Below are 72089 nucleotides of genomic sequence, written 5' to 3'. Positions count from 1 at the left end.
CCGAAGTTCGATTTTCTCTTGTTGGTTTTTTCATCCGTTTATCTTGCCAACAGTCAGCAGAACCGTCAGGACCGTCCAAATTAAACTTTTTCTCATCGCTGAAAACCACTCTAGACCACTCTTCATCCCAGAATTGGAATTTCTCGGCGAAATTCAGTCGTGCCTTTTTATGCCGAAGAAGAAGTCGCGGTACAGATACGGATTTCCTGTACGAAAGGTTCGCGTCGGAGCTTAGAACTTGACGGATACGACGACTTCAGCTTTTATTTTTGCTGATGAAAGTTTAGAGTCAACAGCGAGGCGCTTGATACGTCGTTTGTCCCTATCTGTTAAGCGAGGACGTCGTCCGGGACGCTTCTTTGTGGCGCACTGAGCACCCAACCGGATATAGTTTGTCACGGCATCTCTGCTCCTTCCAATTCTACGCGCTATCTCGCGGAGAGAAAATCCTTCCTCCTTCAAAACATCGATTTTATCACGCTCCTTCTCCGTTGAAATCGTTCCCTTCGGCATGGTACTTGAATATTGGAAAAATATATTACTTAAAATGTGATTATGCTTTTTTCAATTTGCTAACGACCTTTAATTGACTTGACTCCCAGTTATTTTCGAATTACACTAACGTTAAGAGTAAGTAAACGAGCTAAGCTAAGTAAACGACATGGTGACGTTATAAATATTTTCATCTCAAAATACACAAAACAAGTGCTCTTTGCTCACACACACAGTTAAAGCTCAAAAGGTTTCCATTATTTGGCTGTGTATACTAGTGTGCGTACAATAATAAACCTACGGAATTGAAAGTTACACTGATGCAAAAGCTAACATCAAAAATGATTGTGGCGTTATATATACAGTGGGGAAAAATCCTATAAGCGCACCTGGGTTTTCTGAAAATTCTAGATATATAGTAGATAAAACCATTCCTTTTTTACGTAGTGATTTCCTAATGACTAAATTTGTACTAACTTTGTTGTTTAAGTCATCATTGGTGCAAACATATTTTTTACTACAACATTTTTAAAATTATGGTGCAAAATTCTCATAAGCGCAACTGGCATTTTAAATATTTTCCCACCAATATGCAAACATCTTGGCCATTTTTCAACACATCCTAGTAAGGTTGTAACGTGAGAACGAGTTAACCACAATCAGCTAAGCAGTGAAGTAGCGCAATTGAATTTGAAGCACGATGCCGAAAGGAAAGTTCTTGGACGAAACTGAGCGGAGATTAATAACCGAATTGAAGGATATTGGTTTAAGCAACCGGGAGATAGCAAAGAGGATCGATAGAGGAGAAACAGTGGTCCGGAATTTTTTCAAGAAGGGCCCAAAATATGGCATCAGAAGGAAGAATAAAGGTAACTGCAAAATTTCAAACCGTGACCGGAACCGCATCATTCAGCTTGGGGAGACTGGAAAATTTAATGCTTCGGAAATAAAGCAAGAACTGGACCTTCCCATATCCAAACGACGTGTTTCCCAAATTTTGCGAGGATCTGGACATCTGGTTTACACGAAGAAGGCAAAGAAACCAAACCTCAACCCAAGGCACATTAAAGCAAGATTGGATTTCGCTAAACAGCACATGGATTGGAAGGTAGAGTGGGATGAAGTGATCTTTTCCGACGAGAAAAAGTTCAATCTTGATGGTTCCGACTGCTGCGCGTATTATTGGCATGATCTACGAAAAAATCCCGAAGTGAAGTTGAGCAGGAATTTTGGTGGTGGAAGTCTCATGGTGTGGGCTGCGTTTTCAAAAAAAAAAGGGAAGACTCCTATCGCCACTATTTCGACAAGGATGAACTCCGACAACTATGTAGAGGGGGGTCTCCGTAGCCACATTGGTTGCGCGTTCGCTTAGTAAGCGATCGATCGTGAGTTCAAAACTCAGGGCCCTCATTGACCATCTTTGTGTTGTTACAGAATAGCTACGTCCACGCAACAATCATCAGCGATGGAGATCGATCCACGGTCGAAATAAGATCGATTCATCCATACAACTGCTCTGCTCTGCCAGACACATCGGGCTACTGTTCTGTAAATAACTCAACAATGATCAATCAACTGTCTCCGCTGTCCGGTGGTCCAACTGGATAATGGAAGAACAGAAAGAATACCCTTACGCCTAAATGGCCACTGTGTGAATGTACCATATGTAATGGTATAGAAGGAATACTGGCGAATGGCAACTGTGTAATGTGCTAATTATAGATATGATAACCATGTGACATGTACACGATTAAAATTCGGCTCTGTTACAGCTAAAATGCTAATGAGCCTTAAATAAATAAATGGGATAAAAAAAAACTATGTAGAGCTACTGGACAGTGTTTTGGTGCTATTTACAGGAGACATTATGGACGACAACTTCATCTTCGAGCAGGATAATGCTGCCATTCACGTAAGCAAGAAATCATTGTCATGGTTTTCCGAAAGAAACATTCAGGTTATGGACTGGCCAGCTCGTAGCCCGGATCTCAATCCCATCGAGAATCTCTGGGGAATCCTGGCAAGGCGAGCCTACAGTGGTGGACGGCAATTTGCAACAGTTCGTGAGTTGGAGAGATGTGTAAGGGACGAGTGGAATAAAACTCCACATGAAATGTTGGATAATCTGATTGAGTCAATGCCAAACCGTGTCTATGAAACTATTCTGAAAAATGGTAAACCAACCAAATATTGAATGCTGTCATTTTCATGTATAAATCGTTCTTTGAGAATAAAGTCTGATGTGCGCTTATAAGAATTTCTACCTTGAAAACACGTTTTTCTCATTCTGAATAACTGTTGAGAATAGGATTGGGACTTTTCTTGGCAAGATAAACTTGATGTTCGAAGGTCATTTAAATCCCATGAAAATATTTTGGAAATATATATCTAGTTAATCTTACAGCCAAAATATACATGTGCGCTTATAGGAATTTTTCGCACTGTATTTCCACCAGTGTATACATCCGCTCATTCTCGTTTCTATATTCGTGAATGGTAAGTAGTAACTGTCCTGAAGCATTGATGTTTGTTTTTGCCTTTCTTCTGATCAAACACGTTGTGCTACAATAGCATGGGGCACCTTATGCTATGTTAAATCGGATAGCAAGTCAACACATTCGTGACGCATTTTTTTTTGAACGAAACGCCATCCGGATAAATTCAGGACCGAGTGTTGAGACAACCCGAAAAATCAGTTGCATGCAATAGATGGTGAGAAATTAAATGAATTAAACACTAAGTTAGTGGAAACGGTTTCGATTCTGAAGAAATCTTATGTGCAAAGGTTGGTGGAATATCAATTAAGATGCATATTGATTCCGGTATTCACGCCAACATTTTCGATGACCAAACATGGAGCATGCATGTTGCAAAATGGTGTAAAAACTGTGGGTTAATGAGGTATTCAGTTAAGAAATTTGAAGAGTACGTGCAGACTTGTCATCATTCGCTAACGTAAGCAATTGAATACGGTAGCAAGGTTCTATGTTGTGCAAGGTGGACCACAACCGATGTTGGAAAAAGTCACGATGAATAATACCAGGGACAAACATACAGCTGTACTAGCGTTGTACAGGCATGACGGACATACTTTGGTTGTACATTGCACCGCATGTCAAACTGACCATCAAAAATTCGACCAATTTTCACCACATGTTTCAATGAAAATGTTTTTTATTTAGCGTCTGAACCATCAAACACAACAAACAAGTTTCCAATTTGAGTTATTAACTCAAGAGAAAGTCAATGAAAAGAATATTTACCAAGTGTTTTGATTCAGTTTGTTCATGCTACCCACCACTAACCGTTTATGGCGCTGCGCACAGTACAACTGTAGCCATGTACAGCGGTAAAATAGGTCGGTACAGGTACAGCGATTGTACCGAGTTGCTTGCATGGTTCTAGCGCTGTACATGGTGACAGACATACAATTTTCGAAGTACAACGCTAGTACAGTTGTATGTCTGTCATAAGTATAAAATGGGCGAGCACATAGTGAGATTACCAAGTCAGCAAGAGAGTATTCACCAGGTGTATATGAGTAGACCATTTCCTTGTGTAAGAAACATCAACATTCACATTCCTATCGACAAATCTATGGAATCAGTTCCTCAATTATTACGCCATTTGTCATATGCAGCAGTCGATCGATTGGAGAACAAGCTAGAGACAAATGAACTCTATGAGTTTAAAGCCTCTATAAATGAACAACGAACGAACGAACGAACGAGAACAAGCTAAAGAATTGGGAGCAAAAGACATCATTGAGAACGTGCGCGCGTTTAAATTTCGAGAGTCTAGTATCGATTTTCTCTTCCGCAAAACTCTTCCATGTAGATCCTACATCTTTAGACCTCGTCACGATTTCATTTCCGTTGCGTAAACTTACGAAGCACAATGTAGTGTTCAGTTGGGGAGCACAATCCATTGTTCAGACGCTAGATCTTGAAAAATAGTTCGGCATCTCTTAAGGTAGCAGAAAAGCGCAGCTACTCTTGCTGAATGGTCCCTCAAGATGTCTCTTAGACTCGCGCTCATTCCATGAAGGTTTCGCAGATCATCAAATTTCGGGCAACCACACAAGAAATCCTCGACAGAGTTGTGGATTTGGCAGTGGTCGCAGAGTAAATGAAAAGGTCCTCTATTGAATCCGTGGAAGCATCATTGAACAAATGACACACATTGGTAGTCTCGCCCTTTTTGATTCTAAATAGAATACTCGCATAGTGGTAGATGCGCCTTCGATTGGACTTGGAGCCACTAAGATTTCAGATTTTAGAAGGAAAGCCGAGGCAAGCAGAAATTTGAGGGATACTGAAGAACACTACGCACAAAACATAGAAGGAGTCCTCACATTGGTTTGATCGGTTGAGTGATTGCGACAAACATATCTACAGTGAAACCTGTTTTTGTGTGCTTTTTAAATGTGCGATTATTTTTTTGTGTGACGAAGCAACATAGCTCAACTTACAGAAAATCGAATGTTGATCACGAATGGAATCGTTAGGATTTGGATTATTTTCTTAGAGAAGATCCCAGCGCATAAAAAAAAAGTTTTTTTTTTCAAATTGTGTAGCGAAAACTATTCTTCAAAGCTACTGGTGAAGTTTAGTACGATTTTTTCTGCGATTTTTTTATTCGATTCAAAATTGTAAACGAGACCAAAGGTATATACAAGATGTTTTTCTCCCCAAATTCGTGTCCTTGCTTTCGCATTGGGTTTTGGGATGGCACACATTCTTTTACAAATTTGTCTGAAGGAAAGGCGAATCAAGCAGCGAGGAGTATTTAACAATAGACTTCAATCATCTCATTAACAATTAATTTACACACGAGAGCTATTCAAAAAGTATCGCGACTTTTGAATTTCCGCGGATTACGTATGTTCGATTCCTGATTTTTTTTTTGTTGCGTCGGTACAAATCACAGTATCACAAATCAAATCATAACTGGTGACGAGCCATGAGTTTATGGTTACGACGTGTAAATTTAAGCCCAATCAAAGGAAGCTTTTTGAACATACCACGTATGATTAGGCATATCGAAGAAATTCGAACAATTTCAGATAGTTTGGTGTTCTAGACATCATGGTCCAACCAAAACACAAAGCGGCTCATAATCTGGTATATTCAACCGGCAATCGGCAATAACTTATCGAGAGTAGTATTCTTTAAATTCATACTGCGGCGACGGATTTTATACCTAGGTAACCTCAGGAGGCAATCAAGAGAACCCCACCTATCATTGATCCGATCGTATTTTATTACGTTTATTTTATCACGCGTATTATACCCAGCACACAATCATTAGCTGTTATTAAACTAGTCGGCCGAATAAAGGTCGAAAAATAGCATTGAATGCTTAATAAAACGTTGTACAAAAGATTATTCAGGCTAAATTGATGCTTTTGTTCAACCATTGGTATTTACCTCTTTGTCCAACCGACACGAACCGATCATTAGCTGTTATAGAACGAGTCGACCGAATAATTGTCGAACAAGGGTATGAGTGCTTAATAAGATGACAATATGCTCAGCTAAACCTTGTATAGAAGATCATTTAGACCAAATCGAAGCAACATTTCTTTAACTGCAAAGCAGTTTTTGTACATCACATCGCGAACAACTGAAATGAACATTTGCTGCAAGCATATTTACAGCTCATTATCGACTGATTACTGATTACTTAAACTGATGAAGTGGATCCAAATATTTGACAAACGTTTAAAACATCCAGACACCTACATTTTCCAATTTGCCTATTAGACTCTTTATTGTTTTGAAGCTCACCGTAAGGGAAAAAAATAAGTAGGCTATAGAGCAATTCCAAATGGAATCGACAAATGACAAAACATGAGTATTTTTTATTCGAATTCGAATTTTTGTATATTAACAATCATTTTTAGCCACAAATTATGATTCCTGATGTGATTTAAAAACAAAAAATTTGGTCAAATAATTCCTATATTTATCGGAGTTTAAGAGATACTAATAATAAAGGGCGAACACGAAATTATTGCGACACCGAAAATGTCATGCCAATTTTCTTATAATGTTTAGAATCAAACCAAAATTTTAGGGTAGTTTTTTTTATTTTATTTTTATTTTTATTAATCGATGGAGCCTTGAGCGTAAAATTGAACGCATTTTCGTTTGATGTCCTCCATCAAAGTCTTTACAGTGTCATCCGGTACCAGTTTCTCAGTATTTTTTCTATTTTCTTAACATGTCCTTCTCGTCTTTGACTGTCTTCTTGCTCTTCCGAAGTTCCCGCCTCATTATTGCCCAGTACTGTTCCACCGGGCGCAACTCCGGACAGTTTGGCGGTTTCATGTCCTTTGGAACAACATGGACAGAATTCGCCTCATACCACTCAAGGACACTTTTAGAATAGTGGCATGATGCCAAATCTGGCCAAAATAGCGGAGCTTCGTCGTGCTGCTGCAAGAACGGCAAAAGGCGCTTCTCGAGGCACTCAGATTTGTAGATCTCGCCATTTACTGTGCCCTTTGTCACGAAAGGCTCACTCCTCAGTCCGCAAGAGCAGATGACCTGCCAAACGAGATATTTGGAGGCGAACTTCGACATTTTCTTCTTCTTAAATTTGTCGTCCACATCGAATTTGCTCTTGCCGGTGAAAAACTCCAACCCCGGAATTATATACGTTTCGTCGTCCATCACACAGCAGCCATATTTTGTCAGCATCTTCTCGTAGAGCTTCCGTACCCGAGTTTTAACCGTCGATTGTTCCCGCTCATCGCGGTTTGGGAAGTTCTGTACCTTGTATGTATGTAGTCCAGCTCTCTTCTTTGCATTCTGGACGTAGCTCTGTGACATGCCGATCTTTTTGGCCAAATCACGGCTTGAGACGTTGGGATTTGCTTTAATCATCCGCTTCACCTTTCCCTCCGTCTTTTTGTTCTCCGGTCCCGGTTTTCTTCCAGCTCCTTTGCCGTGGTCCAATGTCAACCGCTCCTGGAACCGCTTCAACACTCTGGAGACGGTTGAATGGTGAATGTTCAACTTTTTTCCCAGCTGCCGGTGCGACAGGTCAGGAAATTCCAGGTGTTTGGAAAGAATTTGTTCTCTCGACTCGCGTTGGTTCACCTCCATTTTCGTTGAATCGAAAAACACGACTTCGAGTTTGACAGCATGTAGACAATACACATCAATGAGAAAGTGTGCAAAATTTGGTTGATTTTTACCCAATGGTAAAAAAGTTATGCCCTGTTGAATGTGTCGCAATAATTTCGTGTTCGCCCTTTAATACTAGATTTTTTAGCATTTATTTTTTATCAACTAACAATTTTGTTGTTTATAATTTAATTTTTTCATTATTTTCTTTCATTTCTATACACATTATGATAACTTGCTGCATTGTCGTTAGAGTACAACTCTGCTGCTACTTCATTCTCGGATACAGGTTCAAAAGAATGATACTTTTGGGTAACTGGAATTTGTTGGGTGTTATCGTACATGCTACTCAACTCTTCCATACCCTGATCATATTCTTCTTGTGACATATATGAAATTGACAATTTTGTAAGATAGTCTTCTTTTCGCTTGCTAGCCCAGTCAAATAATGTTTTTGCACTCGTAATCGGATGTTCATGCTGCCTAGCCAAACAAGCTCTTGTTGCCATCCGTTTTGATGTACCACCAATTGCATCACAAGGTCCTTTGCCGTGTGATGTTGCAAAAAAATGCCATTCAGCGTCAATGTCGTATTTCGATTTAAACTGACATAAACTCGCAAAATGTTTCCTATTTTTATACTGGGATGCAGCACTATCCGACATGAATTTTATTCTTTTTACCTGCATTTGTTGTTTCAAAAATGTTACCAATTTAGTAATAAATACTTGCATAGCTATTGTGTCATGACTTAAAACTTCAGACATAACTACAAAGCTTAAATTTGCCAGAGAACCTTTTTCATCTCTATAATAAACAACGAATGGATGAATTGTTGCTTGATCATTGTTCCAGTGATGACTTTGAACTGCATCTTGAAGCACAAATGAATAATTTCCGGGAAAATCGCAAATCACAACAACCTCATTTTCTTGCAAATTAGCTTTTATATTGTTAAGAAATGTGGACTGTTTTGTGTTTTAATGTAATCATGAGTAAGTAATTTTTCTATGTTTTCGTAAAAATACTATACAAATTCTTCCACCGGTTTTACACGAGTTTCTATGTCGCATCGATCAGTAGAAATCCATTGTGCATAAGTGATTTCAATTAAATTGCGTTCCTGAAGCTCATCTAGAAACCAGTTTCCAAATTCGTCCATTGTTGGGCATTTTTTACATTCACAAAGGTAACAGTATTTTGATCTATTTGATATGTTACATAGTATTTTTTACATATATTCTTTGCATTCAATGTTAAAGGAATATTTTTTGAGACTATGAAGCATAAGATTTACATTTTCATGGAATGTACAAACACAAACGTTATGATTTCCTGAACTACTCAGCAATTTGCAATGCTTCGGACGCATTGATGCAAAAGAGCTAAATCCAATTTTGCAATTTGGATTTGGTTCCTTAAATCTGTTGAATGTTTCCCGTAATGATGTTATTAATAACCTTTTTTGACGCTTCCCATCTTTGGCTACAGAAACATAGTCTCTTTCTCCAGGTAATGATCGACTGATATCGTCGTCATTATAAAATTCCGAAACATGATTTTTAACATCTTCACTTAAACTTGGTCCATATTTGCTATGTGGTGTCGACAATACACCTTTTGCATTTGCCAGTCTTTTTGCTTGAATTGCCATATATGTATTAACGCCAAATTCTTCTTCCATTTTTTGCACGGACTTAGGCAAAACTGTTAAAATTCTAACTTTTTCTGATCTTGTTGTCTCTGTGTGGTCAAATTTCTCTTTGAGCTGATTGACAATCTCATCAAACTCTTTTGCCGTTTATTTAAAGTTTTTTTTTTTTTTTTTCTTTTTTTTTTTTCAGACTTATCTCACTTCTTAACTAGGCGAACCTAGCCAGAATTTTCACCTGCCCCCGGGCTTCTGAATGCCAAAGGGGGACTAGGCTCTGCGGAATGCACGTATCTGCATGCTCGTGCTGTTTCAGTCCTGACCGAGAAATTGTCGGACAATCGCGCAGGTGCTAAGGATGACCGACTTTTGGATGCCGGCCAATTCCTTCTCCATGTTCAACACCTTTAGCGCTTCCAGAAGTGTCTTCGGGACAATTCCAGTTCCAGAGAGAACGACTGGAACAATTCTTGGGACCTCCCTTAGCCCCCACAGTTCCTTGAGCTCCACGGCCAATGGTCGGTACTTGCAGATTTTGCGACCGTGGGTCTCCTCCAGATTCTGGTTCAGTGGAATAGCGACATCGATGATGGTGACTTTGCGGTCGCTCTTGTCGTAAACCATTATATCTGGGCGGTTGTGGTGGATCGAGAGGTCGGTCAGAACAGTGCGATCCCAGTACAGCTTGAAACGGTCATTTTCCAGGACAGGTGCAGGCAGGTACCGGTAGTTTGGTACGTTGTCTTCCAGTAGAGCACATTGGAGCGCCAGTTGTCGATGAACAATACGGGCCACGTTGTTGTGGCGCTCGGTGTAGGCTGCGTTGGCCAAAACGGGACAGCCTCCCATAATGTGCTCTATGTTTTCACCTGGTTGATGGCACATCCGGCAAATGTCATCAACGTCTTGATGCCAGACGTACCGCCTGCAGTTTCTCGTCGGCATTATCCTGTCCTGGATGGCTATCATGTCGGCTTCTACTACTGAAGAGAGTTCACCACGCGTTAGCCACAGATTAGATGCGGCCTTGTCGACGTGTGGCCGGTCCAGTTGATGGGGGTGGGCACCATGCACTGCCTTCTGCTTCCAAGCTGCAATCTTCTCCTCCACTGTCTGCAGATTGCAGTTGAGTTGGTACTCCGCTTGCGCCAAGTGCAGAGCGCTGTATCCTCTGTCGGCGGCGCAGACAGCCCGGTATAGCGCGTTTTGGTTGGCGCGTTCTGCGAAGTACTCGCGCAGTTGTCGTACCTGGGCAACACACAGTGCAGATATGTCGACTATTCCAAGTCCCCCTTCTTTGCGTGGCAGGGAAACTCTCTCCAGTGCCGATTGAGGATGGTGCATTCCGGCCTCTTTGAATGCTTTCCTCATCCTCCTCTCAAGGTCCTCTAGGTTAGTTTTGCTCCATTTGACTACACCAAAACTGAAGGTCAGTAGGGGAACCGCGAATGTGTTGATCGCGCGTACCTTGTTCCCCGCGTTGAGGAAAGTCCTCAGGACACAGTTCACTCGACTCAAGAACTTGTCTCGCAGCTCCGTCTTGATGTCGGAGTGGCGAATCCCGGTGAGCTGTCGGAATCCAAGATATTTATAGGATTCGCCACGAACCATGTCTCTTATGAACTCGCCGTCATAGACCTCGTAACCTCCGGATTCGGTAAGCTGCCCTTTCAGCAGATGGACACAGCGGCACTTGTCGAGGCCGAACTCCATGCAGATGTCCCTGCTTATGTCTTCGACAACCCGGATAGCTACACCTAGACGCTGACGTGAATCAGCGTAGACCTTGAGATCATCCATGTAGAAGGTATGGGTCACTTCTTCGTGGGCGCCGTCGCCATACCTTATTTTATAGCCATGACCGTTTCTATTGAGCGTCCTACTGAGGGGGTTCAGTGCCAGACAAAACCAAAGCGGGCTGAAAGAGTCGCCTTGGAATATCCCCCTCTTTATCTGCAGCGTTCTAGACTGCAACACATTTTCCCCATCACTGAGGTGCAGAGACGTGCTCCACTGCCTCATCGCATGCTGCAGGAACCTAACGACGACGGGATCAATCTTGTATAGCTCCAATACCCGGACGAGAAACGAGTGAGGTATGGAGTCATAAGCCTTCCTGTAATCGATGTAGGCCATACTTAGGTTCCGCTGGTTATATACCGCCTGGCCGACTATGGCTGCGTCGATGATGGCCTGGTCTTTGCAGCCATGCGTATTTTTCCTGCATCCTTTCTGCTCTTCTGCGATGATATGGTGTTGTTCGCAGTGGGCAGAAACTTTGGCGGTTATGATGCTGCTTAATATCTTGTACAGACTCGATAGGCACGTTATCGGCCTGTACTTTGATGGGTTCAATGTGTTGCTGTCTTTCGGGAGGAGGAATGTGACGCCACGGGTGGCGAATTCAGGGAGGTTGTGGGGGTCACGTAGCACCTTGTTGAAGCACTCAGCTATCTTTTGATGTGCGACGGTCAGCTTCTTGTGCCAGAAGTTCTGAACACCATCGGGGCCCGGTGCTGCCCAGTTCCTCAGGTACCGCGAGGCTTCGCGGACATCGTTCTCTTCGACGATGATAGCTGGCATCTCTCCAATTTCACCACAACTCTCCTCCTCCCGTCTTAACCACATTTGCCCGTCGCGATGTTGTACTGGGGTCTCCCAAATACCAGCCCAGAAGTTCGTCACATCGCTAATATCTGGCAAACCTTCGCGGTAGTCGGGCTTCTCGTCGCTAATGTGGTCGTAGAACGCTTTTTCGTTATCTCTGAACATCCGATTTTGTTCCTGGCGCTTTGCAGAGTCAGAGTAACGTTTCAGCCGTTTAGTTAGGACGCTCAATTGCTGTACCAGTGTGTCGAGTTTTTCCGTCAGCTGGTGAGCTCCCAGCTGGCGAAGTTCAGTAGGCCGCACGATCACAGCAACTTGGCGACATAATTTCGCCGATCTGTTGCCTCTTTTGTACGCCATCAGTCTTCCAATTGCGGCGCGCTTGTTTAGGATCCGTTGCTCCAATCTCCTTCGCCATGGAGGCTCACGCCTTTCACGGAGATGTTGGAGCAGTCCGCCTCTTGGCCTAATACGGTATCCTAAACTTTTGGCGGTCGCCACAGCAGCACAGTAAACTTTCAGTTGCAGCTCCTCCATGTTCTCAGCATCAACCAAGTGCAGCGGAAGAACGTGCTCGTTCATGAGCTTTACTGCACTTGTCAGCCTGCGGGAATGCTGCAACTTCGGGATCCTGGGGCGCGACAATGGGTCTGTGTCGCGGAACTGTGAGATCGCCTCGTCGTAGTGGAAGACCAGATCGCGTAGTAGTTGTTGATCTGGCTGTGGGTCTTCCGGCTCAGGGGGTTGTAGTACTGTGGCCTCCACTGGTGCTGATTCGCGTGCCCCACTCGCGAATGAATTGCTCAGCCGTACTGAACTTCGTCTCGACACATCGCTTGCTCTGTTGTTCCTGGAGCTTATTTCTCTCTGCACCTGCTGCTTGATCTCGTCGATTTGCGTTTGGGAGAGCATGTTGTTGCGTACTATCGCTCTACGCCTCGCGTTCATCGCGTTCTGATCAAGCCTCCCGACGAACTCTGGATACGCTTCCTCGAACATTGTTAGTATTCGAGGGCGACCGCTCATGTCCGTCTCCAAAGCAGTGCAGATGTAATAGGCGCGGATCACGAATTCATTCATTTCGTGTGTCCACATGATCCGGCGCCTAGTGGTACCCACAAGTGTGGACGACTGTCGTCTGGCAGTCGCAACACGTCTCGTAGGCGCAGCGTTTCTTGGGTGATGTCGATGGCTGCTGTTTCCGTGTGGCGGTAGCTCTTCGGGTTGAACCCGGCTGGTGGCCCGCTCTTGCACATCGCCCTCCAGCCGCTGGCCGCTCGCTCTTACGCCCGTTCCAGGACCAGCTCCAGTTCGGGGACCCTCCTCGGGTGATCGCATTCTAATTAATCTTCGTGATCGTAGCTCCATGTTATTGGGTGTATCTCCTTTGCCCGGGAGACAGCGGGTTGGCAAGGCCTCCATGACCCGGGAGGCCTTCCCCGGGAGAGATATAGCGCTCTGACTCGCTCGCACCCCCTCACTTAGCCACTTTCGACACCCGTTCTCGGAGCCAAGACCAGGTGTGTGTTTCCAGTTCACGCCCGATCTAAAAATGTCGTCATATGATCTTCGTGGAGGCGTGAGATAGGAACATTTGAGACCAACAGGCAGGCTCCTACCCTATGTTGATCCCCATTTGAGAACCTTTTTTTTTTTTTTTTGATTGGCAGACTTTTTTTTTTTTTTTTTTTTTTTTTTTTTTTTTTTTTTTTTTTTTAACCCACCAACACACCCCCACACCAAAGAGCTCACACAGAGCCCCCTGGTAATGGGCTCCTTTTTGTTTTTTTTTTTTTTTTGGACAATAGAAACACAAACAAATACAAATTGGTAGCTACAAAACAAAAAACAAGACCACAGATATTAACACAGTTTTAGATCAGTTCATGTTAAGGTGTGTGTGATAAGCATTATTTACTAATATTCTGTAGGGATGTACCCAGTGGAACTATGTTCCTTTGAAGGGATCCCTTAAATGTAAAAACCTAGCATCTACAGTTCAATATATTAAAACACGATATGAATGCAATGTGCCACTGGTAATTAGCACGACTTTATGTCAAAAGATTTCCAACTTCTAATTTTAAATGCTGTTTCAAACTGGTTTTAAATAACAGTCGATTATTCAACCCTTTCAGACGATCCGGTAGGGCATTGTACACAGATGGACCGTAGAAAGAAATACGCATTTGCCCTAGATTTGTGAAGGTTCTCGAACGCATTAGATTATGAGCATACCGAGTATTGTGCTCATGAGTTGTGGTCGGTAGAATGAGGTTACAAAGCATATTCTGATTTTTAATCACGTCGTATACAAACAAGCAAGACTGCAACTTGCACAGACCACGTAAAGGGAGAATTCTGTGCGACGCGTTTGTATACAGTTGAAAGGAGGAATATAACTGCGGCAAGTTAAAAATTATTTTTAAGCATCTGTTTTGTAATACTTGTAATTTTTTTAGCTTGGATTTACAAGCATGACCCCAAACGATTATTAAATACTGCAAATGAGAATGAATACAACCATGATAGAAAGTCATAAGGGCATTTCGAGACACAAATTTACTAACACGATACATGATACCACATAAAGATGCAACCTTCCTTCGCACAAAATCTATTTGATTTCCCCATGAAAGCGTGGGATCCAACACCAATCCTAAATATTTGAAGCTGGGTACTTTTTCGATAACTACAGACCCAAGTGATGGGCTGTCATGCAAAGGAATTTTCTTCCTCGGAGAATGGAACACCATGTATTTGGTCTTCGATAGATTTAGTGAAAGCAAATTTGTGTCAAAATATCTCGTGAGTATCTGCAAATCGTCATTGATGCATGAAATGATAGAAGATATACTATGATTTGGGTAGAAAAGTGCAGTGTCGTCGGCAAATAACTTTGGTATTCCTTTAAGTGGCAAGTTCCCTATGTCATTTATGTAGAGAAGGAACAAGAGGGGACCAATATTGCTTCCTTGTGGCACTCCTATACTTATAGACCGGAGAGTGCTTCTTTCGTCTTTGATCATCACGAACTGTTGCCTTCTGCTCAAGTAACTGCGAATAATATCGTTAGCTAAACCCCGTATTCCATAGCTCTCTAATTTGTGTAATAGTATATTGTGGTTCAGGGTATCGAATGCTTTTTTCAAGTCAATAAAAAGGCCACCAACAATACTTCTGTTATCAATTTTGTCTATCAAAAATTCCACTAGCTCAGTTATTGCAGTAGAAGTACTACATCCTTTTCTAAAGCCATACTGGAACTTGTACAAAACATTGAATTTAGTCAGAAAACTGACCAGTCTATTTACTAATAGTTTCTCAAATATTTTATTAACTATTGACAGTGTGGAGATGGGTCTATAATTGCACGGATCAGACGCATCGCCTGCTTTGAAAACAGGAATTACTTTTGCTACTTTCAGACAGTCAGGATATTTACCTTGCCTCAGTATTTGGTTGAAAAGTTCAGTGAATATTTTTGAAAATGCGTTTAGGTTATTTTTGATAATAATTGCAGAAAGGTTATCTGGTCCACAACTCTTCCTGGTATTTAAATTATTTATCAGGGAAGCAACCTCTAAATCGTCAGTAGGGTTAAGGAAAACAGTTCGTTCTAGATAATGTGCAGTGGTCGCGGAGATGAAATTAGTTCTAGGAATACTTTTAGCTAGATTTTCTCCAATACTAGAAAAGTATTTATTAAAAATCTCACAAATTTCTAAGTTATTTGATGTCTTATTATCATTATGTTTGAGCTCAATATTAGAATCTTGTTTCTTTCTACCCGTTATTTGATTCAGATTTTTCCATATTTTGGCACTAGAAACTTCCTCAAATTTTTTTTTAAAATATTCACTTTTACATTTCCGCTTAGCAAAATCAGCCTTTTTAGTGATGTGTATCAACATTTCTTTGAAGTGGTTGTTATTGGGATTTTTCTTCACTTTTATCAAATATTTGCTCTTGAGTTTTATCCATTGCCAAGTATAATAATCAAGCCAAGGACAATGTTTGACCTTAATATTAACTCGTTCACTTTTGAATGTGATGCATTTTTTCAATATGTCATTATAAGCAGATGTTATGGCTATAATGGATTCATTAACATCTTCGACACAGACAAAATCATTTATGAACTGAGTGAATAATCGATTAAGTTTGTTTGTATCAGTTATTTTTTTGGTTAAAATCACATGCTCTCTGGAATTGCTCATTTTAAAAGACGTGACAATTATTAAGTGATCACTGATATCTGTATAAATTGTATCATTTTGTAGACGATCAAGGTCTTGTTTTCGTCCAATACAGTGATCCAATATATTATCACTGATTGGGCGAGTCGTGAACGTATTCGTACAGATGTAATCATATGATGCTAGTAGATTTTCATAACGACGAACAATGTTATTATTAGATAAATTTATTGGAATGTTTATATCTCCCACAATAAAACAAGGGTGTGAATTACGAGTTGACAATGAGTTCTCTAGTACGTCATGAAATTGGTTGAAGTCGAAGTGTAGCGGGATAACCTATTACCATTATCCTTTCCCACTTGTCATAAAATCCCAACGATCCTATTCCCACAAATTCATTCCCACGCCATAAATTATCGTCATACATGTTTGTAGGCCAAATGCATTTTTATGTCACAAGCTCACAGCTGCATACGATAATATTAAATAACAACCACTCACCCTTGCAGCGTAACATTATGCAGAACTAACCCACTTCAACCAAGTGTGAAATGACAACACACAGAAACAACCACTACCCTTTTGTTCTCCGTATTGACCCGTTCGAACCAATCGAACGCGCTCACATATTTCCTTGCTGGCTCCTCCTCCTCTAGAATAGAAGCTACCTTGTGTAGAGTTTTAGTTTAAGCATTATAAAAAGTACATGTCGAATGCAAGCAACAGGTCTTTTACATTTCCAACCAATCAAGTTAACAAGTGTCGAATGCACGCGAGGACGGAACTAAGAATATAGTGATATTTATATTAGTGGAATGTGCCTGAGTTCTTTCATTCCGAAATATATCACAAGTGCCCCAAAGTGATAGAAATTGTATACTACATCGGGTTGAACCTTTCTACATGGCGACCGAGACTTTAGCCTGAATCTTCGGCTATGAGTGAAACCAAACAATTTTTTTTGTTTTGACGAAACAGTGAACGTTCAAAAATGGGCTTTTTCTCGGCAGACGAGATAGTGTCGAGCGCCCCAGTGTCGAGTTCACCGCAAACGATTGCTTTATGCATCCTTGCTGGTGCTGCGTTAGGTTACGGTGTTGTGCGGTTAATGCACACGTTTTATAAGAATCACTCGGAGAGAGTAGCCTCCCGAGCAGTGAGAGCGGCACAGCTCAACCAGGTATAAAGGGCAGAAGTGAACTATTTTTTTTTTCAAAATTTGAACAAAGTGAACTAATCAACGAAGACGTGCCAACTAGACCAAAGTGAACTAATAAACGGAACTGTGCTAACCACCCATGTGAACGAACCAATAGAAACTCATTACACGAACTAGTGACCATTGGAAAAACTAAACATGTGGAACGAGAACATCAAGGACATCTTGGCCCAGGCGGAGGCCCAAGCGGAACACATCGCATTAGTGGAAAAAATCGGATGGCGGCAATATAGGAAGCAACACCCGAAGCAGCCGAAAAGAGGTTTCAATATCAAAATTGAAGACATCCATGGAGCAACCATCTATGTGACACCTTTCACAAAGCTCAGCCTTACTGATACTGTAGTAGGATACCGCCGACAGAGATGGTAAGTCAATTATAAGATGTAAAATATGAAAAAAAAAAAATTTTTGAAGTAAAAATTGTTAATGAAAAAAAAAAACACAAAATGTTCATGGAAAATATGTGCTAAGCTGTAAGACTACTTGTTGTAGACATCAACAAAAACAGAAATAAAAAAAATTTTTCGCCTTTAATTTAATGGCAAGTTTAATAGAAAACAAAATACAGAAATTACAAGTAATTGCAAAATCACTGCGATCCGAGCAAACTAAAAAGTTAAGAAAAGCTACATTGAGAACCAAGCTCGCAGAAGCTGAAAAATTAGCTGAAGATATTAAAACAATAGTAGACCCTCGCGTACACAATAAAGAGGCTGAAGAATTGTTATTGCTTGCCGAAAATGCTAATCTAATATATCAAGATATTAGAAATAAAATAAACATTATCATTAAACAAAAATCTTTCAAAGAAGTAGCTCTTGCGATATTGTTCGTTGTTGGAATACAAAAACCGAAAATGTCCAAATTCGATTACAAAGAGGCAGCCGCAATGGTGCCAATCTACGACGGCTCACCTGATGGACTCGATATGTTCATCAGTGCAGCCACACTACTAAATGAGATCTCCCCCAGCGCAAACAAAGCGTTGGTATATCAATTCCTACTGACCAGACTCGACAAAAAGGCCCGAAGAGCAATTAATAATAGCGTGGATATACCTTCACTGCTAACAAATTTAAAAACTACATGTATATCAAAGACTAGCGCCGACAGCATATTAGCGAAGTTGAAGTCTATAAAAAAACAGTCAGCAGACGAATTATGTAAGGAAGTTGAAGAGCTGACCGAACAACTCATCGACTTACACATCAAGGAAGAGACACCACCGCAACGAGCAGCAAAACTCGCTTGCCAAGCAGGAATCGATGCCCTCATCGAAGGCATTGATAACCCTGAATTAAAAACTATATTACGTGCGGGAGCCTTCACCAGCATAGCTGACGCAGTGGAGAAGGTCAATAAATATAAATCGCTGTCAACCAAATCAGCAAATGTGCTTATTTACAATCGCGGGCAGCGACAACCGCCCTACCCGCATCCTAACCGTTTCAACCAGAACAATCGTGGTAGAAATTTTAATAACTATAGAGGAAGAGGTGGTAGATTCAATAATCAACCTCAACAAAACCAAAATTTTAACCAAAATCGCCAATATCATCAACAGAATTTCCCTAACCAAAACAGAAACTTTAGGGGCAATGGCAGCCAAAACTATTACAACAGACCGCAACATTTCATTAGAATTGCGGAAAACTCCGAAAACCCGGCTGCGAACCTCCGCGCGTTGTCGGACGAAGAACAGGAGGAAAACCGAAATCAACATCAAATATTTTCAACCTAAATATTACTTGTTCAATGTTTATTATAGTTAAATTAAGCATGTGCGAACAACCATGCGTTCTTATTCTTGATACAGGGGCAGATATATCAATCCTAAAGGAAAATTTGATCAAACGTACCCAGAAAATTAACAAAAATAATACATGCATAATAAACGGCGTGACCGAAGGCAAACTTGAAACAATAGGTAGTACCAACACTAGTCTACTTATAGAAAATAATAAAATTCCACACCAATTCCATTTGGTGAATAAACAATTCCCAATTACAGCTGACGGCATTCTAGGAAAAGACTTTTTAACAAAATATGAATGTAATCTGTGTTTGAAGACATGGTTACTATCCTTTTTCTTCAATGAGACTAATCTAGAAGTACCGATCCATGACACATGGGACGATCATCTAGTCATCCCCCCCAGATGCCAGATTATCAAAGAAATAAAAATTCCACATATAAAAGAAGACACTGTCATAATTTCTCAAGAAATCAAACCTGGAGTATTTTGCGCAAATTCCATAGTTAACTCTAAAACACAATTCGTTAAAATCATTAATACCAATACGTCTGAAATACTGCTACCCAAAAATTTCAAGCCACTAACCCAACCGTTAACACATTTTACAATCAACCACAACACAACTAACAACCCTAATCGTATACCAAAATTAACTGAAGAATTAAATCTAACTAACACTCCCCGTGAAGCCCAACACAAACTGATAAATCTCTGCAGAAACTATAACGAAATATTCGCTTTAAAAGATGACTTCTTAACTACCAACAACTTTTATAAACAAAACATTCAACTCAACGACAAAAACCCCGTCTACATAAAAAATTATCGAACTCCAGAGGCCCAAATAACAGAAATAAATAAACAAATATCAAATATGTTAGAAAATAGAATCATCCAACCATCAACCTCTCCATATAATTCCCCTATACTTTTAGTGCCAAAAAAATCTAATACACAAGATAAAAAGTGGCGATTAGTGGTAGACTTTCGCCAGCTCAACAAAAAAATTACACCAGATAAATTTCCCCTTCCAAGAATAGATGAAATACTCGATCATTTAGGAAGAGCCAAATACTTTACTACTCTAGACCTAATGTCAGGTTTCCACCAAATAGAACTTGACGAAAATTCCAAAAAACTAACAGCATTCTCTACTTCAAACGGTCATTTCGAATTCAATAGACTACCTTTCGGATTAAATATTTCCCCAAACAGCTTCCAAAGAATGATGACAATTGCACTCAGCGGCTTACCACCAGAGTGTGCTTTCCTTTACATTGACGACATTATAGTAGTCGGATGTTCCATAAATCATCATTTAAGTAATTTGGAAAAAGTTTTTAAACAACTCCAAAAATATAATTTGAAACTTAACCCCGCAAAATGCTCATTCTTTAGACCAGATGTCACATACCTAGGTCATAATATATCCGCATCTGGCATCCAACCAGATAAATCAAAATTTTCAGTCATATTAAATTACCCTACACCAAACACATCGGATGAAGTCCGTCGATTCGTTGCTTTTTGCAACTATTATAGAAGATTTATTAAAAATTTTGCCCAAATTGCGCATCCCTTAAACAAACTCCTTCGAAAAAATGCAGTCTTCGATTGGAGCTCTGAATGTCAGCAAGCATTCAATTCTTTAAAATCAGCACTGATTTCTCCCACAATTTTACAATTTCCCGATTTTAAAAAAGAATTCACACTAATAACCGATGCATCAAAGACTGCCTGTGGCGCAGTATTGGCCCAAGATTGCGATGGAATCGAATTACCGATCGCTTACGCAAGTAAAGCCTTCACCAAAGGTGAAGCAAATAAATCAACAATTGAACAGGAACTTACTGCCATTCATTGGGCAATAACATTCTTTAGACCATACTTATACGGAAGAAAATTCACGGTAAAAACAGACCACAGACCGCTTGTTTACCTTTTTTCAATGAAGAATCCATCTTCCAAATTAACACGAATGAGACTAGATTTAGAGGAATTTAATTTTGACGTACAATATGTACAAGGAAAACTAAACGTAACTGCCGACGCATTATCACGAATAGCAATTGATTCTGAAACTTTGAAAACAATAAACGTCCTAGCCGTTCAAACGAGAGCAATGACAAGAAAAGAACAAAATATGAATCAGACGGAATACGAACATTTGAATAATAACACTGTACTCGATGTCAATGAGCCTGATCAACTCAAAGTATACGAGGCAGTTGAACCAACCGAATGGGAAAAACTACCCAAACTTCAATGCGGACGCGCACTCGAAGATAATGAAAACGCTAGCGAGAATGAATTTAATAATATGAAATGCGCAATTAAAAATAAAACAGGATTCAAAGAATTAATGTCGACAAATACAAAAATTGCAAGCAACTCGAAAGAGACCTTAGGGAATCTATTACAGAAAGTTGAAAATATGGCCAAAAAATTAAGAATAAGCGCGATAGCTCTAGCGTTATCAAGCGTGATATTCCAATTATGCAGCGTTCAATTCTTCAAGAAGACTTGTAACGACTCGCTAAAAGACTTGCAAATAGTGCTCTACACACCCAAGCGTGTGATAGAAAGCCAAGAAGAAAAATTAAAAATCCTGAAAAATTATCATGATGCACCAATTGGAGGACATATAGGTGCCAATCGATTATATAAAAAGCTCAGTAGACTCTATTCCTGGAGCAAAATGAAATCAGAAATTTATGAATATGTTAGAAATTGTATACAATGCAAACAAAATAAACACAAAACCCCGACCAAGGAAAACTTTATAAAAATACCCACCCCAGAAAAACCTTTTGATTGTGTATCTATTGACACTATCGGACCTTTTAACAAATCTAATTCAGGAAATAGATATGCATTAACTATCCAATGTAACCTCTCCAAATACGTAATAATAAAACCAACCCCAGACAAACAAGCATCCACAATAGCGAGAGCATTTATAGAAAATTGCATTCTCGTATACGGTACTCCGTCAATTGTTCAAACTGATCAAGGAACCGAATACAAGAATGAATTATTTGACAATATTTCAAAATTACTCCAAATTCAACAAAAATTTTCTACCCCCTATCACCCGCAATCAATCGGAAGTTTAGAAAGAAACCATCGTTGTCTTAATGAATACGTGAGACAATTCATCAACCCATCGCAGAGCGACTGGGATGATTGGTTGCCTTACTACGCATTCTGTTACAACACCACTCCGCATACAGATTTATCATACACACCTTTTGAATTAGTTTTCGGCAGAAACGCAACACTGCCATACAACCTAAAATCACACATTGAACCCGTATACAATATCGAGCAATATCATAAAGAATTACAATTCAAACTCAAAACGGCAACAAAATCAGCAAAAGAAATAATTGACAGAATCAAACAAAAGCGTCGTGAAGATCAGCAGAAAGATACAAACCCAATACAAATACATGAGAATGATTTAGTTATGATGACTAACGAAAACAGAAGAAAACTAGACAAGGTATATCAAGGACCATACAAGGTCATATCAATAAATCACCCAAACGCGACATTATTAGATGAGAAAACCCAAAACACTCATACTGTACATAAAAATAGATTAATTACTTATAATTCCCTCCTCCGTTAGGGGGAAGGGGGTATTAGAAATTTGGTACGTATCAGAGATTAAGTTCATTTTTACTCAATTATTTCCCAATTATAATTATTATTAAAATCATCACTGTTATTATCATCATAATTATCGACAATCATTAAATACAAATATTATACAATAAGCATCACAGAACAAATTAAAACTATTATAAATTAAATACACTATATAATTAAATTTACGAATTTATCACAACCTGTAAATATAGTTAGATAACCATATGTAAGAGGAGAAGCTATAACACCCAATAATAATGAATATAATAATAATAAATGATTCCACCCGGTTACATCATTCTCCCAAAGAGGGATGGTGTAGCGGGATAACCTATTACCATTATCCTTTCCCACTTGTCATAAAATCCCAACGATCCTATTCCCACAAATTCATTCCCACGCCATAAATTATCGTCATACATGTTTGTAGGCCAAATGCATTTTTATGTCACAAGCTCACAGCTGCATACGATAATATTAAATAACAACCACTCACCCTTGCAGCGTAACATTATGCAGAACTAACCCACTTCAACCAAGTGTGAAATGACAACACACAGAAACAACCACTACCCTTTTGTTCTCCGTATTGACCCGTTCGAACCAATCGAACGCGCTCACATATTTCCTTGCTGGCTCCTCCTCCTCTAGAATAGAAGCTACCTTGTGTAGAGTTTTAGTTTAAGCATTATAAAAAGTACATGTCGAATGCAAGCAACAGGTCTTTTACATTTCCAACCAATCAAGTTAACAAGTGTCGAATGCACGCGAGGACGGAACTAAGAATATAGTGATATTTATATTAGTGGAATGTGCCTGAGTTCTTTCATTCCGAAATATATCACAAGTGCCCCAAAGTGATAGAAATTGTATACTACATCGGGTTGAACCTTTCTACAGAAGCATGGTGGCCTGTACACTCCTAAAACATCATATAACAATCCATTTATTTTTAGTTCTATATGAATTAGGTGCATTCCATCATTAGAAACATTTTTTTTAATATTATAATATAATCCATTCTTCACATACACTGCTAATCCACCAGATGATGTATCACGACATGAAAAATTTGAAGTGTAATTTGGTATTTCATACAAAGGACAGTTTTTTCTCTTTAACCACGTTTCACCAACAACAAATACATCAATAGAACATTTTATGTTGTCAAGAAACAAAAGAATATCGTCAAATTTCTGCGTGTCATTCATTCCTCTTACATTCCATTGAGCTATGCGGAGGAAATCGTTATCATTATCGGAACAATTAAGGTTAAAATCTTCTATGCAATCGTGATATGAATTTATATTATTTGCCATTTTTATTTATTTGAATAAATGGAGACATAAAACACATGCAATCATATAAATTTCATTTTTTCGCAATATTGTTACTACACTTTCTTTTAGGTGAAGGAGTTTCCTTTGAAGAAGTATTTCCATTATACCGACTCACCAACTCAATTAAATCATCCCTAGTTTTTATTAAATCTGGCTTAGAATTCTCATATTTTTTAACTAATACATTCCCCCCTCTGCTGCACCAGACATATTTCAATTGTAGCTTCTCCTGATATCCCCTCATTTCAGCCAAAAGTTCCATGGTTAATGATGTAAATTCATCGCGCATTGTAACGGTTGTTGGTTTCCCATTGATCGTATAACTAAGATCGATTTGCGTGGAGGAAAGTTTCCCAGTCTCCCGTTTCTTGTTAAAAACCATCTCTTTTATATTTTCATTTTTAAACACCACACGAATAGGAACCAATGAATTTTTAGGTTTATTTTTTGCATTCATCCTAGTGGCCGAATTTACCATATCAGGATTAGCAGTTACACCAAAACAACCAATAACCTTTTGGACAACTTCGAGAGTATTTTCTTCGGGGGAATATGGAACACCGAGAACTACAGCATTTTTAGAATTTTTCTCGCGATTATTCTTGTCCACTTGATATTCAAGCTTGTGGACCGTATCAGACAATGTATTTTGATTATTTTTCAATTTGTCAACCTCATGTTTCAAATTTTTGTTTTCTTCCTTCAGTTCTTGAAAATCTGATACGATTCCATCGAATTTTGAGGATAGAAAATCTTGCGATTTTTCTATTGCAGTTGTGATTTGTTTCACTTCACCCATAACATTTTCCATTTCCTGGGATACGGCATTCGCCACCGCTCCCTTCAGTTCAACTGCAAGCGATTCCACAATAGAAGCTTTATGATTCTGCATCTCAATGATCCGTTGATAAATACTTGAACAGTTATGAGAGCAAAAATACATTCTATCCTTGAAGCGTCGCGCAGCATTCGCAGTAAAGTTACGGCACTTGTAGTGTGCCTCAGTAAAACAATACATACATGTCAAAAGCTTGCTGGGGTCTTTTTCCGGTTTGTTGCATTCAACACAGATTGCACATTCATCACTCATGTTTATCAGCACACAAAAAAAAAACGAAGTAAATCAATAACAGACAGAGAAAAACAATAACAAATGATACACACTCACACCAATACAAGAACTGCTCGACAAATCACGTAAACAAGAAAGATGAAGAGCACATATATATATATATATTTTGTTGTTGTTTACTACCGCCAACTTGCCGAAACTGAAATCACTGTTTAATTATATATTTTATCTATTTATGGTATGTTTGAGTTTGCAGGGCGCTGTTTCACTCAAAACCGGCCAAAAACTGATGCATCAAACCAGAACTACTCAAAATTTGCATACAATTTTGCACACTATTTTTTCGCCCTAGGAGTCTACAGAAACCACACAATGGGTTACTAGTAAAGAACTACTTCAGCACCCATACACCAAGACCGAACCAACGACTTAGATGTGTACGACGCCTGTTCGCTTCTATTTTCACTAAATCTGTTTATTAAGCGAATACCAAAACAATATGTGTCACAGTATGCTGTTGGAAAGCTACTTCAGCACCTATACACCAAGACCGAACCAACGGCTTGATTGTGTATGACGCCCGTTCACTTCTATTTTCACAAGATCTGTCGATACAAACCGTAAACAACAAGAATTTGATACGCGCAAAATAAACAGAACCAGAAATGTGTGCCTATTTGAGCCACAGCAACTGCAAAATCAAACCTAAAAATACCTTAACTTCCAGTGTTTTTATCCGTTTAATCCATACAGCTAAACAGCAACATCAACAACAGCATTCAGCGGTTCAGCAGAAAAAAGAACAATACACAATACACAACGTCGTTCACTGATAGTGATATGGCAAGCCAACAACCAATTTTATGTTATTTTCCTTGTTCCACTGTAGCACTTTTATAAATTATTTGTAACCATAAACCATACACTATTGACTATCGGAGTAATACTTTATCGTTATTTTATTGGACAATTTACACTCCTTTAAAACACATTTAAGATACAGATATCAATGACTCGTACAAACATGGACGGACAGAGCTACTCGGACGACTTCGACTCTCCTTCTTCTTCATGTGAAAAGGAAAATAGATTTCTTTTAATACCTTTAGAAATTTCTTTGAATTTTTGTTCGGAGTAACTAGCCTGTCCAAGTCTTTTCGTCATTATTGGTGAAACGTTAATACCGACGATTTTAACTTGTTGAATAGCTCAATGTTGTACGCTCGGGAATACTCTGGTATATTGCTGTTTTGGGAATCTTGCGAAGATGCTGAAACGACTGAAACTATTGATGGTACTTCTTCTAAAGTATTTCCTACTGCTGTACCGATCTGCTCCTCAGTGTTACACTGCTTTGGTTTGGAAGAGTATACAGATAAACGCATGCCGTTTATTTTTCCGCAAATTTTTAAAGATATATCTAAAAGGATATTGCATCCCATTGACTTAAGTTTCTCAATCATTGACACGGTTAAGAAACGTTTTTCAGATGAACATTTCTTACCGTTTTTCGGAAACGGTCTAAAGGGTGTGTCACATCAAATTGCATCACGGAAAAAACGCTGTAGAAAATTAATTTTTAGGAATTATATCTTCAGCTTTCGCTTATAATCAGATAAGAGTGTATAGATCACGTTGGCCATGCTTCACTGTCAATTTTTCGTAAATTTGGAAAAATGTCATCGAACGAAAAAGAGCGTCGTGAACTAATCCTGTGCACCCATTTCGAGAATCCGGAGTTGTCACATCGGTAAGATGCTGGGAATCGTCCAATCCACGGTCAGCAGAGTACTAAAACGATACTTCGAGAACCTAACCATCGACTGGAAGGTGAAGAACGGCAAAAATGGATGCTCCGCCAGTGAAAAAGATCACAAGTGCGTAGTTAAGCAGTTTAGACGTGATCCGAGAAGTTCGGTTCGGGATGTCGCCAATAAGCTGAATTTGTCAAGTTCATTCGTCCAGCGGACCAAGCAGCGGGAGGGCCTGCGTACATACAAGGTTCAGAAGGCTCCTAACCGCGACGAAAGGCAAAACATGGTGGGGAAGACGCGAGCCCGGAAGCTGTACACCGAAATGCTGACGAAGCCGCATTGCCTGGTAATGGACGACGAAACCTACGTCAAAGCGGACTTTCGTCAGCTGCCGGGCCTGTTGTTCTTCTCCGCAGAGGACAAATTCAGCGTTCCGGAGGAGATTCGCAAGCAGAAACTATCCAAGTTTGCCAAAAAGTACATGGTGTGGCAAGCGATCTGCTCTTGCGAAAAGCGGAGCGCCCCCTTCGTGATGACCGGCACGGTAAATGGGCAGGTTTACCTTAAGGAGTGCCTACAGTAGCGCTTACTACCACTATTGAAGCAGCACGAGGGGCCGACCATCTTCTGGCCGGATCTCGCTTCGTGCCACTATTCAAAGGACGTGTTGGGGTGGTACGAAGCCAACGGGGTCACCTTCGTGCCAAAGGAAATGAACCCGCCCAACGCGCCGGAGCTTCGCCCAATAGAGAAATATTGGGCGATTATGAAGCAGGCCCTCCGGAAGAATCCAAAAGTTGTCAAATCGGAGGCGGACTTCAAGAGAAAATGGATTTCTGTTCAAAAAAAACTACAACCTGACGTTGTACAGAACCTTATGGACGGGGTAAAGAGGAAGGTGCAAGCATACGGGCTTGGGCTTGATGTATGAATAAAAAGAAAATGCCAAAAGTTGTTTAATAGTTTTTATTTTACTGTCTAAAATTTTCAAAAGGATCGGTCTACTGGGCGAATTTCTACAGCGTTTTTTCCGTGATGCAATTTGATGTGACACACCCTTTACAACACGAAAAAAAAATTTTGTAGTCCATTGTGGTATACTATTATTCACTCTATAAGGAAGATTGTTCGACTGATGAACGATGTTTGAATATGAGTAACTTTATATACATTATAGAGGTACCTTAAAGGTACCTGACTTTATATACCTGTACAGAGGTAGCTTAAAGATACCTGACTTTATATACCTATACAGAGGTAGCTTAGAGATACCTGACTTCAGGTATAATCTAGGCATAACGTAAACAAGTTAATTATATTTGTACCTATAACGTCCGGTTGAATCAACAAGGTGTATTTGTTGTTGGGATTTCAATTCTACTGTTCGTGTTTTGATTGTGTAACACAAATAATATGTTAAAAGTTTGTATTAAGATAAAAAAAGATTTTTTAATATCGCTACGTTTTGTGTTAACCCACATGTCTTCAAATGTTTTTCAACGTAGCTCCTAAACATATATTTTTACCATAATAATGTATTTGGAAAAGTTGTTGGAAATTATAAGCAAATTCATAAAATTTCATGAACATGACGGTATAACACGACAAACATATTTAAAGGAAATATTTACTATGAAAAAGACAAGAAATTAAAATATTTTTTTTTTTCAAATATCTCGAGAATGGCTACATTTAGAAGGAGATTTATAAGGGACTTTTTTTGTTTTAAATCACATCGGAAATCATAATTTGTGGCTAAAATTGATTGTTAACATACGAAAATTCGAAGTTTCGGAAATTCATAAAAAATCGATGTTCCACAAAGTTCGTCAAAAATAGTTTTACCATCTTGGACCCATTTTTTAAAATTTCTACATGACTTCTATTTTATATGAAAAAAAAAATTAAAAATATGTATTTTGGATATTGCAAATTAAAGTTTTTTTTGTGAATAAAAAAAAAGAGTACTAATTTTTTTTCTCAGTGTATATTTTTTTCATGTTAAGACATCAATACGCTACAACTCTTTTTCTAAGACACTATTTCGGTACAACTCATAGTTTTTTAGATATAAATTATCAAAGATTTCTCCTACTAAAATCGATACGCCCTTTTCAAAAGTTACGTTTGAGTCAAAAAAATCCCAATTGTGGAAAACTCATATTTCCTCCAATCCAAACGGAATACAAACTTACATTCGAATCAAAAATACATGTTTTTAAAATCTGCATTTTTTGGACGATTTCATTTGGAATGGCACTATACTTATCATAGTTCCATCGCTCAGGTGTAGGTTGATTGGTTTTTCTCCTTCTTATTGTTGTTCACAATCGTTTTGTTCTTTTTTGGTTTTTTTTTCTGATTTTTTTTTTCAGGAGAATGCGAAAATCGATTTTTATTAATTTTATCTGTTGATACTCTGTTGAAAATGTGGCGCAAGATGTCTTCCTTGCAACCTATCGGCGTAGACCGGAGTCTTCGCATAGCCCTCCTAATAACATAAACTTGTATCCAATCGGGAAATTATTCGTTTACCAAAGTTTCCTTCAACGAATCAATTGTAATGCGTGTTGTGTGGCATCTTACACCATTTGTTGAAACCACAGTTCATCCACACAAGTCAACGATCATGATTTACTGTTACGTTCTGGTTGGCATTATTTTTGAAGAAATACAGTCCAATGATTCCACCGGCCCATACAGCACACCAAGCTTCGTCACGCATATCAAAACGGAAGGCCAGATTAAAGTTCTATGCATCTATGAAAACATTCGTTGTAATGTCCATGATATCCCAGTTCTGGTAGACGGAATCTGTCGTTCCCAAGTGTCTTTTTGCGAGATTTCCGCACAAGTCGTCCACCCAGGACACAGCGAATGTCTGGGCATCCGTGTTCCGACAACAAAGTAATGTTGTCGGAACACGGGCGCGTCCTTTTTCCCGTTCCGAAACCAGTTCCGGGGTATCGCTGCTATTGCCGCTCAACAGTGCAGAGCCGTGACATGACAAATATTGAAAATTTACGAAAGAGCCCAACCGTTCCACATAGGAATACTCCGCGTCAGCACAGTTAGCTCTGTGGGGACGCTTTGGATGGATTCAGAGGGTGGCACGCGGGCACACGATTTAATTTGTATCACAAAACAACTGTTGGTGGCGTGCGAATAACAACGCCCGGACAGGGTAGCGAATAAAAAAAAACATATATAGCGAACTGAAACGAGGACTCGGCTGATGAAAAAGCCATTATGTTGTAGAACACACGTCTCTCCGGTGATGTTAGTCGTCTTTCTGGGCATATGTGTGTTTTTCAATCTGTTCCACCCTCCCTTTCCCACATCCCATCGCATCCAATCGCGGACTCAGAGAGAGAATTGGACAAATGAGAGACAGATTGATAAAATGTATATTTATTTGTTCCTCCGTCATCGGGCGGTATAACTGGAATGTCAGCACTGTAGACGGACAGAGACACGCGTTATGGCAAGCGGTCTTGTCCAATGGACAACATGTCGTAGGTGTCCAATACGGACTCATCTCACCCTACATTCACCGTTTGAGAATGAATCAAACTAGTCGGCTCCCTTGTTGAGTTGCACGCTGTTTTTTTCTTTCAATGTTTAAGGTACAGACAAGAAAGAAGTGCGACCTCCGCAACACGTCGAATTTTTCAATCTTATCAATTCATCAGCGTACAATTTGCATGCAGCCATTTGTCATACCATGCTTTGGTTGGCATTACTACCGACGAAGGGGCGTCTCCTTTTGCCAGCTATAGCAAAACTGTTTCCCCGTTTTCCATAAATTATGCAACAAAATTAGACTCCGTCCGGGTATCGCTCCGGCAGCAAATGGTGACCGGTTGCAACGTTCGCAATACAAAGGCTGCCTCCTCCGATGCCTCTGTACCCCCCCAGTACGAGAAAGGACTACGAGCAGCTGCCTCCGATCGGGGGACGTAACTGCAGACTTCCTTTATACCTTGCTGCCATGACACATGACACTTTCCGGCCACTACTGCCTCCCGTGCGGTGTCGTCGGCGTAGAATTGCATTCTGGAGTCATCGCTTCATAAAAGTGTTTCTCCATGGCGATTGCCCCCGCTTTCCCTACATCAGTCATCGACCGCTTCCACCGCGTATGTTACAAGCCGCTCTGCTCTGGTGATGCCTGTGGCGCAGTGGCCACGACACTTCGTACAATGTCTGGTCTCAGTTTCTGTTAGCAACTAAATAAGGACGTCCTTTTTTCCGTGCATAAATTATTCGCGCACACCGTGTGCGGAACGGCTTTTCGCAAACAAAAGTGAACAAATGTTTTTCACTTGTTCGGTAATAACAGGACAGGGCTTCACAGCAACGGTATGGAGGAACGAGTACGGACCTCCCCCGTGTTCTGTGTAAATAATTATCCTGAAATTGCTGCCGCCTGGAGAAGATCACACAAATTCACGAGAACAGTTTGAAGCATTCGAAAGTTTGATCGTGACATGCGTTTAGGATTATACCGTTTTGGGTGTAAACTACTAACGAAAAACATTATTTCTATGTATACTTTAGAAGTATAGTTAGAATTTCTGATTTAGGTTAAACAGGCAACATTTTACTCAATAACTTGATGCCACTTCAATGGTAATTCCATTATTATCTTTCATAACAACCTCTGTCCCTATTGGGAAAAAACAGCGACAATCCATTTTCGCAATTTGCTCTTGCGGTGAATTTTTCACCAGAAAAATCATTCGCCAGTTACAGGTGGTGATCACTTGGTACCAGGACTATACTGCCCATGATTGCATAGGGGACGTAATCGACAACACCATTAGTATTGGGAAAACGCATTTTAGTTGTTTTTGGCCTACAAGCATAACCATGCAAATTTCCGAAGAAATGATCTTTCCAGTTGAGGGATATTATCGGCAAAAAGAAAGCCTAGGTGATTTTGCGGATTATGACATATTTTTTCCATCTGGAAAACGCTTGTGTCTATTTATGCGGACAATCAATCATTTCAATGAATATTTGTCCGCATAGCTAGACGTAATCACCAGGTTGCTCTGTTTGTAGCGTTAGCATTTACAATTCCGATAATAGTCAAAACGTCTCCGTCGGTAATTTCCATTGTTATCGGATAAAATCAAAAAGGTTTGGAAGAAATTTAGTGAAATGTCTGGAAAAGGTGCTATCGATTTGTTGCGAGTCTATGATAGTACTTTTTTCCTGAAGAATACTCTGGGATATGATAAGAACAGCAGGTTCGTGTTTTTTCAATTAATTAAATTTGTAAAGCAATCTGCAATGTTGGTAATTTTAGCAACACGATTTACCGATATTACGATCAATCGCATAAAGATGGTGGAGTGACTTACTCCAACGGTAATGCTGAATATGTGGAATAATTCAACGATTAATCCGAGGATTTATAATGCTAAGAACCAATATTATTTTAATTTTACTACTGATCTGATTGATTCATTATCTAGTTGAAGATTCAAATGCAGCATTTAAGGTAATTATAACATTAAAAAACACAATTGCTTCTCTTTGTTCATCGTGTACAGAAAATAGTAATTATATGAGCAGCGTTTCAATGGTTTCTTATATTCATCTATTAAGAAACACTAAGTAATAAGACACTATCGTGACAGACATGTTTGGACTTTAAAAAGAATGTAATTCAAATGTAGATTTAGCTTATAGCTTTGTTGATTTTCGAACGATGTAAGAAAGCTGTATGGAACTACGTATGTTATGCGGACAAACAGTGATTTTTCGGAAACGTTTTTTCAAACTTACTCAAATGTTTTCGAACAAAAAATGTTTGTTTGCATGTTGAGCAAACGTATTACATTGTGTAGAATGCGAATGAATGAATGAATGAATGAATTATTATCTCACAACATACACACCGACACTGAGAGCCTTCGAAACATCAACTTCATAACGGTAAAATAATGAAACTTCGTTTGTTTCTATGAACGTGGGGGAATGAAAATGGCACATGGAAATATCACTTTTATCCGACTTTTTCGACGTGATTTCACAAACATTCACTTCACGCTATCACATTAGCCTCATATTCAGCGGGAGCTCTACAAAAATGTACGTTTTTAATTGATAAATTACTTCCTGAAAATAGAATTTTTACATGGATGCGGTGGGCAATCAAAGATAAACACAACGACTGACGTCACTATTTGCGAAATAGTTATGGCAGCGCATGCTATGGTGCTCGAAACTCAACCATCTTCATTACCTTTTTTTCCAGGACATTTGTCATATACCGAAGGCATACACAGAGCAGGCGATGGGAGAGCATTTTCTGATATCCCCTTAAGACGCGTCCACATTATGACAATCGGTCTCGCCACCCGGTAAGGCCGAATAAGTGTGCACGTGCCGCCCGGGCTTGCTGACGTGCCAAAAACCTATTCGAATCATACCGAACATGACCCGGAACAAGTCGCCCGGATGAAAGGAAATCGAACCAAAACAAAACGAAGTAAATTCGCGTTGACGGCATTGTGCTTCGTGTTTTCTTGACGGCTTCGTGCACCCGATGGGGCGTCCACATTACATAACGAACTGAATATGCCGCCTGATACAGGCCGATCGGCGTCATTTGGTATAGTGTGGACGCACCTTTATACTCTCACAGTAATGCGAGAAGCGTACGAATGAAAGAAATAAAAATTGTAAGGGGTTGTATCTAGGACACGACCGCATATTTTCGACATAGAATTACCCAATAATATTATGCAATCCACGTGTTTACCACTTTAAATATTATTTTAGAATGCATCGAAGTTTTTGTAATAGATTATGTTCTTCGTTACAAATCAATTTGATGAACGTTCTTTTTCGTTTGATATGATGCCTAGAATTACCAAAATATATGAACGGAAGAATTATCATACGATTATTGTATTTTATATTTCCCTCTGAAATTATTGCATATCTCATGTTTACGTAGTTCTCGAACCGCGAAAGTTCACTCACCTCTAGTATCTGAAATGACCATTTTTGAAAGTTTGAAAGTACGTTTCAGGGAAACATATTCCGGTCTGCACAACGACAAGCGAGTACAAAAGTACTCAACACCAAAAAATACCCCCGACTTGCGTGTATTTGCAAAGCGGATTCTCCCAGGCACATTGATTTTGAAGTCCGTGTTAGGGAAACAAAGCTCGGTGGGAACAAAAATACCCCCGACTTGCATGTATATTTGCAAAGCGGATTGCAACAGGTACATCGAGTTTGAAGTCTGTGTTGGGGAAGCCGTAAATCGGGCCAATCAAAACTTGGCAGTTAGGGAGTTTAGATTACGCTTGACATTTTACAGTAATTCAATTGTTCATCTCAAGAAAAATAACGTTTTTTTACATATCATATCAAACAAATCTTAGAGAATTTCGATTGGTATGCAAATCATGAGAATTCGTTCACAGTGAAAATAGTTATTAACGTTCAGTTTATTTCATAAAAACGTGACATGTTTTCTGATTTGGCACCTAATAACTATTTTCACTGTGAATGAATTCTCATGATTTGCATACCAATCGAAATTCTCTAAGATTTGTTTGATATGATATGTAATGAAATGTTATTTTTTATGAGATGAACAATTGAATTACTGTAAAACGTCAAGCGTAATCTCAAATAACAGCATGACGAGCGGCTTGAATGAAGGTGCGGTTTTTCAAGAATGAGAACACAGTGAGAAAGGATCCGTATGAATAAAACATGCCCATTCGTCAAAGCAGATCATGAGCCCAGGATAATCGTGTGAAGAGAAGTTTTGTCCAGCATGACTGACGGTAATTGTTCGTTCGAATTCAAATGAATGAATTGATTATTTTCTGCACTGGTCTGGAGCTCATGAACTGTTCCAAATTATCGTCCGCCACTGTAATCTTGCTTTGCCAGGATTCCCCAAAGGTTCTCAATAGGGTCAGTTTTTCGAAAATTGGAAAAAAATGCGCCTCCCGAAAAGCAACGTCGCGAATTGATTTTGCGCAAGCCCCTGGAAAATCCTCAACTCTCTCATCGGGACATCGCAAAACAACTTGGAATAGTGCAGTCAACGGTGAGTCGTGTGATTAAACGTTACTACGAAACTCTGGAAACTATGTTCTATTAGCGATCAGGATCACAAGCGTGTCGTGAAAGCGTTCAAGCGGAATCCCAATGCTTCGGTCGGGGTATTCAAAAAAAAAGATGGGTCTGGACCTAGGGTCACGGACGGGATCTTGACATAGGACTGTGTTTGTGTGTAGTAATTGCATTTGAATTGAGTTTTATCATTGTTCAAATTCTCTAATTTTTTTCCCTTCTGATACATCAAATGGAAGCCCTGGAAAATAACCGTTTCCTGTATGAACTTCTATCCTATAAACGGGTTAGATGAGATAACGTGGGAGAATCCGGAACCACATTCTGTTCAAAAATGTACACAAATTTTTGTACATTACTACCCTTTTGATTTGTTCATTCAATTATGCAGAAGAAGACAAAGAATCATCATGTATCATTTTTAAACACAAATCTAAATAGTTAAGATCATATAAGCCGAAGTCAAATAAATCTATAAGTACAGAAATATATTATAAATAAAAATAGCATTTTCTCCCTCGTTGCCACGTTGTCCGGAACATCATTTGTAATAACTTAGTAAGTAGCCCGGTGATGTATATTGAGTATTCTATGGCATTCACTCTTAAGGTGGCCGTACACTGTTTGTCCGGAGGTCAAATATTTGACACTTTTTGACAGAAAAAAATTAGTACAAATTTCATGTTTGACAAAAATATTTTACAACCATAATTACACCCATTTGTTTTTGTCAAAAATTTGACATAAAACTATTTGGCGAAATACAGCTATTTGGAATGAATGACAAACACGGTTATCACATAGTACACTGTTCGTCGAGTCGGATAATATTTTGTGTGCGTCCGCTGTCATTGACGCATTGTCGTCATGTAGCTGTCAAAATGAAAAAAATGAAAATGAATTTAAATGAAAATGGCTACTACAACTGAAGACGTCATATGGTGCTAGGGCAGTTGTCCTAGCCGCTGCACTTAGGATAATTGCAGAGGATCAGAAAAAAAAACGAAAGAGGTCCATAACCGCAGCATGTGAATGAACGAGTGGATCAAAAAGCGCGAAACGCGATTTTACGTGAACTGGCCCGAGATCTACGAAATGAGTATGCACAGATATGAAAGAACTTCTTTCGTATGGAGTTTGAAGATTTCGATTATCTTCTTTGGTTACACTCTTAATTGAAAAAGAGAATACGCAAATGCGGAAAGCGATGTGCATTGACATTAAGATTTTTGGCAACTGGAGACAGTTTCACGTCATGACAGTATCTTTTTAAAATCCCGAGAACAACTGTGTCCCATATTGTTCCCAAGGTACCGAAATGCTTTTTTCATAGCCATGAAGAATGAGTCTGTGAAAATATATTTATTTTGTTCTGAGCCCTCTATTTCTGTGTACTTTGTACTAATCATATATCCAAGAAATTTTTATTTTTATCATTTATATTAGTTTTATTCAAATTTAATTTATTACATTGCATTCTTTCGAATAGAGATGATTATTATAAAAAAAAACTATCGCACACCTATGTACATATATACACATACACATATCGACCTAGGTTTAATTGATAACGATCGTGTAGCTGCTGTAGTGAACTGATCTCATTGGGTGCTAAGTTTTGCTTATGTAAGAAAGGGAAAACGAATGGGCAAGTGCATTCGAGGAAGTGAAGCGGGCTTCTGAGGAAGACATATATATTGAGATCGCGACTACTGAATCCTAATCTGATACGTGTGAGTATACCCTTTCGATCTTCTAGATCAGCAGCCATTCATTAATTTCATTTTCTACATTACCAAACAACATGCTCAATTTTATAACGTCCTGGACCACAATTACATAAATTGTTAGTAGCAAAACCTAAATAATAAAAACGAGAATAGAGCACGAATTGATTGGGCAACATGCAATACAATTCCTGATAAATGCCTATTATCGGTAAATGAAGGATATTTTTTTTTTTCTTTATTTTTGAGACTTTCAGCCTCCTGGGCTGGTTCGTCTCAGGAAATGGAGGATAATTCATTATACGCATCAACTCACATTGTGAGTTAACGCCCGAATTTAGGCAAAAAGATTGCTTGTTGCGTCGGGGAGGAAAGCAAGTGGTTAGTGCAATCGAAAGAAAACATACCCATTTTAACCGTCAAATTGTAAACTTTTTTTTACTATTTTCACTGTTCATGTTTCAAGCCAAAAAAAATGCTGGATAAATCTCCTGTCTAATGATATACAATACAACATATGTCGCAAAAATGATTTTGAGTAATATGCGTTTGAAAACTCTTAATGAATCGTTGCATTTTTCGTAGAGTGACCTCCCTTTATAGAAATCAAAGACATAGTCCTATGTCAAAAAAATTTAATGTCAAATGTCTTAAAATTGCATGAAACGTCGATATCTACTGTCATCTGGAAAAAAAAATGTCAAAAATTAACGCTCTGAGACTTCGGAATACGAAGCAAATCGGTTTTGGGTGCCAATAAAAATAGTTATCTTGATTTTTCATTTGGAACTTGCTGCGAAATGTTGATTGACACAAAATTATACCCAATGCAAAATATTAGCTCAATTGAACTTCATTTACTAGTGTCGCAGACACTAAAGTTTTATTTTTTGTTTGAAAATAGAAAAATCATTGGAAATCGGGGAATCCAACTTATTTTTATGCCAAATGTCTTATAATTGCAGGAAACATCGATATTTACTGTTATCTAAAAAAAAATATTTTGTTTGGCGCGCGGTGGTTTTTTTCAAACCGAAAAGTCGATTTTTGACCAAAATATTTTTTTGATATAACTGTTAATTTGAAATTTTAAAACACCGATTTCCGATGGTTTTTAAAAGTTCAAATTTTAACGTCTGCGATACTAGTAAATGAAGTCCAATTGAGCTAATATTTTTCATTGGGTATGTTATCGTGCAAATCATGATTTCGCAGCAAGTTCCGAATGAAAAATCGAGATAACTATTTTTGTTGGCACCCAAAACCATACGTTTTGCTTCGTATTCCCAAGAAAAAGTTCCAGAGTGTCGATTTTTTACAAAAAAATTTTCGAGGTGACAGTAGTTCTCGACGTTTCATGCAATTTTAAGACATTTGCCATACTTTTTTTTTTTTTTTTTGAAAACTCCGATTTCCTTCACTACCCCCTTGGGTGATTGGTCGATTTTCAAAAAACTCAATCTTTGACCGCTTTGCGCCACTCTCCCTTAATTCCGAAGGATGTCCTGGAGTGGTACGGAGCCAACGGGGTCACTTTCGTTCTCAAGATCAGTGTTGAAAAAAATCATCTTCGTTTAGCTCAAAAGCATATATTTTCGGGCTAGGTTGCATCGAAAACCTATATACTCCAAACGAACATAAAAATGACAGATCCAAGCAACCACGGCTTACAGAGACAAGGCTAGCTACTCCGGATCATGCATCAGCGATATGAACAAAATGAACTCGTTTGTTATTGTCATCAATATAATGAGGGCAGTGTGTTTCGAGCTGAAAAAAAAGTCATTTACACTGAAATAAAATCATATTCGTTACTCGTGAATATTTGTTGATATTCTAAGACACTGCTCAAGATACTGGGCTATTATGAAGCAGACACTACGGAAGCATCCTAAGGAGGTCAAATCTGAGGAAGACATGAAAAAAAGGCAGATTTCCATACAGAAAAAGCTGCAGTCTGATGTGCACAGAACCTTATGAGTGAGATTAAGCGTAAGGAGCGAGCATACGGTTATGGTATTGAAGTTGAATGAAATAAATATGTCAAAAGCTTACTAATCGGGTATATTTCATTATCTGAAAGTTTGAAAGGATCGGTCAACTAGGTAATTTTCTACATCGTTTTTTCCGTGATGCAATTTGATGTGAGACACCCCGAAATTGACATAAGGTGGTTTTGGGGGCAATGAATGTTTCTGTGGTGGTTCGATACTTCTCCCCTCCTCTCAAAAGGGGGCTGCCATACAAATGTAACACAAATTTCTGCATAATTCGAGAACTAAAGGGTGTGCCGTTTGAAATCCGCACACACTCAAATTGATCCAATTTTTGATCCGTTGGATAAAATTCATTGAAATTTTGCGTAGATATAGTTTGATATGTATTATTTACACTCTGATTTCATCAGGTGCGCAAAAGTTTCCAAAATGGCGACGAAAGAACAGTGCGTGCGCGAAAACGCTTTGAAGTACTCGTGCTTCGAGAATAAGGATCTGTCGCATCGTGTCATCGGAAAAAAGTGGGGAATCGCGAATTCCACGGTGTCTGGTATCATAAAACGGTTGAAAGAACGTCTGACTGTTGAGCGGAAGCGAAGATCCGGAAAAAAAGCCGTCAGGTCAACGAGAACGATCACAAACTCGTGATTGAGCCCTTTAAACGAAAAATGAAACGCCTCTACCTTAAACTGGACTGCTGAACCTTAAACTGGACTACGTACGTTTAAGGTTCAGGCGTCGCAAAAAGCCGTGCCCGGAAGTTGTACGACCAGAAGTCAACGAAACCACATTGCTGCGTAATGGATGACGAGACATATGTGAAGGCGGACTTCAACCAGATTCCAGGAAACCTGTATATGACTGGGTAAATTGGATGTTCCCGAAAACATCCGGACACAGAAGATGTCGAAGTTCGCCAAGAAGTTCTAAATTTGACAAGTGATTTGTACCTGCGGAAAGCAGAGTACACCTTCCGTTACCGCAAGCACCATGAATGGACAGGTGTATATGGAAGAGTGTCTCCTAAACCGGCTTCTTCCTCTCCTGATGGCTCACGACGGTCCGACGATCTTCTGGCCGGATTTGGCATCATGTCACTACACGATATTTTATTTAGCGAATAACTATACGAAAGTCAAACATTTATATTTTGCTTTTGAACGTGAATCGACGAATAGTTCATATATGGATCCGTTCAATCCTGTTACAAAAGGGACTGAAATCAAATAAGAATAGTCCGGTAATGATTTTATGCATTATATTTAATAAATATTCCACGCCACTAACATTTGTTTAAACATTTCATTCAACAATATTCTAGAATATGAAAAAAGGCACTTGTCCAAAAAAGTTACTCCTATACTCGCGTCGGTTTGTCAAACCGTAAGTGTTAAAAAAGTGACATACGTCCCCTTTGTACCAACACATGCGATACGATAAACGATGACGAACGACGAATAACGAAGCTAGAGAGAAACGCAAAGTCGTAGTGTTGATATTTTCTGAGAAATGAACGAATTATTGATTTCTCGGTCTGACAGACCAATGCGCGAATATAGGAGTGTTAACATCCAAACATCCTACATGAGCGCTTTTAATTGAACATAATATATTCCAGTCATTTCAATTGAACTACCAACCATTAGTCTTCTGAACAAAACTAAGGAATTGCCCCAGACGCCCAAAACCACCCGACAGCAATAACAACTGAAATAATGAATTCCAATAAATGATCCACAACTCGCAGTATTATAACCGAGATATGATATTTAATTATAGCTTCAAAACTGAAAAGTCTTTACGCTGGGCGATTTTTTTCCTCACATCGCTTCTCGAATGGCACATGGCCGGTCTCCTCAACATCAGTAGCAGCAGTTAGATCGCGCGTGAGAGGCGGCCTCCATCGTCTAACGATCGGCGAATCGTTCGTTCGGTTTAATTTTGTTTGTGTTCCTCCGAACTCCCCGGCAGTATTAGTTCATGTGGCCCGCTACGAGATTCCCAAAGTTTGGCAGTTTCCGGCTGATAGAAAAACCAACTCGCGGAAGGGCGGAGACGACAGCATCTCCGTGTGTTTGAGGATTCGGTAATGAGAGCCTTTTCTCGACTCCGATCTGTAGACGCGAAATTTAGAGGGGTGTAAAGACGCTGATATTTTTAGGGGAGGTATTCCCACACATGTGATATGTTTTGTCTCGAAAACTCGCGCTGACCTCAGAGACACGAAGTACGGCGGCAGCAGAAGCAAATGTGGCAGTGGTCGAATGGCGCTAATTTCCACCGAGTTACTTTTGATGGCTCCTTCTGATTCGCTATTTATACTGACTAATGATCACAATCTGGAGCCACCGATTAGTGTCGTATAATTAGCGATTTTCCTTTCTCTCGCCTTTCAGTGCGAAGGTCTATCGTCTCAATTCGAGATGGTGGGTTACACAGACATATCGTTGTGTCATTTCGTCCTGGAATACTTAGGTATCGATTGGATTGGATGGTCAATAACTTTGTAGGAATTTCAATCAATAATGGAACCTAGAGGCTAGGCTGTATTTGTTCACTCCATAAAATGCTACACCGTGGTAGATACACTAGCAGCTAGTGACTAGTGATTAGCTAAAAATATTGAGTAATAAAGGGTGGAACGGTCAAAACATGGTTGACGTTTCTTCCTCTATTCTGATTCTCACGCAATGCTGCTACTTTTGCATATGTCGAATGGGTTTGAATCTCGGACGGATTTTAAAATGCAGAAGTCGATCGCGTTCGGGTTGCAAAATGAAAAGTCGATCTCGATCGGATGCTAAATGTCCAAACTCGTTCGTGTCCCGGAATAGAGGTGAAGGCTTCCTAATTGTTGCCAGCAGGGCAACAAAAAGTGCCCCCAAACCAAATCGTCAACTGTATGGAAAATATTGTATAGGGTACTAAATATGATATTTTGACAGTAGTACCATATATGGTTAATAATGCACCTTTTCGTTTTTTCACGCCATTCTATTTAAATGCGTTTAAATGCGTGTTGTTTTTTTTCCACATATAGCGTAATTTTTTCTTGAGTTTTCGAGAGGATTGTACGAAAAAAGAAGAATTTTTTGACCTTTGTGCATTTTTTATTTATTTTGAATTTAGAAAATATTACTTTGAGACCCACTTTTGCTCTAATTCTTATTTAAATGCGTTCGTATGTGTTGTGTTTCCCATATGTAGCGAATTTTTTTGTTGAATTTTAGAGAGGATTGCACGACAAAAAAATAATTTTTTGGCCTTTGGGCATTTTTAATTTGTTTTGAATTTTAAAAATATTATTTTGAGTCCCACTTGTGCTCTAATTTTTATTTAAATGCGTTCATATGTGGGGTTTTTTCCACATGTGGCGTTATTTTTTCTTGAATTTTCGAGAGGATTGAACGAAAAAAAAAGTTGGCCTTTGGGCATTTTTAAATTTTATTTTAAATTTAGAAACCCAGTACTGCTCTAATATTTATTTAAATTTTGTTTTTTATGTGTCTAAATTTGTCGGTATATTTAGGGCATTGTGCTGTACAAAGATTTTTTGTCTCGTATCTCAAAATATATGAGATTATCTTTACATTGGATTTAGATGGTTTACCAAATTCATAGGAGTCAGCAGTAAGATAGAGCTCTGTGAGAAAAAATAAAGTCCTTGTGGAAAGATCATTCGGATTAATGAAAAGAGCACTTAAAAATTGAAAAATTAAAAATTTTATTTTAGTCTAACAATTGAAAACCACGAATACTATAAAATAATCGATTTAAATAAAATAAAAATAATAATTCAGACGATGAAGAAAATTATTTTTGAGTCTCGCAATGCTTTTAAAAATTGAGGAAAAAATTACGCCGCATAAAGAAAAAAAAGACACATACGAACGCATTTTAATAAAAATTTGAGCAGAAGTGGGTCTCAAAGTTATTTTTTTTTTCAAAATTTCGAAATGCCAGAAAATATATAAAATATTTTTGTACCGCGTATTTAAATTTTGTTTATTATTAGATTTTTTGATGAGAAATAGTTTGAACATATCTATCGATACACCTTAGTAAGATGTACTTCCAGTATTTTTTCTTATTTTCGTCTCAAAGCTATTGAGAATGGCGTGAAAAAAAAACTAAAAGGTGCATTTTCCTATGGTGTACCATATGAGGACTCAAATATATGGTACTACTGCTAAGATGATTTATCTATCATCCTATACAATATTTTCCATACACAGTTATTTTTGAAAAATGTAAATACAAGATGACGGTCGCTACAAAATGGCGGATCACATGTTTTCTTAGAACTCCATCAATATGAGTATTAAATAAAAGGGCTTGATTAGTAGAACACATTTATTTATAAAAAATGCAAACCCAAAGCGGCCGTCACCATAAAATGGCGCCATATATATTTTATTTTCAAAAATCACATCAATATGGGTAATCAAATAAACCTTACTCGTTGTGTATTGATATGAATGCTTCGAACGGTCCCATACGAAATAAAATGAGTAAAGAAAAACTTTTTAAGTTAAACGGTTTCTTTGTGATTAGACATAATAATAATACAGATAATGTACTAAAAGCTGGAAAATAAAGGCAAGGCAAGTAGCAGTTTGCAGTTATCATACCCCTTCCTTCATGAATCAAGGACATTGATGAGACTAACATAAAATCGTGGGGCACGTTGGATTTCTATTATCCGCAATTAATGGTTTCATCATACGCCCCGAGATTATATTAAATATTGAAACGTTGTCCAAGATGACGGACCAAAATGTTGCCCCATGTGCTTGAATATGCAATGAAGTCGGTTCGATGCGTTATTTTCAATGCCAAAGATGTGAGTTATTCACTCGCATTCATAGCTCGGAGGAAAACGAATCAATTAAGATGACGCGAAACAAGCAGAACAAGAAATGTTCGCTTTGAATGTTGAACGAGACTAAAAAATTGCGGTAGCGAAGTGCAGGGTATAACAGAGTGTCACCATCTTCCAAGTCATCGCGTCTCCTTTGATGATGTCAACTGATAGGATGACCATACTCATTTTGGGGTGGTTCGAAAAATCTTTTTTTTTTCAAAAATGCCTTTTTTAGAAAATCCATAACTTTTGAATTACTGAACCGATTCAGATAATCGACATATCAAATTAAAGCCAATTTGCTGGTCTTTTCTATTATTATTGATTGTATTTGTTTTCTATAGTTTTCATGGTCTCGGGACCAAGGGCGATATGTTTTCAAAAATGTTTTTGAAAGCTGAGTTTTTTTCACATAATCAAAAATCAGAGTTTAAGTTATGATTTTTCATATTTTAATGATGGTCCAAAAATCATTTTTCACCTCTTCTTTTCCAAAAATCACTTTTTTTTTAATTCATAACTCATAACTACTGGGCTGATTCAGATAATCCACATACTAAATTGAAGTCAATGAGCTAGTCTTCTTTTAAATAATATTACACTTACGGAAAAATGGATTTTGTTTACGTGATTATTGATTGTATTTGTTTTTAAACGGTTTTATTTAGCTTGCCCTGTTTGTATGTTTGTATGTTTGTATGTTTGTATGTTTGTATGTTTGTATGTTTGTATGTTTGTATGTTTGTATGTTTGTATGTTTGTATGTTTGTATGTTTGTATGTTTGTATGTTTGTATGTTTGTATGTTTGTATGTTTGTATGTTTGTATGTTTGTATGTTTGTATGTTTGTATGTTTGTATGTTTGTATGTTTGTATGTTTGTATGTTTGTATGTTTGTATGTTTGTATGTTTGTATGTTTGTATGTTTGTATGTTTGTATGTTTGTATGTTTGTATGTTTGTATGTTTGTATGTTTGTATGTTTGTATGTTTGTATGTTTGTATGTTTGTATGTTTGTATGTTTGTATGTTTGTATGTTTGTATGTTTGTATGTTTGTATGTTTGTATGTTTGTATGTTTGTATGTTTGTATGTTTGTATGTGTGTATGTTTGTATGTTTGTATGTTTGTATGTTTGTATGTGTGTATGTTTGTATGTTTGTATGTTTGTATGTTTGTATGTTTGTATGTTTGTATGTTTGTATGTTTGTATGTTTGTATGTTTGTATGTTTGTATGTTTGTATGTTTGTATGTGTGTATGTTTGTATGTTTGTAACGCGTTTGTCTGTAGCGCTGACCCACATTAATAGAAATTTGACCCCCTTCCTGTTAACCGATTGATCTGAAATTTGGAACACACCTTCATCTCTGTAGTCATTATAAAACTGCGTATTTCATGATCTCTAAAATCCAAGATGGCGGCCGCTACAAAATGGCGGATCACATATTTTCTCAAAACCTCATTAATATGGGTATCAAATGAAAGGGCTTGACTAGTAGAACACAATTATTTATGAAAAATGCAAATCCAAGATGGCTGCCACTACAAAATTGCGGACTACATATTATGTCAAAACCCCGTTAATATGGGTATCAAATGAATGGGCTTGACTAGTAGAACACCATTATTCATGAAAAATGCAAATCCAAGATGACTGTCACTACAAAATGGCGGACTACATATTTTCTCAAAACCCTATTATTATGGGTATCAAATGAAAAATGCAAATTCATGATGGCTGCCACTATCAAATGGCAGGCTGCATATTTTCTCAAACCCGATTAATATGAGTATCAAATGAAAGGGCTTGAATAGTAGAACAGTAGATCTTGAAAAATCCAAATTCAAGATGGCCGCAATCACAAAATAGCCAATTACTTTATCAAACGGTTTTATTTAGCTTGAACTGTTCGTATGTATGTTTGTATGTCTGTAGGGTTGTCCCACATTAATAGAAATTTGACCAATAGGAACTGACCGAATTTATAAAATACCTTTATCTCTGCTGTCATTTTAAAACTGCGAATGCATCGAAATTTTTGTAATAGATTATGTTCTTCGTTACAAATAAATTTGATGAACGTCCTTTTATGTTTGATATGATGGCTAGGACTACCAAAATATGTGAACGGAAGAATTGTCAAACGATCATTGTATTTTACATTTTCCTCTGAAATTCTTGCACATCTCATGTTTACGTAGTTCTCGAACTGCGAACGTTCATTCATCTCTAGTATCCGAAATGACGATTTTCCCAGGCTTCTCAGTTTAAAAGTACGTTTTAGGGAAACATATTCCGACAAGCGAGTATAAAAGAACTCAACACCAAAAAATACCCCCGACTTGCATGTATTTGCAAAGCGGATTCCCCAAGGCACATTAATTTTGACGTCCGTGTTAGGGAAATACAGCTCGGTGGGAACAAAAATACTCCCGACTTGCATGTATATTTGCAAAGCGGATTTCCACAGGTACATCGATTTTGAAGTCTGTGTTGGGGAAACCGTAAATCGGGCCAATCAAAACTTGGCAGTTAGGGCGTTTAGATAACGCTTGACATTTTACAGCTATTCAATTGTTCATCTCATGAAAAATAACATTTTATGAATTGTGATAGACACGTAGAAATATTTCCTATCAATTGATGCAGACATCTTTCCGATCTGTTATGAAATGTTCGAGTTATAAGCATTCGAAATACGGGTAGGGTTAGCACACAAATCGGCAGAACAAATGTATGGAAAAAAAAGGAAGTTCTTCCAGTTTTCATTAATTTAAACCATTTAGAGATTAGCGAATTGTAATGTATGGCATATCAAACAAATCTTAGAGAATTTTCGATTCGATTGGTATGCAAATCATGAGAATTCGTTCACAGTGAAAATAGTTACTAACGTTAACTTTATTTCATAAAAACGTGACCTGTATTCTGATTTGGCACCCTTCTTGAAAGACGTAGTTCTACGTCAAAAAAAGGTTGATTGAGATATGTGTATCAAACGAACGAACTTGACTTGGAGAACACACTATGTATTTTCTGCAATCCACTCAATATAGGTATCAAATGAAATGATTTGACTGATGGAATACAGTACAATTGTTTTATTGTAGAGAAATATTCTAATGAAACAGATAATGTACTAAAAACTAGAAAATAAAATAAGTAAAAAAAACTTTTTATGTTAAACGGTTTAATTGTTAAACGGATTAATTGTTTTATTTTAGTCTTATCAATGCCCTAGACTAATGAAGGAGAGGTGTGATAACTGCTAACTGCTACTCGCCTAATTATTTTCTAGCTTTTAGTACATTATTATGTTTAATCACAATTAAACCGTTTAAACTAAAAAGTTTTTTTTACTTATTTTATTTATAATTCACATGGTCTCGTCACCGAGGCTACTATATTTTTTTCATATTTTTCATCAAAGCTGAAGTTTTTTTTACACAACATAGAAAAATTACATCTCTTTATTTTTGAATCAAGGAAAAAAAGGCTACAATTCCATGGCACACACGGTGGACCTGATTTTGACAGAATCTTTGATAATTCTGTTTCCATAAGTTAGAACGATTCTGTTCAAAGCTGCCATCAGTTTTTCTGGCAGTTTTCTCCTCAGTGATTTGAACAGCAACTAATGCAGTACCTGATCTCGTTCATAATAACACATAATCGACGTAGATGTTCTTTTCAAACGAATCTGTCGGGGTAATCATAACCCCATCGACATATCTCTCGAAGCCTCACATGATTTATGTCCCCCAAATTATATGATTATGCCCTCCCGGCTGGTGTCGCCTGTTTGGGTCCAGGTGAGCTGCGGTAATAATATCGTGTTCGGCCCGAAACTCGTCCGCTCGTAAAATAAATCCTCCGTTCGGACCGCGGCGTATCGATGTTCGCTCTAACTTATGGTGACATCCACCGTCTAGACGCTGAGGTTGTTGTTCAGAAAGCTGCGACAAATCCTGCGCAAAGATAAAATTCCCCGCGTGGAAATTATCCAATAAATTAGACCCGCTGCCGGCATAAATCATAATTCCTCCCGAGTGGTAACAAGTCCGAAAAAATGACACAATATTCTTACCGCTTACCAACTCCCTCCGTTTGTTCCGTGGCCTCGGCGAGGGAGATGCAACAAGTTTCGAAAATCGTTTAACTCCACAAGAGCCTTGTCGTTGTACTTTTTTTTTCTCTCTGTCTCTGCGGGGTCGATTAGTTTCGGCCGGGGTAATTGGAGGTGGTGGTGATGGAGGCTCCACTGTGAAGTATCAAAACATTATCGCGTTTGTTGTCGTTCCGTTTTGTGGATGCAAAATGTAGCGATTTCTGTGGACTCGCTTCAATATATTTACCCTGAGCTGTTGCTGTCGGCGGCAGGTTCCCAACAAAGAAAAAAAAATACAGGGGAGGAACAAAATCCACCAAACCTGGTAATCTGCAGTTGAAATGGAAAATAATAATTTCGTGTAAATACGCGAATGGAACGCAGTGATTTAAATCAGCGCACAACTCGGTGGCCCCCCTTTTCTGGACCCAAAGAGTCGAACGAGGGGTTTAGCAACGGAACTTGTCGAGTGGATCATCCTCAGATTGAACCCCTCGGTGGGAGATTTCGAGGGTCCAAATCATCAGCCCCATGTAGTGCGAGACATTGGCGCCTTTCCCCGCTCACGGTTGGGGTTTCAAATTAAGGAACAAATATTGAAATGTTTCGTCGGATCTGTGCGGCTGTTTGGCTCTGCGATCACGCAGCCAAAGATATTCCTTCGAATCCCGGTTTTTTTTTTTTGGGGAAATGTCTTTACAACGAAACGCGTCGGCTGTGGAATAAATTAAAACGAAATGCGACAACATAATTTTAATGTTTGTGCCCCGGATTCTCGACTCGCTTTACCTCCTGGTCGGATTCTTCCCCTTTTTGGGGAGAAGAATTATTGACCAGCTGCCCAGAAGGATACCTTCTGGTTATTCGGAAGTTATGGTTTTAGCCGAGAGAATATTTTTCAACCATTGGTTCCTGCATTCTGCTACTAGAGGGTCCGCTGCGGAAGGTTTCTTCTCGATTTGGACATCCTGCAGGTCATATTTCGTACAAGGAAATGATCGAATCTTGGTATCAATTAAAGTTGTATAAAATATCGAATGATATCAGTGTATAGATCAAGGGTATGTCACCCTTTTTTTCATTTTTTCCCTTTTATACCATGAGTTTGTTAATGACTCGCGACAAGATGCGATTCAGGAGAAGAATAATTTGCGAATTAAGTCTATACAATTGTTGATTCTCGAGAAGCTATTTTACGTGTACTTTAAGTTTGATTCAATCCTGTGGCAATCGTGAGTCCGTTTGAAGCATAATTAATCGTTATCTAACCGTTGAACGTTACTTTTATACAACACTAGCTGACCCGGCAAACTTCGTCCCGCCCAAAATTTGTTTTTTGTTATCAATACTTTCAAACATTCACAAACATTCAAACAAGCGCAAGTTCATGAGTCCAATCGCAGAACTGTTCATTGTTTGATCTTCTATTCAACCCCGTTGAACTTACCTTTTACTAAAAAAATCCTAGTACTTCCACCAAAACTTATCATTATAATATCACATTATTTTCAGACACAATTCTCGTTCAAGATTTTTCAACCACTTGCAAATAACATGTTTCTCCTTTACATAGAATATATGTTAGATAAAGAAAATATGATAGAATAAAGATAGACCCTCCCCTCTTGACCCCTTAGAGAGGGGGGAGGAATGTCTTTTCGCCATAGAAACGTTTCGTGCCCCCTAAAATCTTCACATGCCAAATTTGGCTCCATTTGCTTGTTTAGTTTTCGAGTTATGCAGAAATTTGTTTTTCATTTGTATCTCACCCTCCCAAGAAAGGGGAGAGGAATGTCGAACCACCATAGAAACATTTATTGCATCCTAAAACCTCCACATGCCAAATTTGGTTTCGTTTGCTTGATTAGTTCTCGAGTTATGCAGAAATTTGTGTTTCATTCCCACCTTTGAAGAGGGCAAAGCCAAAATCTTCCCCGGTTTAAATCGAGTTATGGAAAGGCATGACGACGCCTTTAGGTGGATTAAATCAGGTTTTTGTCACCTCAAACCCTTGAATTATCATTAAAATGGCGGAGGTGAAGAAATAATTGATTTTCTATACATTTTTGTGCATATGATACTAGAAAATCCTGAAAAACATAGATTGATCAATTTCACCCCGAAGCTACATTTTTAAAATTTTCCGCTAAAAATTTTCCAAGTTAGCGCTTAAGGAATTTTTTGAACAAAACTTACCACAACGTTTTGTGGGCCAGTACTGATTTTAAAAATAATTGGGTATAAATCTAACAAAAAAAATTCGGAAATATTCACATTTTTCTGAAATTAGTGATCAATTTGCCCCCGGTTTACGGTACTACAATTGCTGACGTTCAGGCATGTATGTCGGCATTAGCGATGTCCACTGTAGCTGTTTCTGTGTGAAAATTTTTTCTCGTCCTTTCTCTAGCCAAGCGCTCCCCAAGGCCACATTGATCCCACAGTTTAAGTGAAACGCATGATGTCAGAACCCTAGTTGGTCATTGTCGGATGAATATTGAATACTGAATAAATAGTCGACGGCGACAGTTGATTTTTGCTGAATTGTAAAGCGTCGGCATCTGTCAAACAAATATTGTTTGTGTTTTACACAACAAGTTAAATTTTTACTGCGTTTGAAAATGTCGAGTTTCGTTGCAAAAAAAGCATCATTTACGGGAAGTTCTGATTTTCTGTTTCTGTTGGAAAAAAGTGCAGCTGAAAAGCATCGAATGATTGTGGATGTTTCTGGCGACTCCGCACTATCGAATTGATTTTGTAGGGAATGGTTTGGATGATTTAAAAGTGATGATTTTAGTGTTAAAAAAGGCCGGGTCGACACAAAAGTTGAAAGACGAAGAATTAGAGACTTTACTCGAACACGATTTGTGTCATTTCTATTTCTAAACGACTCAGAACCGCAGAATAAATTCGAGACAAAACACAAAAACATCATCGTCACCAGTGAAAAAATCATTCAATGAAAATAGTTGAAAAATCTCGTGGAAGATTCAACTGTCACTCTTTTTATGCTCACAAATATTAGTCTTCAATAAAAAAAAAGATTTACTCAAAACATAATACACTAATAAAAAGATTGAGGCTAGATTGTTAAAAATAAATCAGGACGCCCCAAATACATCTCGAAATCTGGACAAATTATAAACCTAACTATGAAAATCATTTGTTAAAAATGTTTCATTCGATTCTATAGATGTTTGATGACTTAATGCCAAGTGCAAAACCCATTGGAGGATGATTGCTTGCTTATATTGTTTTTTCTCAATCTACTTCTATGTATTCAATACTAGCTGACCCGGCAAACTTTGTCTCGTCCAAAATTTATTTTTTGTTATCAATACCTTCAAACATCCACGTTTTGTTACTTACGATCATGGGTCCAAGCGGAGAACTGTTCATTGATTCGTCTTCTAGTTGACCCTTTACAATTTACTTTTAATATAAATTACCTGGGACTTCTACCAAAACTCGTCATAATAATATCAGATTATTTTCAGACACAATTCTCGTTCAAGATTTTTCAACCTCTTGCAAATAACATGTTTCTCCGTTACATCGAATGAATGTTTGATACAGAAAATATGATAGAATGAAGACAGCCCTAAATCGGATAATTCCTTTTTCGAGTTTTGCTCTTATCAACACGTTCGGCGATCCATTTTCATTTATATAGATACAAGAAGATATAGGAGTGCGTTTTATCACATTAAAATCCATTTTCCCTTCCGAACAAAAATCAATTTCGTTGGCGCGAACGTCAAATGGACTTACAACGCTTGTCACTATGTAATTATAGAACACTAGCTGACCCGGCAAACTTCGTCCCGCCCAAAATTTGTGTTTTGTTATCAATACCTTCAAACATCCACGTTTTCTTACTATGAGCAAGTTCACGGGTCCGATCGCAAAATTATTCATTGATTGATCTTCTAATCGACCCGTTGAATTTAGGGTAGGGCGGGGCTAGTCGGTCATTTTTGAATAAATTTGGTTATTACTTTGTAGTACGAAGTTTTGCGTTAGAATGTTATGTACCACAATGAAGCTTACCTTTTACCCTTTCAATGAAAAATAACCAGATAATCAATTATTTGACATTTTTCTTTTATTTAACGTCTTTGTATTTCAGAATAAATTGACCAACTAACCCCACACACGGGGTAAATTGGTCAATAATAGGCATGTTATTTTTGAGCAAATAATAAGCGTTTTTCCATTAGAAGTTTCCTTCATTATAAATAAATTAATTAAATCAAAACAAAAACAGTTGACTAATATCATGTAGCAAGTAATAAAACAAATTAATGAAAGTTTTAAATTATCATCATTGAAAATTAGTCAGACAATCTTTTCTAGCGATTTCGTCTCTCATCTACTTTGTGGCGAACCACAGATGCCAGGTTTGAATACATGTCTTCATTTTGAAGACAACTCATATTTAAAAGATATTATTTCCATTTTTAAAAGATATTATTTCCATGAAATTCTAACTATTGGCCGAAAATATCGTCAAAAAAGTAGGGCTTTAGTCTCAGTGATCGAAGCGGTCCGAATACATATTCTCTCTAGAAGACATTAGTTCATATGTGCTCGAAAATTCGAATGATTTTGACATTGAATTTCTATTATTTTGGCCCTACTATACAATATGTTAACCTAGATCTTTCAAACGACCACTTCACAAATCGAAGGTCTTCCGGTTAAATGCCTACAATTAGGTTCATGGATATGGTTTGAGTTACAACCAAAATTTCAAAGCTAGAATAAACAAATAGAGTTATCACAGTTCCGTTTTTGTGTGAAGAACTTTCCTCCGATATTATGATGAAGACATTTTCTCGTACCATGTCAAGACTTTTGAAAAAAATCACCTGGCATCCCCGCGACGCACAACCGCTTGCATTCTCGCTTGCATTTGTTTTGATGACATTTGTACCGTTCGCCCCAAAGTATATAGAAATAGCCTCCAGGTATGCTACATTACTCAATGCATTATTGTGAGTTCTGATATCCAATGATAGTGTTTATTATATTTATTGAAAATTTTACAACAAAAAATATAAATATGACAATTATATTGCAAGTGGTTTGTGTGGTGGTTGTCTCGTTTCAAATACACTGGGTTTAGCAGTAAAACATATGCCTTCTATATTTGTTTATAGCTTGCGTAATGAAACACAGCATACCTGAAAATTTGATATGCGTTGCTCTCAAACGATCAATTTGCGTGACCAACTAACCCCTCTATATATGAAAAAGAGTATTCATGAAAATTCAACAAAAATAATTTTAAAAGCGATTTCCATTAACACTTAAAGCTAATACGTACAATAAAGCTTTGTTTTACGTTTGAGCCGATTTTTTTCATAGTTATTAACCAGTTTTAGAACACATTTTATAATGCGCAAACCGTGAATGATTTTTGACGAAATCGGAACCATGTCCGTATTTTTTAACCTACTTAATAAAAAGTTTTTCCGATTTGCTTATTTTTTTGTATCAGCAATTCGCTATTTTTCATCCATAGATCGCTAACTTTTGGGCGCTCAGATTCCAAGATATCGTCACTGACCAACTTACCCATTTGACCAACTAGCCCGCCCTACCCTACCTTTTATCATAAAATTCCAAGTATTTCTAACAAAACTCATCATTATAATATCTGATTATTTTCAGACACAATTCTCATTCAAGATTTTTCAACCACTTGCAAATAGCATGTTTCTCCGTTACATGGAATAAATGTTTTATACAGAAAATATGATAGAATAAAGACAGCCCTAAATCGTTAAATTCCTTCCTCGAGTTCTGTACTTATCAACACATCCGGCGAAATATACGTAATATTTGTATGGGACCCCCTCTCCATTCCAGAGGAGGAAGGGGTGTCATACCATTATAGAAACATTTATTGTTCCCTAAAACCTCCACCTGCCAAATTTGGTTTCATTTGCTTCATAAATTCTCGAGTAATGCAGAAATTTGTGTTTCATTTGTATGGCAGCCCCCCCTTAGAGAGGGGGGTGGAGAGTCTAACCACCATAGAAACATTCATTGCACCCTAAAACATAAAAACATATGCCTAATTTGGTTCCATTTGCTTGATTAGTTTTCGAGTTATGCAGAAATTTTTGTTTCATTTCTATGGCAGCCAACCTCCCCACCCCCCCTTAGAGAGGGGGTGGAGAGTCTAACCATCATAGAAACATTTATGGTATCAAATTGTGGTATCAAATTAAAGAGCTTGAATAGTAGATCACAGTAGATCATGAAAAATCCAAATCTAAAATGGCCGCAATCACAACTGACTGACCGAATTTATAAAACACCTTTATCTCTGCTGTCATTTTAAAACTACTTATCCCATGATCTCGATGGGTCTTCGGATCTTGGGGGGTCTTCGTAGCCTAATTGGTTGCGTGTCCGCTACTAAGCGAACGATCATGAGCTCATAACTCAGGGCCCCTCAACTGACCATCTTAGTGTGTTATTCTAGCTACTATGTCCACGCAACAATCATCATGGGTCGGTAGTCCCAGTCCCTTACCGCTCACATTTTCGGTCTGCTGCATCGATAATTGGCACTATTAATAACGCGACAAAGGAAGCCTCATATCAACAGTCCCGCTGTAACAGTCCAACTGTGAACATTCGAACAATAGCAATATTCTTACGCCGAAAAAAGGCGACATGTGTTGTGCATCGATAGAATAGTAATTCTCTTACGCCTAAACGGCTACTGTTTTATAGAAAAGACAAATGTTTATCGATAGATAGCGATAGAGTAATTCCAAATGAAATCGACAAATGACAAAACATGATTATTTTTTATTCGAATGAAAGTGTGTATTCCGTTTGAGTTAGAGGAAATATGAGTTTTCCACAGCAATTGGGAATTTTTTGACTCAAGCGTAACTTTTGAAAATGGCGTATCGATTTGAGTAAGTGAAATCTTTGATAATTTATATCTAAAAAACTATGAGTCGTACCGAAATAGTGTCTTAGACAGAGTTATGGAGTATTCATGGTTGAATATGAAAAAAATGTACACTGAGAAAAAAAATTAGTACTCTTTTTTTATTTACAAAATAAAAATTCAATTTGTAATATCCAAAATACATATTTTTTAATTTTTTCATACAAAATAGAAGTCATGCAGAAAATTTTAAAAATGGGCCCAAGATGGTAAAACTATTTTTGACGAACTTTGTGGAACATCGAATTTTTAGGAATTTTCGAAACTTCCAATTTTTGTATGTTAACAATCATTTTTAGCCACAAATTATGAATCCTGATGTGATTTAAAACAAAAAAGGTTATTATCAATCTCCTTCTAAATGTAGCCATTCTCGAAATGTTTAAAAAAATATTTCTAATTTATTGTCTTTTTTATAGTAAATAATCCCTTTTAATATGTTTGTCGTGTTATACCATCATGTTCATGAAATTTTATGAATTTGCTTATAATTTCCAACAACTTTTCCAAATACATCATCATGGCTCATTTTTTGACTCAAGCGTAACTTTTAAAAAGGGCGTATCGATTTGAGTAAGAGAAATCTTTGGTAATTTATATCTCAAAAAATATGAGTCGTACCGAAATAGTGTGTTAGAAAGAGTTATAGAGTATTGTTGGCTTAATTTGAACAAATATACACTGAGAAGAAAAATTAGTACTCTTTTTTTTATTTACAAAATAAAATTTTAATTTGCGACATCAAAAAATATGTATTTTTTATATTTTTTAAATTTTTTGATATAAAATAGAAGTCATGTAGAAAATTTCAAAAATGGGCCCAAGATGGTATAACTATTTTTGACGAACTTTGTGGAACATCGAATTTTTAGGAATTTTCGAAACTTCCAATTTTTGTATGTTAACAATCATTTTTAGCCACAAATTATGAATCCTGATGTGATTTAAAACAAAAAAGGTTATTATCAATCTCCTTCTAAATTTAGCCATTCTCGAAATGTTTAAAAAAATATTTCTAATTTATTGTCTTTTTTATAGTAAATAATCCCTTTTAATATGTTTGTCGTGTTATACCATCATGTTCATGAAATTTTATGAATTTGCTTATAATTTCCAACAACTTTTCCAAAAACATCATCATGGTTCATTTTTTGACTCAAGCGTAACTTTTAAAAAGGGCGTATTGATTTGAGTAAGAGAAATCTTTGGTAATTTATATCTCAAAAAATATGAGTCGTACCGAAATAGTGTATTGGAAAGAGTTATAGAGTATTGTTGGCTTAATTGAAAAAATATACACTGAGAAGAAAAATTAGTATTTTTTTTCACTTACAAAATAAAATTTGAATTTGCGATAACAAAAAATATGTATTTTTCATGTTTTTTTCAATTTGTTCATATAAAATAGAAGTCATGTAGAAAGTTTCAAAAATGGGCCCAAGATGGTATAACTATTTTTGACGAAATTTGTGGAACATCGAATTTTTAGGAATTTTCGAAACTTCCAATTTTTGTATGTTAGCAATCATTCTTAGCCACAAATTATGAATCCTGATGTGATTTTAAACAAAAAAGGTTATTATCAATCTCCTTCTAAATGCAACCATTCTCGAGATATTTAAAAAAAATATTTCTAATCAAAAATGCAAGTTTTTAAAATCTGCATTTTTTGGACGATTTCATTTGGAATTGCTGGATACTCTTACGCCTCAAAATGGTAACAGTGTAATATACAACAAAAATTATCTTAAGATAAAAAAATGTACACGAATGAATTCGGCTCTGTTATAGCTGAATTGCTAAATCAGCCTAGTAAAATAAACTGTTGGGATAAAAAACGCACCAGCCCATAACGCGCTGTCGGTAAAGCAATTTTTAGCCGATAAGGGCATTCCAGTGCTCGAACATGCCCCGCCATGAACTCGCCAGATCCAGCCCCATGCGACTTTTTTCTATTCCCCAAGATCAAATCCGTGTTGAAAGGTACCCGATTTCAGTCCGTAGAAGAGGGGAAGGAAAAAGCGACGCGCCTTTTGAACGCCACCACAAAAGAAGAGTTTCAGCACTGCTTCTAACAATGGAAAAAAACGCATGGAAAGGTGTGTGAGGAGCCAAGGGGAGTATATTGAAGGGGAGCATATCGTTTTTAAATATAACCCTTTTTTGTAACCAGTCTCGTTATTTATTAGCCATACCTCGTATATTTCCGGTCTTATTGATATTACAGAAATTCTCTCGGTTACCTTCTGAGCTTTCCCAAAGATAACTCTCGACCGTCGCAATTGGAGTTTGATAAAGAATACATGCGATGAATAATGATATATACCGTTTTGACTCAAATTTCGAACACTTTGACTAAGATTTCGAACTTTCCGGATAATCCAATGTAAACTGTCCTGATTTTTTATTTGATTTTTATTTTCATTACTCCCGATTTTTGAAAATTATAGTACCCTGCTGTTTTGCAATTCTCGAATGGTCTATTATCAGAAATCGTGATCCTGTAAAGCAATCACTGAAATGTTCATCTTCAAGTCAGAGTTCGAAGGACTTAGATTTATGTATACCACAATGCACAATGCTTCCTCAGGTTCTATTTTAGATCTGAAGTTGGTTTATTTGTTCACTCGATTTAACCGCGTATTATTTATGGCAGTTTTCTAGTCCTTATTCAGAAGGATGACTGGGTAACCATCACAAATTCGCTATCCGAATCATCTCAATCACCTCCTCAGGTCTTATAGTTGTTCTCATGCAGGACTCATACCTGAGTTGTTACGGTTTGAATTCCTACATAAGAAGCTTCCAAGTGTTGTTCGTTTCGTATTGGAAATCGACTAATATACAATAGGTTGCCGAGATTGATTTTTTACGGTATATAACTATTTTATGGGTAATAAGTATTCGTTACAGATTGGGGGTCCCTTTGTTTTTTTTTATATATTGACCTCTTCATTTGTTGAAAATTATCAACAACATACTGCTTGATCTTTTCAATAAGTATCTTCATTATTACCACTGTCGAAAAACAATTTCGCTACAAATACAATTGTAATTTTTTTTGTCAAATTACAAAAGTATCCCGCAAACCCAGACACTGCATTTTCCTCATCGTTACTGTCGCGAAAGCAGTCCTAAATTTGACTACCATATTGCAACCCAAACGGAGCAACTGACTGTTAACCAGAAACCAATAACACATCTGATTCAATCGAATCAATACTTCCCTGAATCTATCCAGAGTCAATAAAAGCAACCCTTTCTTCCCAATAAACCAACTGAAAAGGCCACTTAACTTCCGATTGGATGAGAAATAAAACTACCCGTGCTATCCAGCGCAAACATATTGGTACACATTGTATTTTAATTTAACAAATGAAAAAATAAATATTCAAACGGACCCCTTTTTCCACGTCCCTTGCTGCCCCTCACCTCATCCATTAGCATCCATGTCGCGTTTGGTATGTCCCTCCTTTCCAGGATCGCTACCGATGCGATGCGTCTGGTGTGATTTGTGCGATATCTCGTATGCATTTATTCATTGCCGTTATTCTCCCCGTAAAGTGATGTCCTCGAATGGGTGGGTATGGGGGTGGACAGACGGTTGGTTTGGTGTTGTTCAATTCGTGCGTAAAAACATATATCGACAGAAGCCTTTCACATCGATTGAAAATGCTTGTTTGCATAAACCAGGGGATGCGCCGCCACCATCGGAAACCCCCTATCCGATCCGATGGCATATTTGTTGATGCTGATGATCCTGGCGTGACGATGGTGACTACTACTGGTTGATGCAAATCAGAATGGACCCCTTTTTTGGTTTTCATCCACTCGGCGAGCCTGGGAATCCATCGGGAAGACCGTCCGAACGTGGGGTGCGTAAATTGAATGTGCATTTGAATGCGAGTAATGAGCAGCGGAGAGTCGTTTGCCAGCCGCTTGTCATCTCCGCGCGTTTGATGATGATACGTTTGATTGTAGGCATCGGCTATCGGATGAAGTGGACGAGTTTTCGCAATCATTTCGATGGATGTTTGCTAATTGGAATTGATTTTAGTGGTAAAATGGCATCGAAGCATTGTGCTCCAATCGGATTTGATTATTTTAATGGCGTAGCGTTGAACAATCACCAAAAATGAAGATCGTACATTACAAAATCGGAACGTAAAATTGGTGCGCGTCACAAACTGTAAAACACAAAGTTTTATAAAGGCAGCATTAAATCTCTCAATCACTCCTAACCAGCTTTACTGTTTTCAATCTTCCCAGCGGATCTTAACGGTTGGAGAATGATCCTCAAGCTAGAACTACCATCATAAACTGACGGATCGTAATGAGCTACCACGAACCCGGGTTGGTTATGGTCCTGTTGAAATATTTATCTCCATAAAACGGAGCGAACACTGCAACTGCAACTTGCAACTATTCAGACCAGCGAAAGGTATCAATTTCCGAAGAGATTGATCTACAGCATTGGCGTTGAACCTGTCACCCTTGTCCGTGCGGGCCAACAGCGTGATGACGGTGAATGTGGCCAAGGACATCGTTAAAAAGATGGCCCACCCATGGTGGCTACCGAATGGCAACAAAAAAGAAAAAGCAAAAAAGAAAAAAGAAACGAAGAATACGACCAAACGATTGGGCATAAAATGAATCATCACAACGGCGGTCGTAAACCGCAGACTAATTTTCCGATGGCTCTTGCTTTTGAACTTGGACGATTTTTCGGTTAAAATTTTCAATGGGATCATAACTCACCGCTCACACCGTGCAGGAGCCGCAAACCATGGAAGATAACAAGTAGCGGGGAGGCAAGCTTAGGACAAACAAAGCCGCAGCGAACGGGAGCAGAGATGTTCCACGCGTTCGTTCACACTATTTGATCTGTCGCAATTTTCTACGCGTTTCTTAAGAGAAAGGAAATGTCCTCGAAGGTCTTCCAGGATCACTATTTTGTCATTGGTCAGGAGAAAACCGATTGAATATAAGATCACTTCTGAGTGATCCAGTTTATAGTTATGAAAAAAGAAAGCTACATTGCATTCGAGGAAGGTTCAAGGGTTCTATTGTTCTGCAATTTCAAACACTAGCACTGTAGTGAAAGATTGATTCACGTACGCGAGACAATGGATGCATCTCGTATTCCATTGCGAATTTGAATTATTTTAACAAGTGTCACGTAACGTGCGTAAATATGGGTTATGGACAGCTTCCCGGACATAAGTTCTATAACTGGTCCATGTGATGTCGCTTGCAAAACTGGCAAGGTAGCTGGTCTGGCAAGGTATTCCCAGCTGCGTTTTCGTGACAAACAAAACTATGGATTCCAAAATTTGCAAGCAGGAGTGCCTGAAAAAGCGTATTCTTCCGTACATGAAAGCTCACAATAGCCCTATGATGTTTCGACCTGATTGGGCAAGCTTCAGCGAAGAAGTACTTCATTTGTATCGAGGAAACGGGGTAAATAACTTCGAATGGAACAATCCACCCAGCTGCCCTCAGTTCCACCTAATTGAGAAATATTGGGCAATTGTCAAACAGATGTTGAACAAGAGTGGAAAGATGACTCGGAATGCGGCAGAAATGAAGCGTTCGGAGCGTCCGCTGGATAATCGGAGACCACCCGAAGCCGAGCGGTAACTGCCTGCTAAGAAGATGGCCGAAAATTTGCCGAGTACTCGGTCAACTCAATCCCTAGACTGACGATGTCCGTGTTTTGAAAACTAGGCATGCTACTCTCTTGCCCCTCTCAATTCTCTCTTCTCCGAAAAAAATTTAATTTAAAAAAACCAAAAATAAAATGTCACAAGAGGGTTGTGTTCGAGACACGACCGCATAGTTGACGTAGGATTAGGTTAGGCTATCTGTTGATTTCGGATATGTTTGAAGAATTACATCGTTAAACTCGTTTATAATGATTTGGTTTTATGTCTCTATTAGGGAATTTTCTGTAGGAACAAAAGTTTCCTCTACATTCATGTATTTGCAATGTCGATTACCCCCAGGCAGCTTGGTTTAGATGTCTCTGTTAGGGACCCGCCGCATGTGTCGTCATTTTCGACCAATCTGAAGTGGGTATTTCCGTTAGGATAGGGGTTGAGATTTTTCAATTTTTCGATAGTTTGTTTCATGACATATATTATTTTCTTCAATACAAAAAATTGTTATGGAGTGCCGAAATCGATTGACCCAAAAGTTTCATCAATCCATCATGAAATGACTGAGCAATAAGCGTTTGAAATTGGACAATTTTCAAGATGTGCTCGATTTTCGATATTTAATTTGTACCCCAATATGTTCCCAAAATACGTAATCCTACGTCAAAAACAATTGGTTATGTATTTTATTTCAGTTTGTTTCAATTTTCCTCCAAGAAAAAACTTCGATGATTGTATAACCAAACGGAGTTCTATGGAAAATTAAATATATCAAGTGTTTCTAAATTTCAAACTCACTCCGCTGAGGATTTCGTTTTAAATGGCTATCAAAATTGCGCATTTGGGATTTCTATACGTTTCTTCCCATTCTTTAGCTTGAACAACGAAATTTGAAGCAGTGGTAGCAGATGTAATTTTTCTTTGAGTTCATTAAATAAATTTCCGATACTTTAGCTTCTTTTATTTTTGCCTTAATTTTTTGCCCTTTCTATTTATTTTTACTGCGCGGTCGTCCCGATCCGCACTTCCATTAAAGTAATTTTAATTTTTTTTTTGTTTTGTGTGGTCGTCCAGATGCACGTGTTCATCATTATCTTTCTGTTCTCCTACGGTCATCCCGAGCTGTACTTGTTCTGCGCGGTCGTCCTGATCCGCAAGTCATTTTACTTCCATTTTTATACAGCAGGTCGTCCCGATCCGCTCACTAATTTGACGAAACAACAGTGGGGCTTCACGAAACAGTGCGTTAGGCAATTAGACCGTTTAATGAAATAACAAACATGGTTCTGTTTGTTCTGTATATCCGAGGACAACGACGAAACTACCAGTAGAACACCAATCTTACCTCACAAAAGAACCTCTTTAAACGCTGGATTGGGAAATCATTCCAACTACTTAGGAGAAGATCCAAATTACTTAATTGCCACCTTTTTGTACTCGAGGTTCAGTCAGACAATTTAGGAATTCTTAAAACGGAATCTGCCCAGCAGAAAATCTTACCGAAGTATATAAAATATCTTGAGACTAACCTTCTGTTTCAAAGTTTCAAAGAAAAATAACAGTCAGCGTCGCGTTAAAAGAAAAAAACGCGTTAAGAGAAAAATGGAATCGACTGTTGTGTGAAAACATTTCGAATCGATCGCAATCACGATCCGTACATGTGGTCGCCGTCAAACTCTAAGCAGTATCCCCAGTTGGCAAGGTTTACTAGAGTATATCTTTCAGCTCCTTGCAGTTGTAAACACTACGAAAGAGTTTTCTGTGTACGAAATAAAGCGTAATCGGTTGTCACCCGATGGTGAAAATTTATTACTTATTCATCATAATTTACCACTGATAATTTTGAGAACAAATTAAATTAATACTATCAATATTAGGTCGTACAGAAAGTTCTTGCGGTTTTTGTTACTTATATTGTAAACGATGTAGGTATTTTGAAACAAAATTTTCTCATAATCCTTTAATGTTATAAGTCATTTTGAAGCGCGTTTTTCGCTCTATCTATTCATTGTATTGATTTTGTTGAAAAAATAATTGTTCCACTTTTTCGGGACTTCCAAAAAAAATTCCACAGCGGTGAGCCTTGAAAGTGACGAGCGAAATGGTCAGCCATCCGATGTTGACAACGACCAACTGAGAGCTTTTGTCAACGCCAATCCACGCACAACTGTTCGAGAGTTTGCTGCAGAATTGGTTGTAACGCCTATGACAATTTCCAACCACTTGAAAGAGATAGGGAAGTCAAAAAAATCCGATAAATGGCTACCTCACGAACTGAACGAAAATCAACAAAATCGTCGTTTTGAGGTGTCTTCTGCGCTCCTTCTACGCAACAATAACGACCCATTTCTCGATCGAATTGAGACGTGTGATGAGAAATGGATCCTCTACGACAATCGACGACGTTCGGCTCAGTGGTTGGACCGCGATCAAGCTCCACAACACTTTCCGAAGCCAGCACTTCACCAAAACAAGGTTATGGTGACTATTTACTGGTCTGTAGCCGGTGTCATCCATCACAGCTTTCTGAATCCGGGCGAAACGATCACGATCACGGAAGAAGTACTGCCAACAAATCGACGAAATGCACCAGAAGTTCCGACGTATGTGCCCGAGATTGATCAATATGAAGGGACCACAACCGCACAACCGACCATGCAGAAGATGAACGAATTGGGCTACGAGACTCTGCCTCATCCAGTATACTCACCTGACCTCTCACCCACTGACTACCACTTTTTCAAGCATCTCGACAACTTCCTCCGCGAGAAATGCTTCAAAAACCAACACGACGCCAAGAACGTCTTCAACACTTTCGTGACCTCCAAAGAGCCGGACTTCTATTCAAGTGGCATAAATAAACTCATTTATCGTTGGCAGAAATGTGTTGATTGTAATTGTTCTTATTTCAATTAAGAAAGTTCATTCTAATCGGAGTTATGTTTTTTTTTAAGTTAATGGTTGAAAACGGCAAGAACTTTTTTTACGATCTAATAAATGAATGCTATGAATTAATATTAGTTTAATTTTGAAAAAAAATCTGAATTTTCAGTTATCACACCTTATTTTTGTATATGTGATGCCAATGTACAATGGTCCAGGAAATGCATTTAAGTGGAAATTAGCATTTAGAGCTCGACACTTATTCTCTATACAAAAACTGTCTTCGACAAAGTTATTACATATAATAGAGCGCTCATTTTCATGTTATCAAAAGTAGGGTGACCAAAATTGTGGTTGAAATAAAAAATATAACTTTCTTATATTTATGGATAGAGGTAAACATAGTTCGACAATGTTGTAGTCTCAGTTATTTGAGACTGCTTTGTAGAACAATTTTTTTTCTATCTCTTGTAAAAACCGATATAGCGCCTTTTCTCTAAATTGCGTTAGGGTCGCTATGAGAAAACCTGTTTTTTTTGCTCTAACTTTTATATTTCAAATTCTACATACCAACTGTCTTGGAAAGACTTTCTTTCAGAGCTTACTAATACAAACATTTTGCGACGCAGAACTTGTCAATATTATACTTAACTCAAAGTTATTGATATTTCTTCCCAAAAAATACGCTCTCTTCAATTGCTTGCCATTCTTTCTGGGGCAAACATAAACAATGTTTGTTGACGGAATTTGAAAGAACAAACTTCACTCTATATAATATGTGATTTTCAAAAAATATGTTATTTTTTGTACTTGAGTAAATTAAAATTGAAATCATGAGTTTTTGGGCAATGTCTGGAGAATACGGCGGCTGTGATAGGACCTCCCATTTCAGCGTGCACGGCTCAAACGCATCAATTGTCGTCCGTAGAGGTCCCCCGTAATGGTTTCATTCGGTTTAAGCAGCTCATAGTACACCATACCCAGTTGGTCCCACCAAATAGACAGCATAACCTTCTGCCCGTGAATATTCCGCGCGGCCGTCGATGTTGATGCATGGCTGGGGTATCCATACGTTGACCGACGTTTAGGATTGTCGTAATGGACCCACTTTTCATCGCCAGTAACGATTTGATGCAAAAAAGACGGGTGGGTAATGTCGGGGACATAACCGGAGTGACGTAGGACTATACACAGGGGACAGCTTTTGTTAAATATATATTTTAAATATATTGTTTTATTTTCTTCTCCTACGTGAATAGTTTACTGTTTACTCTTTATGAATATGTTGATGGTTCTGAAAAGAACCTTTGGTGTTGTGTTTTTGTTATCACTCGATATTCCCATCTTGTTCGGTTAAACCTTCCTGTTTAGCTATTGCGTTTGCCACTCGCCACAGCTTTCACAGTTGGAAAATTTCTTCCTATCCAGCTTGTGACATATTTTACAGTAAATTACATTCAATGGCACGTCGCATTACCACCACTCAGTATCGGATTGGAGGTAATTTTAACCTGTAATTGAACATTTGCGATGACAGTGGTACAGTGTCGACCTTCAATGTGGGGTCATAATTTGGACCCCGAACTCTATGTTTACAAAAATGTCCAACTAAATATGTCGCATTACTGGTCCGACCAATTAGCTAAATGTCGAGATAAGTGTAAATTACTGTACTTTCAATCTAGAAGCAATTTAAGAATTGGTGAAAATCAATAAGCTCAGAACAACTGCCAAATTCACATACTCATCATATCCTGGCAAACAAATTATGAAAAAATCAATTTGTGTTTTATTATTATTTTGGATATTGTTTTAGAAAGCATTGAACTGTATTTCCTAAACTCTTTTTTGGAAGGTTTAATGGCCCTGAAAAGCGCCTTGTTTTATGGAATGGTTCAAATTTAGAAAACTTAGTACTCGTGGTTTTGAAAAAAACCATTTCGAACGCCCTCGATGCCGCCTTGTTCTGGATTTGCCACCAAAGCAGTGTGTATAAAGAACAAACTTTTTTCTTCTGCTACCTGATGCCGTTTTGCGATTGCGTTTGTCATTCGCCACTCGCTGCAACTGCCTGTTGTCTTGATGTCCACCGAACCGAATATGTTCTGTTCCGAATGCGGGTTTTCTTATCGTCGCGAGCAGCTTTACCAGCTAACCCGATCACTTCGGCGGCCGAAACTATATAACGCCGGCTAGATGGACTGGTGCACTGGTACTAACGCGCTCGGCCTAGCTACCCTTGCGGGGAACTCCAGATTAACACGGTTCGAGCCGGATTTTGCCTTTCCCTTCACTTTTCCTCCTTTACCATGTCCAGACATGGCTGCTTGGGTTGGTTTGTTGATGTGTTGTGATGCGAACCGATGTGGTGTACGGTTTGAATGAGAATGATCGTTACGGCAGCGGAGCGGGGATTTTTAAGCTGACTGGCTGGCTCGAGAATTACGCATGTGTGAGACTGCGACCAATGTTTCGTTCATTTTTTTCTTTTTCCTTTCCAATCGTGCTTCATTCTATTTCGCTGCTGCTCTGGTTGCCCGTTTTGGTCAGTACGATTTGAGGAGCACAAAATGGGCACATAGTGCATTTTGACAATGCTTGATATTTCACAATTATTCAATTATTTATCTCAAGAAAAATGAAATGTTATTCGTTATGATAGATGCGTAGATATATTTCCTATCAATTGATGCAAAAACCTTTGCGATCTATTGAGAAATGCTCGAGTTATAAGCGTTCCAAATCTTGCATTTTTTCCTACTTGTTCAGTGCCTAGATTGCCATTTCACCCCCTATATCTTCCGGTTAGACGTAGTCCTACGTCAAAACCCTTTCGCACGTGAAAAAACGGCGTTCGACGTCTCGTGGCTTCATTTCATACGACACCCAATGTCCTATCTTTCGGATCATTCCCATTGCTTTTAAACGATCGGCTATGGTTTGCTGAGCTACTCCAAGCGTCTCTGCAAATACTTGTTGCGTTTGTAACGAATCTTGATCGAGTAAAGCATCCAATTCTTCATCTTCAAAGTTTTTTTGCGGTCCGGAACGTTCTTCGTCTTCCATGTCAACATTACCTCTTTTAAACCGTGCAAACCACGTCTGACACGTTCGCTCAGTTGGAGCATGGTCACCATAAACTTCCACCAAAATGCGATGATTTTCCGCAGCTTTTTCCTTCATATTGAAGTAATGAAGTAACACTCCCCGCAAAAACACTCTCGTTGGTACGAAATTCGACATATTCGAAGTGGCAAAAAACTATGTTGTTTACGCTTCAACTTTTTGACATATACTGAAAAAGACGCGCAATGGCGGTAGCTTTCCAGTGAATGTCTGGAAATTTGATCTACTGGAATAATAATCAAGTTACGCCATCTGTTGTAAAACCGAAGGAACTTACCGGCACAACTTTGTCTAAGACAGTTTTTGTCTAGAGAATAATTGTCGAGCTCTAAATGCTAATTTTCATTTTAATTCATCTCCTGGACCATTGTGCATTGTGCAATGAGCAAAGGTAAAGGCGAGACGCTCGGATTGTGAGAAGAGAAGCAATAAAGCACTGATGTCAAAACATGACCGTATAGAGTTCTTCATTGCCAGAAAATTTGAAGCGAAATAGGAATCAGACAAATTATTGACGACCTATTTTATGAATACATTCCTAACGTTAGTCATTGGAGATATTGGGGCGAGCATTGGACACCGCATTGAATGTAGAGTAGGCTAGTCCTGAACCGACCCCCTAAATTACTGAAAATATTAGTTTTTGACGACTTCAACATTAAATTGTATACTAAGAATTTTTTCCGTTACTATGTTTTCTGCCAGTTGATGTGATTCATTAGTGTAAAAGAGAATACAGAGGTCAAATCATCAGTACCCTTTATGAACATATTTGAAAATGGCAGGATTTTTTACTCACTTTATAGTGCCGTTTTCCTCTCAGAATTTGCGCAACGTGGGGATCTGTTTAGGGCCATCCCACCTTTTTACCAAATAACGGTCTGCTGTGTACAGAACCCAAGATATTAATTCAATTGAAAAAGCTTCCAATTGACAATAGTGATAATCTGGTAGGTAACGCTATTCCTGAGATCCATGGGTGTCAGTTTAAGACTACTGGTTCAGAGTCACTTTTCTTCATATTACGAAACAGTTATTAATTTCACCGTTTATTAGTTGCTTGTTGGAGCGATCATCAAACCAAATGTACGCAGAAGACATAACCAAATTAAATTGGAAAAGCTATGATGTATTTGCCACCCACTGCTTTAATCCACCCCAATGGTAGCGTAACACGCGTAGCTAATTTATTAAACTTTACAACTTTCTTCTATATCACAGATAACAACCTGCCATTTAATATCCTTTCTAGTCCATAAAATACACAAAAAAAAATCAAAAAAGTGAAAAGTAACGATTTATCGCACCAGCGTATCGTCGTTTCAGGGAGTAATATGAAAGCGGTATTCGAAACCTTCACAGATGGGAAGAAGAGAGAGAGGGAAGGGACACTCGGCATGTACCCGGCAGACGCAGCGACATCCATAATATGGTAAAGTTCTCGCGATAGGGGACGACGACGGTTCGGGCACTTATTTCCCCGTAATAGCGTTCCTGTCGTGGGGGGAAAAGTTGCAATGGTTCGTCTGCTTCGTCCCCTCCATTTCTTCATAAATGCAATTGCACGTCGGCTGTGATAGGCCGCGGGACGAGAGGCCGGTCGGTCCGCATATGACTCCCGCTGGTAGGTCGTTTTCGCTATAACCGCCGTCAAGACCGAAACCGGGCGGGAGCCTTAGTCGGTTAGTCCGTGGAAAGGTACCTTGCGGAGATTGTTCACATTTGCTTCCCGCCCAAGAACCCGCGCCCCCGAACGAGGACCGGGGATGGGTGATGCAGGAGACCACAGCGAGAAAGACAATTTCGTGTCATGTTTTAATGAATTAATAATGTGGTGCTGCTGCCGCTGCTGGTCGGTGTTACGGTATTAGTTTCGGTGTGCTGTTTTCGCCCCTCGGTGGCAGACCGCAACGCTACGATTTGTGGTGCCGTTCCGGGGTTGAACCGGTGATGATGGGATGGTGGTAAGCCCTCAGTATCTAGATTTATGGGTGCATATATCTAGCAGAGTTTCTAATACAGGTAGTATTCGGTTCATAGGAAAGGACACAATAATCCAATATGAAATTCCGTGAATTTCATGTATTGAGTACCTAAAGTTGTTCTACAATGATCTCTTATTCACCACCTTCTTTTTTTCTCACGTGAACGATTCCTTTTCAGGACTTCAAACTGCAGCTCTACAATAGGGAGACACACAACATACATAAAACTCATCTCCGTTTAAAGAAAATTAGCCTTCCATCAAAAGAACATAACTATTGGGTGTGCCAAAGTCTTTAACTGCCATTCATAAAACCAATTTTGTTCCCGAATGCATCACAAAGCACGGCACGTAAAAACACAGCATCCCATACTGAACAAAAACTATCAAAATCACGAAACTCTAAATTCAAAAAAAGGAAAAAAACCACGATCTGACTACTGCTAATTTTTCTCTCCATGCCAGTGTACTCAATGAATACGAAACGAACGTCCCGAACGGTTGGTCAACATCAAACAAAAAAGTCACAAATCCCCATCTCTCTCCGTGTCTCGTCCCGAAAGGGCGTATCCTCGCGCGAGATGATCTTCAGCTCGCTCTCATACTGTTCAAAACGATCGGCAACGAGGTCCGCCGTCAGGTTGCTCACGGATTTTGTCCGAGATGCGACTCCGGTGTTGGAAATGCGTGCGTGGGAACGTTTTCACCTCTCTTGTCCCTCGCAAAACGGGGCACCCCAAAAGGGGGAGGGCGTTTCCGAAGGTGGGCTTCGAACAACTAACGAAGAGGCTAATTACAAACGGACTGCTTAATGATAATGTTAAGCTAAATCCTAACAAAATTCAGAGTCCGTGTGTGTATGAGTGAGTGTTTGTCCGCAAAAGACTATTAATTGGCGGTCCAACTAAAGATGCAACTGCGGAGAGCTGAAATTGAATATCGATCGACCGTTGGCGGCATAGTAATTGCCGCCGCCTCGGATATCTTTCAAACTCTGGCGTGATCGTCATCTCACAGTTTGCTTCAAACATATTCTGTCGTGTGCTGTGTGGTCATGTACATAAGGATTCACTTTCCTTTCCATCCGTTGCTGGTGTGAATTACGCACGGTGGCTATGGCTGCAGTAGAGCTTTTCGTGATTCTAACTCTCGGCAATCAATAACTGTCTTCATCATCATCACCATCATCATTGTCGGAGTTATTAATTGACTGAATCTCGGCAGAAGAGATCAACGTTTAGGTTATGATGATTCATTCGCACTTTCCCGTGACCTAGAGAGGAATTAGAAATCGATGGGTGCATCCGATTGTTGCCGACATTCGGTGTTACAGAAAAAGAGTCAATATGAAAACTAAGATTGAAGGTACAAAGATTCTAATTTACCGGGACGTAAATATTCTCATAAGTTCGATTTCCGTTTCCCCCTTGTTAATTGAGATTTGAATACGTGATAGTGTTTAGAAAGAGGATTTTTTTCACTTTTTATAATTTCCGAATTGTTCGAAATTTAAATGATGCTGTACAACTTTTATTAAGACACATTTTTTTATATGAGCTGTCACTCGTTCTGCGCTTGCCATTTCTGCCATTTGCCATTTGATAATGAAAAGATCGACAGCTGAACAACGAATACAGATAGTGCATTTTTTATGAAAATCATGGTCCAGCCCGAGAAACTTATCGTGCTGTTCGTGCATGATCATTAGAGTGCCAATGGATGTATGGGAAAAAGGGAACTTGATTAAAAATGTAAATTACCACGAAAAACTATCCTATGCAAAATATCAGCTCAATCGAACTTCATTTACTAGTGTCGCACAGCCGTCAAAGTTTGAGTTTTTTGAAAACCGAAAAATCCGGTCTCGCTTCAGTCAGCGTCAACAGTCAACATCTTTTTCCGGGCTGGAAGGGTGTATGTAGGATGTGTGGGAGGGTGTGTTGGTTCAAAAATTATGATTTTTTTTCAAATTGTCGTTTTTGGAAAAATGGGAAAAAGTTGATTTTTCGGACCACCCTAAAATGGAAATGGGAACCCTAATGACAAAAAAAATAAAAAATGCCGATCTAATGTTTTGCTACCACTACCACTTTTCACGAAAATCTTAGAACCACTATATCAGTTTGGCATAGAATGACTTAAATTTCATCTGGGTCAGCGGTTGATGCTATTCGGCGGCAGACACATTAATGTTGCATTTTCTTTGGTCAACCTCAGTTTCTATTTTGTTTTTATTTTTTGTGTTGAATAGACGTGAACAAATGTTCGTCTCTAAATGCATCAACAGGATATGCACAAAGCAAGCATAGTGCAGAGCTTGCATTAGCGCGCAGCAGCAAACCAGAAGAGAAATATAACATAGGCGCTTAAAAAAGTAATCTCTTCTCCAATCTAATTCCGTTCTGTTTCAACCAACTTCCACACATGAAGGTTTTACCATACGCAAAGTGTATGGACGGGAGCAGGGTTGCAACATTTAATTCTGTAAAATTTTCTGAAAAAATCTGTATATCTGTATTCTTAGTAAAAAAATCTGTAACGAAAAATTAAGGTTTATTCCCTTTTTGAATTTATTTTTTTCTAATTTATGGGCTATTGAAGTCTTATCAACGCAACAAAATAGATCATAAAAAGGTTTTCTTCTAATCATCTGATGATGTTTATACATGGTTCTGTTGAACTTTGCTTTCAAATTTTTCGTCAATTTCATCCTTGAAGCTCCTCCCTGAGCTGATACATAGTTTTTCGCTTTCTAAATTTAGTCTGTAATTGTGGGTGGCAACCGATTTCCGGACTTTGTTTTGGTGGCATTGTAAAGTTAAAATATTCGCTCAGCATACGCTGCTGAATGTTATCAAAAAGGGTCTTACAAACGACCTTAGCAATGGATAGAAAAATTCTCATCTCGCCTTTTGACATCCAGCAGCTGGGGCCAAGTTATATCTGAGGCACTCAATTTTTGCCCCATAAGATACGTCTTGAGTAGCTTTAATTCGTTATGCAAGCCTTGTCTATTACCTGCATCACCGAAATGAGGAAATTAGCGTATCAAATCATGAGGGTTTGGTAGCTTGACGAAAATTTGAGGGTTTATTAAGGCCGCAGTTTTGATAACCGGATCGTTGAAATCAAATCGCTTTCAAATCTGTTTCACGAGTTCAGTATAGAAGTCACAACAAATCGCCTTGAAGATCAGCTTCCTAGCTGCATCCAATATGTTTTCAGCTTCTTCTCCTCGATACCAACGTAAACATTCTCATGCTTTTTCAGGTTGTCTTCAAAATCTTTCACATCAAAGTCAGCATCAGCGAGTCGTTGCACGTAGCTCTGAAAACATAAGTTACCCAACATGATCAATGATAACATACTTGTCTCATTATAAAGTTCGCAAAATTGAGATTTAAAAATGCAATTGACTTTATTGATGAGCGGTAGAACGAAGTTTAGCAACAGCATAATCGGTTTAGCCATAGGATCGTTTAAATGAGTCATTGGTGGATTGATTATGGTCATACTCAATTTGGAACAAAAAAAAAAAGCTCAAGCTCTTTAAATCGCTCAAGATTTCGCTTAACAACTGCCTCCAACGAAATCTATCTCGTTGCGTTGCGTTTAACTTTTTTATAAATCGAGGAATCTATGTATGCGCTGTAATAAATTCAATATTTAAAATTGAATTTTAAAAAAATCTGTAAATTCTGTATTTTTGCTGAAAATCTGTAATTCTGCATATACCGATTCTGTATCTGAAACTTGGCCAAAAATCTGC

General features: G+C 38.4%; 1 pseudogene; it reads left to right on the top strand.

Moving 5' to 3' along the window:
* The first annotated feature begins 18163 nt into the window (after positions 1-18163).
* On the top strand, positions 18164-63243 carry LOC129774333 (histone-lysine N-methyltransferase SETMAR-like; annotated as a pseudogene).
* The last annotated feature ends 8846 nt before the right edge of the window (positions 63244-72089 follow it).

Source organism: Toxorhynchites rutilus, chromosome 3 (assembly GCF_029784135.1).
Source record: "Toxorhynchites rutilus septentrionalis strain SRP chromosome 3, ASM2978413v1, whole genome shotgun sequence".
Lineage (NCBI taxonomy): Eukaryota > Metazoa > Arthropoda > Insecta > Diptera > Culicidae > Toxorhynchites > Toxorhynchites rutilus.
This window is presented reverse-complemented; position numbering and strand designations above follow the sequence as displayed.